Raw genomic sequence first — 72,089 nt, forward strand, 5'->3', positions numbered from 1 at the left:
GGTTGTGATGATGATGGTTGTTGGTGGTGCGGTGGTGCTGATGTTTAACAATTCTGGGGTTGTTCCTGGAATCTAAGAACTGAACCATTATTTCAGACCGTTCAAGAATTACAAATTCCCTCTATCATCATTAGAACAAAGTCCATCACCTACTCAAGAATGAGAAAAGCAGTTTGACTTCTGGAGCCTGACCTGACTTTTTTCAACTATGTCTCTGTCATTAGGAACTAGCTTGGCCCTTGGAAATGAGCTATGGTCTTCTGTTTTACATAGGCAAGTTCCTAAAACTTCAGTATTGGCCAAGGTTTTCTGTTGACTATAATGAATCACAATATTAACAAGAGGTGTAGCAAATAGCAAAAGGAAAAAAAGAAAGCAAAACAAAAGAAAGGAGAGTCATAAACGAAAGGGAAATCATAGCACACAGGGCATTAAAAATTAGAAAATTAGAGATAACCAATTATATAGTAAATTGGATAATAATACAATTTTAAGTGTCACATATGCCAGGCACTTGTAATAGTGAATTATATGCAACATTGAGAAAACAAGCTAACTGAACTGTAAAGTAGGTATTTTAATTCCTGCTCTGTAGATGAGAAAAACTGATGCTTCTAATTAACGCCTATGTTAAGCCTAGATTGGCAGAGTCTTCCCACCTACAGGATGATACTGCTACCAGCAAAACTCGAGTGGCTGAAGACAATCTGTTTACACAGCAAAGTAGAAGTAATATGGATATTTCTGAGGAAAAACAAAATGCCAGGCTAGGGAGATGGCTCAGCAGTTAAAAAGCTTTTTTTTTTAATTATAGATTTTTTTTGAGCTCTACACTTTTCTCAGCTCCCCTCCCTGCCTCTCCCCTCCACTTCAACCCTCTCCCAAGGTCCCCATTCTCCCTTTACTCAGGAGGTCATGTCTTTTTCTACTTTCCATGTATGTCTCTCTTAGGGTCCTCATTGTTGTCTAGCTTCTCTGGGATTGTGATTGGTAGGCTGGTTTTCTTTGCTTTATGTTTAAAAACCACTTATGAGTGAGTACATATGATAATTGCCTTTCTGTGTCTGGGTTACATCATTCAATATGATGTTTTCTAGCTCCATCCATTTGCCTGAAAATAGCAAGATGTCACTATTTTTTTTCTGTTGTGAATTACTCCATTGTGGAAATGTACAACATTTTCCTCATCTATTCTTTGGTCGAGGGGCATTTAGGTTGTTTCCAGGTTCTGGCTATGACAAACAATGCTGCTATACACATAGTTGAGCACATGTCCTTGTGACACAGTTGAGCTTCCTTTGGATATATACCCAAAAGTGGTATTACTGGATCTTGAGGAAGGTTGTTTCCTAATTTTCTGAGAAATTGCCACACTCATAAAGGGGGTGTACCAGCTTGCAATCCCACCAGCAATGCAGGAGTGTTCCCTTTACCCCACAACCTCTCCAGCATAAGTTGTCATCAGTGTTATTGATCTTGGCCATTCTTACAGGTGTAAAATGTAATCTCAGAGTTGTTTTGCTTTGCATTTCTCGGATGGCTAAAAATGTTGAGCATTTCCTTAAGTTTCTTTCAGCCGTTTTAGATTCCTCTGTTGAAAGTTCTCTGTTTAGGTCTGCACTCCATTTTTTTTATTGGATTATGTGATATTTTGGTGTCCAATTTCTTGAGTTCTTTGTGTATTTTGGAGATCAGACCTCTGTCTGATGTGGGGTTGGTGAAGATCTTTTCCCATTCTGTAGGCTATCATTTTGTTTTGTTGATTGTATCCTTTGCTTTACAGACTCTTTTCAGTTTCAGAAGGTCCCATTTATTAATTGTTTCGCTCAATGTCTGTGCTACTGGGGCTATATTTAGGAAGTGGTCTCCTGTGCCAATGCGTTCAAGTGTACTTCCCACTTTCTCTTCTATAAACTTCAATGTGACTGTCTTTATGTTGAGGTCTTTGATCCATTTGGACTTGAGTTTTGTGCATGGTGATAGATATAGATCTATTTTCATTCTTCTACACATTGATATCCAGTTATGTCAGCACCATTTGTTAAATATGCTTTCTTTTTTCCATTTGGTTTTTTTGCTTCTTTGTCAAAAATCAAGTGTTCAAAAGTGTGTGGATTAATATCTGGGGCTATGCTTCGGTTTCATTGGTCCTCTTGTCTGTTTTTATACCAAACCAGACTGTTTTCAGTACTGTAACTCTGTAGTAGAATTTGAAGTCAGGGATGGTGATGCCTCCAGAAATTCTTTTATTGTACAGGATTGTTTTGGCTATCCTAGGTTTTTGCTTTTCCATATGAAGTTGAGTACCGTTCTTTCGAGATCTGTGAAGAATTTCGCTGGGATTTTGATGGATCTGCTCCTGCTCCTGTGGAGTTTGCTGCCTCAGGCCTGCTCTGGCCTAGGTTGCCGGCTCAGACCTATTTCTGTAAATGTCCCTGGTCTGGATCTGCTCCTTCAGAGGTCCCTGGCTTGGGGTTGGTCCTTTGAAGGTCTCTGGCTCCTATCTACTCCCTCAGAGGTCCCAGACTCTGGTACGCCCAGTAGAGGTCCTGGCTCAGGCCTAGTTCCTCAGAGGTCCCAGACTCCTCAGACTCCTTAAAATCCTTTCTATGCAAGCAAGAATACTAGACTTCAGGTCACTAGCCCCCATGTGGATGCTGAGTGGGGATGGTAACCCACCTGTAATTCCAGTCTTGGAAGGTAGAGACCAGTAATGCTCAGACTTCCAGCCCCTTCAGTCTGTCTCCCAGCAAACTTGCTAGAAAGATTAGCTGTGTTGGTAAGATTTAGGTTTGATTGAGAGACCCTGCCTCAATGAGTAAGGTAGAAGATGTTTGAGGAAGATTCCTTACAGCAACCTTTTGTGTGTGTGTCTGTGTGTGTGTCTGTGTGTATGTCTGTGCGTGTGTGCGTGTGTGTACCTGTGCACATCTGTGCACTCACATACTTACATACACTCACCACATGGTATACATATGAAAAATTTCCTGTCTTTTCTAAGTATAAGGTCTTTCCCTTTAGTATTGTCAGATTAGGAAATGATATACAGTAACAAGCTGAATGAGAACCTATTGTGAAGAAGTATTTGAAAAATTCTTGCCTGAAGATATTTTTAGCTTAAAACTAGAGTAGGTTCTTTGTTTTTAATTCTGTCCTGGGAAAATATTAAATCAGTAAAATGAGAATATAAGGCAGTTACATGAAAATTTATGGGTATCTTTTTAAAATTTAACTGTCATATGAAATTAACTGAGTTTGGGCAGTGGAGGCACACACTTTTAATCCCAGCATGTGGAAGGCAGAGACAGGTGGATCTCTGAGTTCGAGGTTAGTCTGGTCTACTGAGTTAGTTCCAAGACAGCCAGGGCTACATGGAGAAACTCTGTCTCAAAAAAACAAAAATCAAATTATCAACATAGGTACCAAAGTGGTGTTTTGTTTTTGTTTTTGTTTTTGTTTAACAGTAGCAAGCTTCAAAATGATCCCATTTCTAATAAAGGAAAACAGAATAGAGAAGTTTTTCTGGACAAGATAAATGAAATAGATGACTGATATATTTAAATTTGGTTTTGCAATTCTCACCTGTATAAGAAAAGACAGAAACCTTAGTTGAGGAAATAAAATAGCTTTTATATTTCCCAACTTCTACCTATTTATTTAATTTTATTTTTCTGTAGTGTTGGAAGCTGGTAACTGGTAGATTGTAAAAGAAAAGACTGGGTCCACCCACTCCTTCCTCTCCAGGAAGGACCTGGATCTGCTTTAACATTTCCTGGAAAGATTGACTTTAGTAAGCCGAAAAAGAAATGGTGTCGGGCTGCTCAGTGTTTGTATTTAGCTATTGGCTATTTTTCTATAGGAAAGGCTTAGAAAGGAGCTTGATTCATCATTTGCATTTAATCCTTTCCATTTGTTATTCTGAGACAGCCTAGTTCTAGGGGCTGCAGTGACTCGGGGTGACTGGAGCAGTGGTCCTGTAGATCACCTAAGACCACTGGAAAACACAGATATTTACGTTGTGATCAATAACCGTAGCAATTACAGTTATGGAATAACAACAGAAATAGTTTTACGACATGAGGAACAGTATTAAAGAGCCACAGCATTAGGAAGGTTGAGAACCACTGAGGGGAGAACAGGAGAATGTAGGGAAATGCAGTGAGCTAACCTGGCAGTAAGTGGCAAACATCTGTGTTCTGTGGCTAAGTCTAAGGTAGGTGGGGTATGGGTGGCAGAATCAACAAAAGGAGCAACAGTGACCAAGAAAGCAGGAATGAAGATGAGCAGAGGAACGAGTGTCTGGAACAGTCAGCATCCTTCCCACGGTTTGGTTAAACAGAACATACAGACAAGAGGGCCCTGAAGATCCTCTCTGACTTTCCTGTCTCACAGATTCAAATGTCTTCCTCTGGGAAAATATGGCCACTGACTGACAGTAAGGCTTACATCAGCTAACTTCTGTTGCTAGGCAGAAAGGTCACATTGTCTGTCTAAGGCCCAACTCTCTCTTCTCCAGGTAGAAAAGACAAAAACAAAAACAAATCTATGGACATACTAAGCCTGCCCGGACTGGGGCCCCTGTCTTCAGGCTGATTAACTGTGGGTCAATGTGGCAAGTTCAAGTAGGAACACCTGCGCTCCCAAATGGTGGAGTGTACGTGGCCAGGCCTGGGAGGCAGGGAAGGAGGACTCTAGTTAGCCCAGGGCTATGTCATCAGCCTGAGGGGAGGGATGTCACTAGAGATTTGCTTTGGAAACAGGTTTGTGTCTCTCTTGGTTTGATAGAATTGTCATAACAAAGGTCCTAGTTAGTGAACTGTTACGTCACCTTCCTGTGGGCTGAAAAGTCCAAGACTTAGCAGGAGAGCAGCTGGGCTGATGTCCTTCGAGGCCTCTTTGGCTTCCTGGTTGAACACAGTTCTGTCTTCCTCACATAGTCCCTTCCTGTAAGGACACAAATCATATTGGATTAAGGTCTAAGCCTAGCAGTCATTTTCACTTAATTACTCCTTGAGGGCCCTTCATCTGAGAATCACAGTTTTGAGGTACTAGGGGCTTAGGACTTCAACTTGTGAATTTGGGGCAGGGTGTATGTAGCTCACAACAGTCTCTAAGGAGACTGTATCTCTAAAATGTTCACTCCCCACTGCTTTTAATGTGTTCTGATTTGGTCCTCTGAACAACGCAGCTACGTTTTAGAGCATTGTCACTGTGGTTTGTCCAGATATGGTCTCGTTTCCCCTTTCGTCCTGGCTTTTCTAAGACACAGTTGCTAGTGGACGACCCATTGAATGCACATATGTAAGATTTCATGCCCTGAATCCCTGTAAAGTCCTCTTCTACAGCGTCATCTCATATGACCAACCAGTGTGGCTGTTTATGTCTCCCAGTTGACGGTTGTCTTACTGTGTGCTGCGCATCTCCATGTACCCTGTCCATAGCTGTATAGAATGAGGGGCACTATTAATGATATGATAAATAAGTAAACTCATAATCCATCAACTGTATTACATTAGTAGATAACATTTTGAGGGAATGCAGAAGCAACTTAGAGGTTAATAAGGTTTTTTGTTGTTATTGTTGTGTGTTTTTTTTCAATGTATTACCTCTAATCATCTTGGGAAAGAAGCAGTGTCTACAGAAGATATATATATATATATATATATATATATATATATATATATATATGGAAAAAGCAAGATTAGTCACAAAATATTTTTAAAGCCAACAGTAGCTAGAAAAATCAATGCCCAAATTAGCACAAACTGGTTTAAAAAAAATAAGCATGCCTAAATTGATTTTTCCATATATTTGCCTTAGGCAGACGAAGTATGGGAGGAAGTGGACTGTTGCCAGCCCGAAAGCATTTTTTCTGAGCTCCATCAACTTCTATTAATGGGCAATGACGCCACGTTGGCCCACAGCCAGGCCCTGGTGCGCTTAGAGTTGTTCAACTGGCTGGCTAGAAGCAGGCATTGCATCAGAAACTATAGAGAACTATAGGGAGTGTTAAGAAATGGGTCTGGAGAGCCAACTTTGTGACAGAGAACTCATGGCACCTGTGAGGTGGCCTCTCGGTGCACAGGGGTGAACTGACCAACACTAAGGATGAGCGAACTCTAGCCTCCACCTAGCTTGCTGCCCAGTCGCAGAGCCCTGGCATTATGAACAGCCAGCATGGGCATTAACCCCATGGCCTGGAAGCCATTAGATTGGTCTCAGTCAGCCAATTCAGTAGACTCGCGAATGCATTTACAAAGATGCATTGCCTTTTTCTGAATTCTCTGCTTTACAAATTGTCCCAAATTACACTCAGTAGTTTGTCCTGGCACTGATTCCAAAATCAGACTCCAGAGTGTGCACATAAAGCTTGTTAGAGTGGCAAATATCCTGCTCCCAAGCTGCTGTTGACAGATGCTGTGACATCCTTTCCCCCAAGTTACAGTAAAAGAGAGAGGGTGGGCCAGGGGAAGTGGGGAGGGTGGGTATAACATGAACATTTGATCTGATAAAGGATTTTCAGGCTGGAAAAGCTTACAAAGACGGTGGCTGAAATGGGGCATTTTATTGCTAAGCCCGTAAGGACTTTACAAGGAAGAATGAACTACAGCCCCAGTCGGCTGATGAAGTGGGAAATCTGGTGTGATGGACTTAGATAAGCTTTAGTTTAATATCAGTTTGGTTCATTCATTGTCACAAACACGGCATATTAATGTTAATAGTCTGGGGGTTGAGTGTGAAGCAGAGAGGAACAGTCTGCATGTCTGAAATCCTGCATTATTTTCCCAAGAATTCTTTGAATCTACAGCTAGTCCAAAATAAAATGGTTACTCCCTGTGTGTGTGTTCCAATAAATGTACTCTAAAATAATCTTAGAGACAAAGGGGAATATATTTAGAAGGTACTGGTAGGAGAAACAAGTTTGACTAGGACTTAATAATTACTGTTAGTTAATAGATACATGAATAGATGCAGACTACTGGCTAATAGATATATGGAGAGATGCAATGTGCTTTCTCTTCTACTTTTGTGCTGGTTTAAAAGTCTCCACAATGAGTCATTTAAGCAAGCTGAAAACTAAGAAGGTAAGCACACACACACTTACACACACCCCTGCTGCTGCTCCCAAGCTGCTGTGGACAGATATCTCCGCAGTTTTCAGCTAGTATATTTGTGTATATGTGTGTGTGTGTGTACAAATACATATAAATACACACATATATACACACACGTATATATGTATATATTATATATATTACATATGCGCATGTGCTTCATGTATAAATAGTAATTTTATATAATACATGTCAATATATATGCCCAATCTGTGTATGCATATAAATAATACATATCAGTATATATCATATATACACATCAATATATGTCATAAATACATATCAATATATATGTTCAATCTGTGTATGCATATAAATCTAAAATGGTTTTATAAGAGACATGCGTACATTAGCAGTCAATAAGAACTCTAGCCCAGGTCACTTTCCGGCGCGAGTGCGTGCTCGGCTGAACAGCAGTATTTCAGTCTACACTGAAGATTCCCCATTCTGCAGGGTGAGCAGATTGTAATGACATGTCAGCACACGAACTTTAGTGGTTTTCCTTCAGTGGGATGCGTTGTTAGGTCAAGCTCTACGTCCTCTGTGTTTGACAGCAGAACCTGGTTTCTCCAGGGACAGGTACGTAGAGTTGGAAGGATATCTTTCTCCATGTAATGTTAAAGCAGATGGATCAAGTTTTGGGTTTGACCCGGGTAGAAGTTCTTAAGTCTGCCACACCATTAAACTGGGACTTCCCAGCACCCTGTCCCTTGCCTGCCCCTCCCTGTCACTAGAACAGTTCCAAAATAGATGGCAACCGTTAGCCAGTGAGCAGACAGAATCCTTTCTCTAAGACTTCCTCTCATGAAATTACTCTTCCTCCTTCCTCCCTCTTAAGAGGCATGAGCATTCACATAGGATCCCAGAAAACATGGATGCCATTCACCCCTGGCATGCCTTTCACAATTCATCCTTGGCACCCCGTCTTGAGTGTCTCCTCGAGTCAAGTTGTTTGCCCTTTCTATTGGTTTTGTTTCTCAATTCTCTTTACCTCTCTGGCCTTGTGGCTTGTCGAAGGGTCTAACCTGTATGCTCTAGCAACAGAACTGTTTATACTTAGCCTCCTCTTATTTAAACCCCCGCAGTCCACGTCGACACTGCCACAAAGATGGGTGTATCTGTTCCTACTACTCCAACAAAACAGACAAGACTGGGTACTTTATAGATAATCAAAACGGGCTGAACTGCAAGTTGAAAAGTTCAAGATGAAAGCCACTCCCTGCTTCTAAGGAGGTGTTTTTGTTGTTGTGTACTCTTGGGAGGAGAAAGGCTGTGTACTTCCCTGCAGGACTCATGGATGCAGGAGACAGTTGGCTCAAGATTCATGTTCGAATCACCTCTCTATCTCTTAGTGCCACCATCATGTTTGTTAAGTTCCAACATATGAATTTTAGAGGGGCATCAGCATTCAAATCATAGAAATGAGTAATATGACCATCTCATTCAAGTGAGACTCTTGCTCATATTTTCAACCATCCTCTATACTACCCTACAAACTTCAAGATGAAGACTTAGCTTCTAGGTTCAAAATAGAGAGCCATGTCTCACACTTTCACCAAATTTAACTGCTTATTTTTTCCAGAATGCACCGGACTGTGCTATATATCTTTGTTTTAGTTCTACAGCCCCTTCATCTTAGACTGTTCTGGTACCCCCACCTGTAGACAGAGGCTGCTCATTCGTTTCCTGGCCTCCCAGACCCGAAATAATCACATATAAATTGTATTAATTAAAACACAGCTTGGCCTACTAGCTTAAGCATATTTCTAACTAACTCTTACATCTTAAATTAACCAGTTTCTATTAATATGTATGGTTGTGGCCTACCAGTATGGTTCCATCTGGCATAAGTCCAGTGTCTGTCTCCTGCAGCGGCTACATGGCTTTTCACTGACTCCACCTTCTGTCTGCCAGCATTCAGTTTAGTTCTCCCGCCTAGCTCTATTCTGCTCTGCCTTGGTCCAAGCAGCTTTTTAATTCACCAATGTATTCACAGCATACAGAAGGGAATCCCACATCACCCACCCACCCTCCAAATCAGTGGTTCTCAGTCTTCCTAATGCTGTGAGCCTTTAATATAGTTCCTCATACTCTGGTGACCCCCAACCATAAAATTATTTCATTGCTACTTTGTAACTGTAATTTTGTTACCTTTATGAATCATGATGTAAATATCTGCTATGCAACCCCCAAGAGGGTCACAACCCACAGGTTGAGAACCATTGCTCTAAATCACTGCTCACATATCTTTCCGGAGAGAGTCTAAACATTGCCTCTTAATCATAACTGCTCCAGTCAGGAGGCTAGTATGTGTGTGTGTGTGTGTGTGTGTGTGTGTGTGTGTGTGTGGTCTCTTCCTCACTCTCCATTCATAGAAGTTAGTGTGCTGAGATACAAGCTAGGTGTCCCAGAGAATGAGTGCCCTGTCTCTTCTTTATGAAGGACACTGCATGTGCGGGCTGCGACACGCCTCCACAGACAGAAGCTGTCACTTCTTCCTCTGCTTCCCACCTGCACCCATGTGCAAGGCAGCCACAGATGGAACCTAACAGCAAGGTGGGAGAAGAGGGGTGGAAACCCGAATCCCTCGGGGTCAGTCAGAGCTATGCTATCAAGTTTCTGCCTTGGAACTGTAAAGTCCAGCAGTAGGCACTTAAAAGACATCTACTGAATAAAACTAAAGTGTAGGTTCACTGTAGTTCCGAGAGCCGTATTGCTGAAGATGACCAGGAGTGTATTTATCAGAAGCTGTTTGCAAGCAAGCTATGTGCCAAGACTTTCACATCTGATGAAATGAGGTCTGGCTCAGTGAGTCAAGTCAGTGGCTCTCCTGTTGATGACCAAGTACTCTTGAGACCCCTGTTAAAGCATCCTTGGGAAGAAGGACCCACCTTTTATAATTCTTCCAACCTCCAGTCCCTCAGTCTGGAGGCCTCACCATAGGAGACCAGCTGGAAACAAGTTGTGGTCTTGTTCTGTGTTTAGATTTCTGCTCAGGGGAGGCCACTTTCTCTCCTGTTTGTGAGAGCCAAGTGTCACATTCTGGATGGGAAGGATCGTGGTAGAAAACACTGCGATGGGCGTGTGAAAATGTGAACTGGCGAACTGAGGAAACACACGTCTTGGCTGCAAGCAGGGGATGGCGACTATGTTCGCAACATCGTTTTCTTCTGTGAGATGCAGTACTTGGCAGGTTTTGTTGATCTCTGTGTAGTCTGTTATGTTTGGCAAGGCCCTCTAGCTAGGGCTGCTTGAGAGTTAGATAATTTGTATATCCTTTAGAAGAAAGTAAAATACATAAAACTTTCAACTGTACCCTTATACCCTCCCTACCCCCCATGCATTCCCACCTTTCGGCCACCCCACCCCCACCCCTGCCACAGTTATCTGAGGGCAACCAGAAGCAGTGGGCACTGGCTGAGAAACTGCCAGACCACAGGTTTGAAGCAAGCAGGGCCTTTGTCTGTTCCACTTCCATCACAGAATAAAACTTCCATCACAGAAGACACAGCAGGACTGTCTGTCTCCTTTAAGGAAGGAGAAAGTTAGTTCCTAGAAGAACACGGCACATTGCTGAAAGGCATCAGAGGGAGGAAACTAAAGAAAAAAAGATGAAGATGGAAGATGGGTAAGGCCATGCAAGCCTACATCCCTGCACTTGCCGAAGGAGCCCCAAGGACCAAGAGTTCAAGACTACATAGCAAATTTGAGGCCACCCTGCATTATATAAGACCCTGTCTCAAGTGACTAAAAACAGAACAAAAGACTATTAAAGCTACATCTCTTGTGGAATTAGAAATTTGGCTTCTGCTTGAAACAATTTTCCTTTGCCCAAAATTGACAGATCAAAAAAACCCCAACTAAACAAACAACAAAAAAAAAGAAAGAAAAGAAAAAGAAAAAAACTGCTCAAACTTCTACATGCACAGTTTGTTTATTCTCTCTCTTACATCTTAACTTGGCATTTTCTTTCAAGTACCAAGTCCAGTAAATGTTATTTAAATAGAAAGAGGGGGGAAAATCATTAATGACTGCCAGAAAACCATTCCCAGCCAGCCAGCCAGCCAAACCTCAAGCATCCAAAGATATGATTTCATTTTTAGTCACATAAGGAGCTGAAGAATATCAAGTAGAAACATAATGAGGAAGAAAGTTTTTATTTATTCATAACCTCCATCAGATTCCAATTTTGAATCCAGAGTCCCAATTTTGGGTTATTTGGTGAAGACAGATGACAAGACAATCAGCAGATCAAGGATAACATCAGAGCCCAGTGCCGACAAGCATGTGAGAGGATGCTAGCCATCAGTGATCGCTAGCCTGGAGCATGACCTCTTCTACTCCCAGCCTTGGAGTGGCTGCACTTCCTTCATCCACAGAATGGATCCGTCGAGCTCAGACTGTGGAGCAAGAACCTAGAGAAGGCAGAAGGCAAAGACGCCCACGTTATGGCCCATGTTCTGTCAGCATCGAGTCTTAGAACGCGCACAGCAAGTGGGGAGCCCAGTTAGCTGCCTCAGATCTGAGCAGGAGGACCTCTGTGTTCCTCAAGTTGGGAGGAGAAGCAAGGGAACCCAGAACTTCTTACGGGATGTCCTTCCCACTAAGTTGCCTTTACGCAGGCCGCAGTCTAGAAGGAAAGGCTTAGGCTCCTTGCATAGCCCATACTGTGATGCTGTTGTTTCCAAAAACACCTGGGTATATCCCTCTCGCTTCATTTAAAATGTGAACTATAGCATGGTACACCTGTGTTTTCATTCCGTCTCGAAACATGGGATTTTTAAAGCGAGGTTGTCTCCCCATTCCTGTCCTGAGCATAAAGGTGGGAGTGTGGTTTTCCTCGTTTATGTAAGTGCTTTTATTTCATTCTTTTTTAATCTGAAGAATTCATCTCACTTCTGTTACTCTAATTTAGGATTAGACAATCCTTACCATGTTTAAGTATTAACAATCAGACTATATCATATCACTTCCTAGGATACAATAGTGAGCAATTTTTAAAATTTTTAAAAATATTATTTTTGAGGGGGGTCAGCATTGTGAGCACGTCATGACAGTCAGTCATGTGGCGGTTCGAGGACAATTCTGTGAAGTGGGTTCTCTCCTTCTACTTGTATGTGGGCTTCAGGAATCAACTGGAGCAGTCAGGCTTCCGTGTCAGAGACTTCTAGTTGCTGAGTCATCTTGCAGATCAGCAATTTTACGAAGAGAGATGCCAATTACACCTATACTGATGTTTCTAAAACACTCATGCGCATGCAGATCACATGGGGAGCATGGAAAGAAGCGATTCCTCTTTAGCTGGTCTGTGGAGGGGCCCGAGAGACTTCTCTTCTAACTCACTGTGGGTCCAGCGCTCTTTGGTGTGCAAACAGTGACTTGTTCCAGACAGAATATAATTTTGTCTCCAGAGACTTAAGTCAGTAACTTAAACTTGCTGGCACCAGAAAGCAAGGAAAGTACATTGCCTTTGCTTTACTTAGTTATAAGGTATAACCCAGGGGCAGCCCATATGGGTTATTGGCTGAGGTGAGGGCTCTGCCGTTCACCACGGGCCTATTTCTTCCATCTTTCTGCTTTGCTATCCTGAGTATGGTTTAAGTCCCAAACATCCTCTTGTCCCACATGGTGGCTGTTATCTATTCATATTCTAGTCAGTAGAGGAGGCACTGAGGATAAGCAGGTATTCAGCTGGGTTTATCCCTTCTAAAGGTGTGGTCATGAGGGGCCCACTCCATAACTCTCACTTACATCTCATTGTCTAAAATTTAGTCATCTGTCTAAAGGAAGAATTGAAAATGTTGCTTTTCCTGTCAGCAACACAGGACTGAGGTTAACTTGATAAATACATAATAAGGGCAGGAAAGAAGTCAGGTAGACTTTAGTACTTTGTACTGTGAGTCACATGAGATAATTGTAGGTTCCCTATTAGTCAGCCATGGCCTTGCCCTCTGGACCATGCCCCACTCCGGCATGACAGCTATACCGTACTGCCGAAGTCAACAAGAGGCCGGCTATCAGTGTAGCAATTCTGTATTGCTGGCTTCCTCGACTCCCCTCATGAAGGAAGACATCGTCACTCTTTAGTTCTAAAACTTGACGATTCAGAGAACCAGTCCATCCTGACTCTTACTGCTATTGTGAATGGCATAACTAGCCTTGTTCAGGTTTTATTTGTATCTTTGGGTTCTCAGATGCTACAGGACCCTGTTACTGTTATACCAGCCAAGATCCTGGCTCAAGGAGACCACTGTAGCATCCAAATTATTATCCCTGAGGTTGTGGTGTATAAATAAGAGACAGAGTCCAAATGCCTTCCCTTCTTGGTGCCCATCAGTTCATTCCTGGGCATTAGTCGTGTTAGCCAAAGTAAAGAATCTAAGCGAGCCCACTGATCTGAGCATGAACAATTGGATCTCTGCCCAGCACTTCCAGGGAACAGGAAGAGGCCAAGAAGCTCTCCACACTCCCGAGAGGGAGGATTCTGGAGAGATTAAAATCATGGCCTTGCCTGAGGCTCCCAGGTGACATGGAAAATGCAGGCAAGGTGTTCCTTGGAGGCTTCTCCTTGGACCCTGAGTTCAGAGGTGGAAGGCGGAGGACACGCAGGCTGGAATCACCAGTTGAAAGCGAGGCAGTCATTAGTCTCCTTTGTCTCACACCACGAGGGATTTTCTAAATTAATTTATTTTTTATATGTATGGTTGTTTTGTCTGCATATATGCTTGTGTAGCACCTGTGTGCCCGGTGCCTGTGGAAGCCAGAAAAGGGTGTTGGATTTTCTCTTTGAAGACACTTGTGAGCTGCCATGTGAAGGCTGGGAATTGAACTCAGGTCCTCTGGAAGAGCAGCCAGTGCCCTTAACTGCTGAGCCATCTCTCCAGTCTTCCTATCAAGAAATTTATTTCTCCAAATTTTCCATCTGAAGTCACAAAAGCAACATGTGGGCAGTGCAGTCAGTGCTTCAGGGCAGTCAGTCCTTCCTACTAGGCCTTCACTCCTTGAAGAGTGCTTGTATAAATCAACCCAGTGTAGCTTGTCCTTAAAGTTTACATGTATGTTGTTTTGCCTGTGTATATTTGTGCACCACACCACGTACACACCTAGTGCCTATGGAGGCCAGAAGAGGGCATGAGATCCCCAGAACCGGAGCCACAGAAGGTTATGTGTTGTCATGTGGGTGCTGTGAATCCTACCTGGGTCTTCTGGAAGAACAGCTAGTGTTCTTAACCACCAAGCCATCTCTCCAGCCCCTTCAAAATAGCATTTTAAAGCAAGGCAGTGTCATCTACTAGCGCGACTGAAACTGTCAGATTTGGTATGGGAAGAAGTAGCCCAGGAATATGCAGTGTCAAGTATGAATAAAAATGGAATAAATGTTTTTAACATATTCTCATTAATATTTTAAAGTCAAGCCTTATAGGTATAGGTACAATATATTAAATGTAAGTTGATATTAAAATATGATTGGATTCTTAATTGAGGTAGCATATTATAACAAAAGTAATCACTGGATACTAAAAATGTAAAAGTCATATTCTGTCTCAGCCTCTTTCTTTTTTTCCTCTCTCTGTGGCAAAAAATAGTTTTCTTGGGGTTGAATTCAGAGTCTTGTGCATGCGGGCAAGTGCTCTACCACTGAGCGACACCCTCATTCTCATTTTGTGAAAATATGCACTTGGAATAATGAAAGAAAAAAGGCCCTGTTCTTAAGCACATCAGGACACCCTGCTGTATAAAAAGAGCAACGATACGTCTGCAAAGTAGATTGGGTTTTGAGTATTGAGTGGGATCTAAAACTTGGCTTTTTTTTGTTTGATGCATTCCCAAAAATGACCTGGCAAGAGTATCCATTGATGAGAAACAAAACTAGAACTCCAGACAGACCATTTTGTTTTAATACAATTAAATGAGGATCTTAGGAGTGTCAGCACAACCATGTAGAAGGCTTCTTGTTTGAACAGATCAATTCTAAGGACAAGTTCTTTTCTCTGACAGTAATCACCATGCCAGATTTGGTAAAGAGGATTTCTGTGGCATCCCTTTCCTCAGCTGCTTCCAATACAAGGGTCATCACAGGAGAGGAATTCTGCGGTATTTATTCTAGACCAGTGCTGTCTTAAGCATCTCTGGCTCCAGTATCCACTGGGGAAAGTCCTGAGGTTTTGATTTGGGGAAGAGTTTCTTATCATTCTCTCAAATTTCTCTCTGCACATCTGGTAGACATGTGCACAGGTGAATTCTGCTGTAGACCATCTTTGCAAAGATGTTTGTAGAGCAAATGACCTTGGAAGATGTTAAGGATAAGGAACCCATTCCTCCTCCAAAAGCTCCAAAGCAGCAGACAAACCAGGCAACTGGTCAGTCTAATGGGACAGTGCCTCCTTCTAGGACAAAGGCAGGCAAGTATGCTGGCAGCTCATTCAAAAACAAAAGCAAAGCAAAACAAAAAAAATGAGTTTCTAAACTTTGGCCTCACTCCACATCTGCATGCAGAGCATCTACTGGGAATGTCTCAGCACCAGTGAGACATGAGGGGCAAGGGGTATGGATGGGAACAAGAAGTTTGTGCCACATGCTATGCTGGGACGGGGGACAAAGTCACTGTCTTGGACACAGGGGTCTTCATCTTTCACTTGCATCTAAATTGGGCTAGCTTGTGACCCTGTAGAAAGGGGGAAATCATAGGCCAGTTTTAGATCATTCAAGTCAACACACTGTCTACTCAACTGTCATTTTTATTGAAGCCTGCTAGAGATCACATACTATTTTTATTATAGTTTCCATCTCTGCCTCTCCTACTTCCTGTCACTGAAGCTAGGCTACCCAACCCTTCCTCCAGTGCTCAACACTGCTATTACCTGGCGAGGTCTATATCATCAGAAAATTTCCTTCAAGAAATTTAGCACTAATAAAATATCTGAAAGCCCATTCTCCCAACTTTGAGGGACATTTGATGAAAATGAATTCTGATACGAACAGTTATTCAATATGTAGAAGAGATTTGTAGATAATATTTCTTTCATGATTACAAGAAATTATAATAAGAAAACAACGAGAATCTGATCTTAGAAATTTGCAGATGGCTCTGCTTTGTGTCCCATCTTCAGGTTCAAAGGTCTCAGAATCCTCTTCTCAAGTCTCATATGCCTAAGTGTTTCTGTGATGGGTTTTCCTTTTAGATGTTCTACATGTATTCTTCTTCTAGGGTAGAATAGATGCTTATTTTCCAGTGCTACACATCCACCAATCCACACAGGTTTCCCTTTTGTCAGCGATGACCTTTGACCAGTATGTGTATTTGGCCATTTCTTTCCATTAATCTATCTTTGATTGTAGGCTTAAGATAAGAAGTAAAGTTCCCATAGTGTATGCAGTCCGGACACAAGAACAGGTGCTGTAGTGGTTAAAAGAGACCGGAGATTGGCCGATGTGGAGCCCATGTGCTTACATAATAATGTAACATTCACTTAACCTCTCTGTGCCTCTGTGAAGACTGAGTTAATATATGTAGAGTGTTTATTATCTGAGCTAGGTATTTCCTCAGGTGTTTTATAGATGTTAGCAATTGTTTCTATCAATTTAAAATAGGTTCCATTGTCTGTTTAAATGGAGTTCCCTTAAGAATAAATAAGCAGCAGTTATTTTTTTAATGCGGTTTTGGTGTAGCATATATGGGTCTTAAATCTTCTCCAAAGACCGCATGTCAAAGGCTTGCTTTCCATCCCTTGATACTGTTGGGAGGTGGTAGAAACTGCGGGAGATCCCTCCTAATTAGGTCACTGACGACATGCTCTTTAAAGAGACAATGAAGCCCTGGCTACCTCTTTTCTCTTTGTTTCCCACTACCATAAGGTGAGTCATTTCCTCTACTACATGACCCTTATGCTATGCTACGTCACCACAGATCCCAAAGCAATGGGGGAAACAGACTATGGACTGGAGTATCAGAAACTATGATCTGAAATTAACCTTACCTTCTTATAATTGGATTATACCAGGCATTTCTTCATGCGAAAGCTAATTAATACATGATACAAGTCTAAAAGTCAGAAGTGTGGCCAAACTCCAGTATGGAAGGGGCAGGGGCTCGCTAGTCTCCACCTCCAGCTGAGAAGTTAGTGACAGTTGTTGATACTAAGGTAGGGAATCAGATTTTTTAAAGGGTGTGGCCCCTGGCAGGTCAATCATGCTGCAGTGGGGGGGCCACACATCTACGAGTATATTGGCAACAAAATTGAACTCAGTGAGTTATTGTGGAGGGGGTGACTTAGAGGGAGAGAGTGGGGCGGGGAGTAAAGTCTGAAGGGACTTTGGGACTGGATCTGGGAGGGGTTATGTGGAGGAATGAAGGTGAATATGATAAAAATACATTGCATGCATCATTGAAATGCTCAAAGCTTAATAAAAATGCTATACTGAAAAAGAATTGGGGTTGGGAACAAAATCAGAACGAGGCTTGGGGAAGGTAACGATGGAGCATGGTTTAGTGTGAACTGTGTGCGTGTTTCCTTGTTGCTTTGTCAACGTGCTTAGGAATAACATGATAATGCGTCAGTTCTGTGCTCTATCAAGAGGGTTTTTTTTCCCCAACTGAAAGTTTTATTCCTCAACTTAACTTTTCATGACAAAATGTTCTATTGTTAAAAAGGCTGTACCAAGAAAGACTTCATCAAAATGTCATGTGCCTAACTATTTGGCAGGCAAGCATTGTTTCAGTTTGAATGTTAACAAATGAAAGCTCACATCCCGTGCAGGGTGACCTCTGAGTATGCCTGCCGGAGAAAGAGAGGTGGGAGGACCATGTGCTTTTGACTGAGACAGCCTGGAAAACTTCAGAAGCTGAGCGGAGCTGTGGCTGGGTGTTCCATAGGCCAGAAGTCAAGAGAGCTGAGCCACCCACTGAGCCTGCTGCAGAACTGGCTCTTGGTTCAGCCATTCAGCTGTGGATGGAGAGCACTGGGCTTTCCCACCCGCATCTCTGTCCACAATGTGCATACAGCTGCAGAATCCGAGCATTCACTCCTGTGGGATGCAAGGGACACCAATCTCCCTCGTCTGTGACATTCTGGGTCAGTTTTACCTTGAGTGCTGTCGTTGGGACCAAAGACATCGTTGTAGAGCCCAGGCTAAGATGAAAATGTGGGAGTCAGTTGTTAAGAATTGCTAGTGGACAACTGATGAGCATTGAACCAAGTGTATGTGCGGAGTTCTCAAACCCAGGAGTCAGCTCTGTCTGCCATAGGTCAGATAGGGCCTGGGAGATGGTACCCAAAGAGAATGTGACACACGGGTGCTCACTGGGAAGATCTGTAAGGAGTCAGGGAAGCAGGGTCAGTCATGGAATGAGCTGTATGTCTATGCAGTAGCAACAGAGACCACTGTAGATTCCACATGTTTGCCCTGTACAGTCGAGAATTTAATCTCCCTACCCCACCACTTTGAACTTCTAACAGTCATTGGACACAAGCTGTCCAGAGTCAGGGCATGACCTTGACTGAGGTAGAGGTCTTTAGCCAAGGGCTGGTCCCAGGGGGACACAGCCCTGCACGTCACTTGCCATAGCTGGGTGAATGAGTACTTTATCCTGAAGTACCACTCTGCATACAACTACATCCATTGATGATTTTCAATTCCTGAAAGAGCTGGCAGTTGATTGACCTACTGGGAGCAATGTGATAAGGTCGCCTTAATAAGCAAGACAAACAGCAAGGAAAGAAAATAGCCGGAAATATGCCCAGACTGTGGTACACAGAGCAGAAGACTCGGACATTGAACTTGCGGAGAACGAAACAGGTGCCACAGGATTGTGGCTTGTATTCTAGGGGTTTTGACTGTATACATTTTTTTTTAATTATTATTTTCCCCTTCACCGCAAAGCTGGCATTTTCAAGTTGAAGTCTGCTAAAGAATAAGGAGGGAAAACAGGACCAACATTTTGCCCATGATGAACTCCAGAGGCTGGATCAGGGATCCTCCAGGTAAGACAGGGAGTGGTGGTGGGCACCTTAGAAATGGAAGAGTCAGGGATACAGGCTGAAAAACAATGAGGACATGATGCTCCTAGGTATGACTGGAAGGTTTGTTGTTGATATAAGGGAGAGCACAGCCAGGGGCATCTGAAAGAGTCCAGCCTGAACCGGCACCCCTCCCATGGGGAAGATGAGGGGGAAGAGAAAAGAGAAGGCAAGAGTGGGGACCAGAAATCAAGAGGCCAAGGAACCCATGGGAACCGAATGGTTGAGGTTACATAGAAAAGAGAGCCTGGGGGAAGGGAAGCTGAAGCCCAGCCGCTGGGAGGGAGAAGTTTCCGGTCCGGCGGGGGGGGAGGGGTGGTGGGGGGGGTGGGGGGGGGTGGGGGGGGGGGGGGGGGTGTTGGGAGGAGCCACAGGATACGTGAGACTTGATACAGTCAAAAGGGAGTAGTGACCCCTTACCTTAGACCCAAAGGTGGCCACTCAATCCTGTAAACTCTGTCTTGTCCAGATCAAGGAACTGTTCTTTGGACTGCCAAGACTTAAAGAATCAATTTTATGTCCCAGAACTAAGATTTCTGAGACAGTGGAAAGTCCTACTTGTAGTTAGGATGGTACTATATTGTTACTGTTATCAGATTAGTGGCAATTAAAAGTTACGACTGCCATACATAGAATTGTAACAAAATTTTGTGCCAAATGCCTACCTCAGGTCAACTAATCTTTGAGAGTCTAGGAAACGCGGGTTGTGTTTATGTCTACCTTTAAGGAAGAGAAAGTGCTCTGGACAGAAATGAACCTGCTATAAAATCAGGGTTTTGGCTACTTTCAAATTGCAAAATTCAGTTAAAAATAATTTAGCAGCACCTGGAGAAGTGACTTGGTAAAGTGCCTACCACAGAAGCATGAGGACCTGAGTTCAGATCTCTCTCTCTCTCTCTCTCTCTCTCTCTCTCTCACACACACACACACACACACACACACACACACACACACACACACACATATAGAAAGGAAAAGCTGGGCATGGGGGCACATCTGTAACTGTAGTTCTGGAGAAAGGAGGGTGACCCAAAAGTCACTAGCCAGCCAGTCTACCTGATCAGTGAGCACTAGGTTTAGGGGGAGACTCTCTAAGTTATTCCATATTCTATAAAGCTGGCTTCTCAGGTTGTATATTGCCCGAGACTCCACTTTAAAAGGGAAAGATGGCTACAGACTCTGGGTGGGCTCAGAAACTGCACCATCTGCCAGGCACCGCCCACCAGCACAAACTGATAGCTACTTCGTGCTGACTGCAAAAAGAGTGAGACTGTATGTCAGATGAGGGGATGCCTTTACATCCCGGTCATTTTTATCCCCATCGGCTACCGAAGAACTCTAGAGCTACTGGGAGAATCTGTTAACTAAGTGAGGGATGCTTTGCTGAAGACAATGTCAGATTCGAATGGTATTAGAGCTGGGAATGCTAAGCAGGAAGGATTGCAGGTGCTGCCTGAGGGATGCCGGCCTCAGTCACAGGGTCGGCACTGGCACTGAAACTGTTTGCCCAAGTTTTGGTGGTTAGACAAGAGCCAGCCTTTCTTGGGAACTTGTGAAACTGGTTCTCTCTTGCCAAAAGGAGTCATTCTTCTTATCTAGCACAAAGGGTATAGGCTCTTCCATTTACGTGTACGTGTAGTGCCTATCTGCCCATCAGGGTTCCTGCCGGTCTCCCAGTCCGTACTCACAAGTACTTGTTCAGCACTCCAGCTACCGCACTCCAGCTCCTTTTCTCCCAGGTACCTGTTTCCTTATAACCTTGGAGAGTCTCCCCGCTCTCGCTTCTTTCAGCTTTCTGGGGAGACAGCCTTGGCAGTTTGGAATAAACCCTTCCTTTTTCCACCCACAGGGCGGCTATTTCGGTGTCTTTACTGAGTCCCTCATCATTTACATAGCACTTTGTACATTTCTGGATGGGGGAACTATAAATAAATGAGTTTCTTCTCACTGGGTGAGAGGCTCTGTGACAGCTCAGGTTTACCTTCTTTGTATGTCTTTGCACACACGGGACCTCAAGAAATGTTTGCTGCCCCACCCTGTGAAGTTAAATACATATTCAAATATTAAGGGTGCCCTCCCTACGTGATTAAGACTTTCTTCTCTAAAGGGTTACCCGGAAGGCTCCCAGTGCTCAGTCACAGGCAGCCTGTGTCTCAGTGCTTGCAGTACCGAGGATGGATGTATTCTTTTCCTATCCACTCTTGGGCAGGGAAAGAGATATTAAGTAACCTGACCAAAAGCCTACTGTTACAAAGTATTAGACTTTAGGTTCAAATAGTATCTATCAGAGGACTGGATTCAACAGCCAGGAGTAAAAGCTCAGGGCCGCCACTCTGTCCCATGTGTAACTGGTTCCTAGAGTCTATTCTCTTACAGAGGCTTGTCTGCAGCGCAACCCATCCGGACAAATCTGTGGTTCCTATTTCAGCAACTATCCAACTCCATCCTATCTTGCTGAAGGTTGGTGAGTGCCTTGTGTGAGATGCTAATGAAGTTTCTAAACCATCCGAGTGCCTCCTTTTTGGGATTACAGTATGTTTTTTAATGTCTTGGGCCACACTGAAGTCCTCTATAAAACCACCGCCCAATTGAGAGGCAAAGCACAAGCTTTTGGGCCCTTCTGATTGCAGCTGAAGGCAAGATTTTTAATGATTTAGGACACGGGACTCACTCGGAAACATGTTAAGATCAGCCAATTCTCAGGTTTCACCTCTACTCGCGCTCACCTGGTCTAGGATGGAGGTCAGGCATCTGTTTTTCCAGCGAACAAACCACACATAATTCTGGTACCAAATACTACTATGCATTTGGAAGAAATATTACCAATGTGCCCAAGGTCTAAATAAATATAATTTGTATTTTCTTTTACAAAAAGCAACATCTTTTGATCTTTGAGAATTTTATACAATGTATTTTGAACATATTTATACCCAACTTCTCCCATTACCACCTGCTCCACCCCATCCCTTTTCACCCAACTTTGAGATTTCTTCTGTTTGCTTTTCTGTTAGTTTTTATCCAGTCCACTTTACGTTGCCCAGACATTATTAGGAGTAGGGTCTGTCTTGCTGTGTAGTCAATCAACAGCTGTCAGACACCCATAGATCCTCAGCAGCAAATGGTAGGATTTCATGCCTTCTTTCCCCCTTCTGTGCTGGGTTCTGTCTGCCTGGACAGCGCGCAGGTTTTATGTAAGTTAATTGCTCTGTGTTCATATGCACATCTGTCTGTTGTACCTGGAGAGCATTGTCCTCTTGGCGTTACCAGTCACCTCTGGCTCTTACGGTCATCCTACTCCCTCTTCTGCGATCCTCTTGGGAAGGGGTGATATGAATGCTCTGTTTAGAACTGAGTGGTGCACAGTCTCTCATTCTCTGCACATTATGGGGAGTCTCTGAGCTAACTGCCATTTACCACAAGGAATAGCTTCTCTAATGAGGACTGAGATGTTCTGATTGGTGAATTTCCAAAAAAAACCTTGCACCAATCCCCTCATTCCTCCTTGAGCTGAAATAGATCTCTCTGGCGCACAGTTTATAGTTCCCTATAATAGGTGTGGCTCAATTCCCTTCTTAAGGACTCAAGAAAAGTGCCACCCCCACAGCCTGCTGCTCCCTTCGCTCACCCTGCCTGGGTGTGATTTGTCCCTGTCAAACCTGCCAGGATACACAGACACGTTGAGACGCTGGTCTGATTCCCATCCCCTGCTGGTGCCAACAACTCACTGAGGTCAATAAAAACTCTCCTGGTTCCTTCAGAGGAAGCCAGTTATCTGCAAGACTTCCTCTGTTTTTCAGAACTCAGTCTTGGCATCTCCGCCAAGGACATATTTTGTCTGGATCCACTGGTTGGACTTCTTCACTACTCTGGGAAGCCGCACAAAGAGGAACATGGCCCAAGGAGTGGAAGGGGAGCCAGAGTTTGAGCAGAGGACCTGGGAAGGGCAAGGGGATCCAGGGACCCTGGTGCAAATTGGACCAGTGGCCAGTGTCTAAGACCAATAGGAATCTCCCAGTCTTTTTAAAACCAGCCAGCTAGCAGGTGCAAGGACATGCCAGTCTTCTTAGAGTCCCTATTTAACTCAATTCTATGAGCAGAAAGATAGAAAGAATTGGGGCAAGAAGGGTCTCTTTGTCCATGAGGTTCAGTGTACAGTAGAATCTGTTTGACCTATTCAGGCTATGTCGTAGAGCCGAAACATCCAGATAACAACATTCATGGACAATGAATGTGTCTTAGTCCATATTCTGTTTCTATAGCTCAATGTCATAGACTGGGTGATTTATAACGGATAAAGGCTTATTCAGTTCCTGACTCTAGAGACTGGGAATCTAGGGCTAAGTAGCTTTTTCAGTGATGGTCTCCTCCCAACTGGGGACTCAATAGAGTCCTGAGACAGTGCAGGCCACTGCTTCACAAAAACACACACGAGAGCTAGAGTAGAACCTCAATTTTATAAGATTCATTCTCAAGTTAATGCATTTGCTTCTATCTGTATAACTCCACTAACTCCCGAATAAACTAATCCACTCTTGAGAGCCGAGCACTCATTCATGTCTTAAAAGTTCCACTTGGTTGTTAGCAATGTAAGTCTCCTAGCACTTCACATAGGGATAATATTTCACCAGGAGTTTTGGTCGGGGGGGGGCATTAAAAACACAGCACAACAGCTATGGTTATTGTGGTTATTGTCCCAATCACATGCACAAATTAGTCACGCTTATTCTTTGGAGCTGACATCTAGTTAGGAAATTCTTGCCAATAATTTTTGCTACAGTTCAAATTCCTTTCCTCTGAGATCCTACTTCCTGACTTCTTTGTCTTTAAGCTTGCTTTCATGGATTTTGTTGTTGTTGTTTCTTGAGATAGGGTCTCACATAGCCCAAGCTATCCTAGACTTTGCTGTGTAGTTGAGAATGAGTTTGAATTTCTGACCCTCCTGCATCCATACCTCAGAGGTTGAGATTACAGGTATGCATCACCATGGTTTAGGCCATGGTGAGGGTCAAATACATTGCCTGTGTGTGCCAGAAAAGCATTCTATTGAGCTACCTGCCTGTGCTACCTGCCTACCCCAACTCTTCCAGAGGATCCTTCAGTTAATGGCGTTTGCTCAGATGCTCTGCAGATGGTAGGATCTCCTCAGACTCATCCAGGGAAGCAGAAGGACATTTTCAACTCTACTGTTCATCCGGAGTAGAGGCTTCCACACAATAGGTGGGATAATAGATACTCAATAATAAGTCACACACCTAGCAGTATTGTGCTAAGAAGCATGAGCTCACTTGTGTGGACTCCACTGCCTGGTATTTATTTATTGGCAGAGAGAAGGTGAATGAAAAAAAAAGAAATAAAAAGGAATAGCTGCTGCTAGGTATGGTGGAGGAGAACGTTTACTGTAGATAAAGGGAGAGCGTAGGTAGAGGCAGAGTGGACGACCAGACTGAGCTGGGCCCTGTGGGAAGAGGGGGAGGAACAGGGGAGAGAGGGGAACCAGGTGCAGCAGTCAAGAGGCTAAAGGTTCAAAGTGGGTGGGTAACTAAAATGTTTGGATTGTATAGGGAAGAACCTCTAGGGGAAGGGCAGTCCAGCCCCTGGGCTGGAGAGTTTAGGGTACTGGATGGGGTATTCTAGTCATACCCTGTAACAGGTAGGGACACTGAGGGATGCTGGGAGAACCTGTTGGCCAGATGTGCTTCGATGTTAAATAGGCACCTCAACCATTTGTTCCTGGTTTGAAAGGTGAGAAGTAATGAACCAGTGGTTGAATGTGATGCCTCTGAATGGGCATCCTAAGAGGAACAGCCCCTGGGAAAACAGCCTGTCTCAGAGGTGTGAACTTTGACTCTCTGAGAGCAGCTTATCCATAAAGTCAGCCTGGATTTTCCTACTCAGTCCCCATGAGACCTCTTTACAAGGAGATTTCTCAACACTAAGTAAAAGAATGGCTTTTTAATGTTTCAAAAGAGGCCCAGGTCCTAGTTTTGGCTGGGGACAAGCCCAGGGCTATCTCCAGAGAGATAGCAGACAAACATGACATCACTGAAATGGCCTTAAGTTCAAACACTCTCAGGGATAAGAGTTGTACAGTTTTGCCTTGGATTTCTATAGCTCTCTAAAATTCATTACATGTAACTGAGCTGTCTTGCCAGAATCTGTAAGGTCCTGAGTTCAGGGATGAGTTAGAAGCTGGACTCTGCTTTCAGTAAAGTTGGTAGTCCCAGAGGAGAAGTAGTGTTTTTCTTGACAAGTGAGACACTGGGCAGGTTCTCCAGATGAGAAGACTCTCTTGAAGGTCATCCAAGGCCTCTGCCTCTCTGCTCCCCTCATTTCAAGATACAGTGACCAATGATCTATCCTATTGACGAGATCCAAAGCCATCCTATGCCACGGTGTGGAATTTGCCTTTGGAGGGACAGGTAACCCAACTCTTCCAGGTGGAACAGGTTTTGGGGGTCGTGAAGCCCAACAAAGTTGGGACATATCTGTCAAGCCATCCATTTGCAGAAGCCATTCCTAATATGGGCATCCCAAGTGCCTAGAGTTTACACAGGGTCAAGTGAACAGAACTTGAAAGCATTCTCCACACTTCCCTCTGGGCTTCAGTTTCCTCCTCTTCATGCTTATAAGATATGGATATATACCTCACCTTCAGGGCATTTCCCTAAGAGTTATGTGAAATAATAATTATGAAATATTTAGTACGACAAGAGTTTAATAAATGTCAGTTCTCTTGGTCTTAAATGACAGTCTCATTTTCCTTAGCATGAAGATTATTCTCAGCTGGGAGTGATCTTGGAGCTATTCTGTCCTAGGTCTCGCTTTCAATAATCGTCTCATTTGTACTAATATTTTAGCGTTACTCTATGAGGAGGGTGGAGTGCTTAAATGTCCTTCAGAGAGAGCTGAGTCTTCTGTAACTTGGACAGCAAAGCAATATGTTCTTTACTGTGGAAAATATGCAATAATCCTTTAACCCATGTTTTGAATAAATCCTTCCCTGGTTTCAGCAAGAAAGAGGTTCCACAGAGGCAAAAGCAGCAACCCATCAAATGCCTTACAGTAATCATGTCATGACTGGTTTGACTAGAATCCAATTGTCTGTTTATTAAATTATCATCTGTTATCCTGGCTAGCTCTTTTGGATCATCACCAGTAATCTCTTAGACCTCCCCACAGAACCATTAGCTGTTAAACGCCTAACTTATCCTGAAAACTGTGTTATGAAACTAAAGGATTACGGCTCAGTGATCAGGAAAGCTGGTCAGGGAACTGTCCCTGAAGGGCAAGGACATGTTAAAACTTGTACTTCCATTTTCCTTGGAGCAGTTGCTGGGAGCGGGGATTGGAGACCCAGATACAGCCACTGCTACATATGGTGACTGCCAAACCAAGTGAGTGATGTCTAGGCAGTACACAGGTAGAGGGGAAGTAAGAAACATTGAAAAGACCAAGTGGACAGACAGTTGGTGTAGGAGGTCCTTCTGTTTATGTGTTGCTTTCATTGGTTGAATAAAGAAACTGCTTGGCCTGATAGGGCAGAACTTAGGTAGGTGAAGAAGACAGAACTGAATTCTGGGAAGAAGGAAGCAGAGTCAGAGAGAGATGCCATGGAGCTGCCAGGTCAGACATGCTTAATCTTTCCCAGTAAGCCATGACCTCATGGTGATATACAGATTATTAGAAATGGGTTAAATCAAGATGTGAGAGTTAGCCAATAAGAAGTTAGAGCCAATGGCCAAGCAGTGTTTTAATTAATACAGTTTCTATGTGATTAAATCAATAAAGAAACTGCTTGGCCTGATAGAGCAGAACTTGGGTAGGCAGAGAAGGCAGAACTGAATTCTGGGAGAAAGAAAGCAGAGAGAAGGAGCTGCCATGGAGCTGCCAGGTCAGATATGCTGAATCTTTCCTGGTAAGCCACGACCTCGTGGTGATATACAGATTATTAAAAATGGGTTAAATCAAGATGTGAGAGTTAGCCAATAAGAGGCTAGAGATAATGGGCCAGGCAGTAATTTTAATTAATACAGTTTCTGTGTGATTATTTTGGGTGTAAGCTAGCCAGGCGGCCAGGACAAAAAGCAGGCCCTCTCTCCCTCAACAGACAGTCTCTTATCAAACTACTCATAAGTTCCTTTCCCTGGAGAAACTTGAGGGTACAACGATCTTCCAATGTCATAATTCCATAGTAAGCCATAGAGACAACACAGTGTCAAGTGGAAGACACAGGCACATACCCTTTACAATTGCCCAAGAAATTCATTCTTGGGTATGAATCATTGCCTAATAAGTAGCTGCCATTGAATCATTTGTTTGTTTATAGTTAGGCAGTAGAACTTAACAGAACCGCGCTGATATGGTAATTCAGCGTCTCCTGACCTTAGATTGTAGGTATGGAAACCTACTCACGGACATGCCATGCAGAATGAAAACTCCATGTCACACAGCTGGTGGCCACTGGGGCTTCAACTATTTCATGAAAAAGGGAGCACTTGAGAATACAGATTAGTAAATTCTGCCTATCAAATGTGGCATAGCTAGTACATGCTACAGCATACAGTAGCTACATAGACTAATGTATTCTCCGTGGCCCTCAGAAATAGTATCCATGGTGATCATGCTTTTTGATTCTCAAGTTATTTCCTACTTCTCTACTTTGGGTCTCTTCGTCATTTACTGGGAGAAACTCAGGCTCCAATGGGCTGTTGCTAGCAACCCCCAGTTGTAGGACTTAAATAAACTCTTTCTAGTGATCAGCTACTTCACAGTGGCTTGGTTCTTCCTAGTGTATTTTACCATGAGCCAGTCATGATAAATGGATACTACAGAAATGAATGAAACAGTAACCCGGTCTCCGTTCTGTATATCCTGGAGCATCTGTGGTCTACATGTTGTTCCTTAGTTTACTGCTTCAGGGATATTTTGAAGAACAATTTTTCTTCATAACCTCAAGGCCAGTGTTTCAGAATTGAACTGTTAACGCATGCTGCTGTGGCAAGAAATTCATGGATATTTCAGCTACTCACTTTCCTGTTTCATTGATTAAAGAAGAGAAACTTTGTTTGTCCACAGGGATTTCAAGGTTTTCCTAGTAGCAGAAACTATCAACCCAAAGCAGGTAGGTCTACAGAAACAGAATAGTTCCTCTTGATCTTGAAGTTCCCCTGTCAAGAGGAAAACAGAAGACAAGAGTACTCTCTAAACTGGATTCCTATCCCTTATGGCCATATATAGCTTTTCAGATGTAGGTGTCCATAGGATATATATATAATAGATACACCACATTTGATAGGCAGAATCCAGCTAGCATTGGAGTTCTTTATCTTCAGGTTGGTTTGACTTAGTAAGACACTGGGTGCCATGTGTGGATTCAGTTAATGTGTGTTTTCAGGTTAATACCTCCTCAGTGGGCTGCTGGCTGCCTGTGGTGGTCTATAAAACTGTGATCCTGTCTAGCCACATTCTTCATAGTGAAGTGGGCGCATTTCTAAAGTTCTTCTTACTCATAACAGAGCTTAAAGGGTTTTTCTGTTTGTTTCTATGTGAAGTGTCAGTGTGTGTTCTGGATATTACAGGCACGGGGAGGAAGCATGTTGGAGCTAATGAGATGTGGAGGAGCTAAGGCTCTGAAAACCCCACCCAAGGCCCATGTTGGGGGTTGCTTACTTGTCCTTTTTGGCATAATTCTCCTTAAAAACCTCAAAAGGTGAAAGTGGCCTCTTAATTTGGGCTGGTCTGTGTTTCCCCGGGACATCAGAAGTTCACAAATGGCAACAGAGCAGTATTTATTCCACTCCAACTCCCCATCTCATACATGGTTAGGAAGTTCTAAGGTTCCTCTTCAAACTTTCCTGCCTACACACGCAAGCCATCGAGGAACTCCTGGATGTATAACTGAATGTGGGAACAAAGATGACATACTGTGACCAAAGAGCATCATTTTCTCTTGTCGTGTCTGTCTGGTCCCTTCCAGCTTCCTCCTTGTCACCTTGGAGACGGACTGCTGCCTCCCTGCAGGTCAGGGTTAGGCCACAGGACCTTGCCTGCCTTCCTTTCTCAGAGCCACGCTGATCCTCACGCCCAGCCACGCCCTCGCTGAAGACCAGCCCTGTGGGAAGGTACTGCAGCTCTCCAGTTCTTACTGAGCCTCACAAAGCCCCTGCAGCGGTTTCAATATTTTATCTCCTCGGTGGACGGTGTGTGTTCTTGGGGGGCTAAAAAAAAAGAAAAACACCCACAAGTTCTACTTGTTCTCCTTCAGATTCTGGCCTTTTACCCTACATCTAATTTTGAGCAAAAGACCCTTCATGCCTTCTGGGTGAACCTTACTGCCTGCCTGGCCGCTAGACATGCCTGAAAACACTGAGTGTGTAACCTGGTCCTCAAGTTTAGATACACCCAGGTCTCCTATCAGGAAATGATCCTCTAGATAGGAATGAAGTAAGACTGAGACCACAATGTAAAACATTGTAGGTTTAGGGGTGGGAGAACCAAAAACAATGGATGCTATTGATATTAACGAAGGAGATTATTCGCATTGACTAAGGGATGCCAACAAGCTGTGTTAGTCAAGTTTGCGTTACGGCATTCCAAAACCTGGAATACTCAACTAAAATAGCAACGGTTTATTCTGACCTGTAGTTTCAGAGGTTTATTTCGGCTCTCGTGATCAACTGTCCCTGTTGTGTGGGTCTGTCTGTGGTGAGGCAGTGCTTCATGACAGGGGAGCAGCATGCTCACCTCCTGGAATCCTTAGAAGCGAAAAGAAAGAAAAATAGCTGGATTCCCAATGTCTCCTTCAAGGGTAAGCCCTCAATTTTATCTGACTTATACTTGGCCCCGCCTCCTCAAGGGTCCTCCACCTCCCAACAGGGCCACAGACTAGGGACTATGCCTTCAACACAAAGTCGTTTAGGGAGATGCTCAAGAGTCCAATCATAGTGTGAACTGGAAGATTAGTATTTATTTATCTATTTACTCCTACATCCTTCTAGTATAGTTTAAATTTAAAGTATTATATCTGTGAGCACCAGAGGAATGGTCAGCTGATAAGGGTGCCTGCTGCCAAACCTGATAACCTGAGTTCATACCCAGGACCCACAAGATGAAAGGAATAAACCAGTTCCTGAAAGTAGTCCACACACACACACACACACACAGAGAGACAAACATACACACACACACACAGACAAACATACACACACACATACACACACACACGTGCACATGGACACACACACATACTCGCACAATGCTAAATGTTTTAAAAACTAAATAAAGTATTACAGTCGCAATGAAGACTCAGACCATGAAATAAGATCGCCAGTTACGAGCTATGTAAATTTCCAGAGTCACCGACTCCCTCAGAACCTGTTCTGTCATTTGTAGATCTGGGTTCAGATAGCTGCTGACTTGCTAGCTGACTGTCAACATTCCATGGAATAATGCAGATAAATAGGACATGGAGCCTTGAACAGAGAATGTCACTATCCATGGGTCTGCTGGCCCCCATGCACGTACACAATAAGCCTCCTTCAGCTGAGCCGTCATCCCAGCACTCAGGAGGCTCAAGCAAGAGAATCTCAAGTTAGATGCTAGGTTACAAGAGCCTCCTTCAAAAACCACTGATTTATGTTTTGATACAGATATTCAACAGTGCCTTCATAGGCCTAGCAGTAGGTGGTCGAACCATTCATAACAAGGCCGACTGCTATTTTAGACAAACTGGCGTCAAATCTTGGTCTGAGCGACGTTTCTAATGTTTCTCACTACTGCATAAATAGCACAGTCTCACAAGTAGATAGCATCGGCTTTTTGGAGACAGATTTCCAGCCGTCTGCTCAGTCCAGGTCAGCTTCTCTCAAATCCTTCTGAGAATGCTCTGGCTTGCCCCAGAACCAACCCATGCTGGGTTTGCTATTCAGGCCAGATTATTACCAGGCAGTTGGAGGGGTCAAATTCCCACAGCCAATTTTCTATAAAAATCCCAAGTAATTGAAATGGGAGGAAGGTCCCCAGTAAAAGTCAGGATGAGTAATTTAGCACAGTCGCTGTCTACAGCTTCGGAGGCAACATATTCAAGGCATTTGATTAGAGGCCACACTAAGCAGCCCTTGTCTCCTGAGCATCCTGGCTCCAGCCCACCCATCTCATCAGGAATGAGGAGGGTGGCTTAATGAGCAGCCCGAGGGCTCAGTGGTTAATCCTTCTCTGATATCTGAACTGCCTGTGAAATCCATGTCAGTCTATGGTTTTCTTTCTCTTTGTGAACAGTGAGTTTGTTCTTGATTCTTCCTAAATGACTTTATTAAGTCACATAATGATGGCTTGCTGATCCCTAACACGGGGTGCTATGTCCCTTTCCCTGACACCATAGAACTATCCAGGGATGGATCCGTATAGTACAGATGGGAGCTAACTGCTATTTTAAAAGCTAGCCTCCACGTCACAACTAAGAATAACATTTAAAATGTTTTTCCCACGACCAGGTCACTAGATCACAATTCCCAAAAATAAATAAAAGCCTCCTATCTCTACTTAGGACTAGTCAGGTCTTGAGGGCACAAGCGGTACAAACCCAGCTCCCTAGATTCAGAAAAAAGAGGTTCGCGACTTTATGATGCTGGAAAGAATGCAAAGTCGCTCCCTGGGTTGAATGAAGGTCCAGGCGAGAGTCAAGCTCTCTGGATATGGTGTCTGCAAATCAATGGCCAAGGTCAGAGCTGGGTCTTAGGGTCTCTAGAGACAGATGGGCAGAAATAAATGCTGAATACCAGAAAAAGGAGGTTGATGAAATATTGTTGTAGTGATCAAGTTAAAAAAAAAAAAAAACAAAAAAACGGGAGGTGTTTTGGGGAGTCCAATTACCTACAAACTCCAGTTATTTAAAGGGCTCGCCAACTGTTAGTATGGACTGAACTGCACAGTTTCTTTCCAAACGCCAATGTGATTGTCTTGGGAGAGAGGACCTTAGAAAAGGTAAGTATAGTTCAATGAGGTAATAAAGAGAGTGAGGCTTCAGTTCATTATGACTGGATGCCGGGGTGCATGGTTATAGAGGGGTAGCCACCTGAGGACACAGTAAGAGAGGCAAACCAAACCTGCTGGTACTTGGTATCTCAATTAGGGCTTCTGCTGCTGTGGAGAGACACCATGGGCACAACAACTCTTATAAAGGACAACATTTAATTGGGGTGACTTACAGTTCAGAGGTTCAGTCTATTATCATCATGGTGGGGAGCATGGTGGCAAGCAGGTAGGTGCGGTGTTGACTACATCTTGATCAGAAGGCAACAGGAAGCAGACTGAGATATTGGGTGGTACCTTGAGCATGTTTGAGATCTCAAAGCCTGACTCCACAGAGACACATTTCCTCCAACAAGGCCACACCCACTCCAACAAAGCCACACCTCCTTATAGTGCCACTCCCTTTGGGGGGCCATCTTCTTTCAAACCACCACACTTGTGTCTTGCACTTCTAATTTCCACAACGGTGAGCAATAAAAATTCTTATTTTCAAAGCTACACCATTTGTGGTGTTTTGTTATGGTTGCCCAAGCTGATGATACATTAACCAACGTCTAGCTTTCTGAAGGCAGAGTTTCACTATGTTGCCCTAACTGACCTAGCACTCACAATGCAGCCCGCCCTCTTGAGTGTGGCACCGCCTCTTGAGTGCTAGGGTCACGGGTGTGAAGCATTGGGCCCAGCCTAGCTCCTCTTTTCTCACCTGCCATCAAAGGGGTTAGTTCTGACCTAGAGGTGGAGGGGATGGAGCCTATTGCAGAGAGGAAAGGCACGGCTGCAGCCATCTCCATGGCAGCAGAAGTGCACAACCTGGACACTCCATCTCACATTATTGCAGAAAAGGAAGCATAAAATGGACAGGAAGTGGAGTTGGTTACACAATCTCAAGGCTTGTCCCCAGTGACCCCACTTCCTCTGGTGAGGCTTCACCTCCCAGAGGTGCTGCCACTTTCCAAAACAGAGCCACCAGTTGGGGACCAAAATGTGTAAGCACGGGAACCTTAAAGAGACATTTCACGTTCAAACCATAACATTCCACCCCTGACCCCATAGGCTCCTGGCTCTTAAGATGCAAATACAGTCGATCCAATTTCAAACATCCATGCTCTTTTACTGTCCCATCTCTGTTAAAGATTCCAATGTGTCTGTGGTACTCAAGGCCATCTCAATTGGGAGCCCAGTTTGAGGGGGTACAGTCCCTTCTGCAAGGGAAGGCATGGTGGCAGGCTGCTCTGTGGTGACAGAAGTTTGCAGCTGTTACCTCTACCCTGCATCTTGGCAGAACAGGAAGCAGAAAAGCATGCCTGTTCTCACGCCAGATGCTGTCTGTTTCCCAGACTGTCTCTCCGCATTGTTCTCGGCCTCGGAAGATGAGCTACAGTAGTGGGTTTCTCTCTTTCCTCGTTTTTCTGGGTGGATGTGCCCAGAGGAAAAGAGAAAGTGGTATCAGTATGTTTATTTCCCTGACTCATTTCCCATCAAGTCGTCTGGGGCTGCTGGCTGAAGTGGAAGTCTCCTCTCTCTCTGTGCGGCTTCCTCTGTGTGAGAGGCTCATTTGGTTCTGGTAACTCTGCCTCTCCCCAAAGCGCCGGGCTAAGTGGTAAGGTCAGCGGTACTGATATTACCCCCGAACTACGTTTCCAGGGTTTCTCCTGCACATCAGCCCATACTCGCTCGCTCAATACACCCTGACATCAGAGTGTATTGACATCGAATGTCTCTGCTTCTTCCCTGACCATGAAACAGACGAGGGCTTGAAGGACAAAGTTCTCTTCTGTTCTCTGTCTAGAAAAGCAGGAATCCCAAGTGGGTTATGCAATCACCTACAGAAACAGTAAGCATTACAGACATCTGTGTCTCCTTTGGGGTGACTCTTAACCTCTGCTTTCTCCTCATGTTTATCTTGGAAGGTCTGAGGTCATTTGTCATTATCCCCCAATTAACTGACACTTGTCCGGGCTTGAGTACTGCGCTACTCAAGGTTAGCGCTCCTGCGCCGTGATTGGCGGCGGGCCAGTGTGTTTCAAATTAAGAGATGCTTCAGTCTTTCGACACTGAATTTGAACTCATCGTGATTTGCTTATAGAGGGAGTAGCAGAAATTGTTATGTCCTTTGATAGCCACTAACATGTAAGTCCTTTACCTATTGTCTTTAATACACATTATTATTATATTAGTCTAAATTATTATATTATTCTAAATTATAAGTGAGGGTGTTTCTTCCAATGCATCCCATTCCCTCAAGTTTTCGTGTGATGGAATGAATTAATCTCCTAGAGAGTCAGTAAAAATATTAAACATTTGAGGCTCCCATTTCTGTTATGATGACCTCAACCCCTTCTTCCCCAAGCCAACATCTATTCACTCCCCCCAGAGGGAAACGGGCAGTTTCCCTCTGGTACCAAGAGGCAAATGTCTTCTGGTACCAAGCGTTAAGCATTCTCTTATTTTCAACCCCACGTGAAGAAGCAGTTCTAATGATCCTGTCTGAGTAGCCAGAGAAAGGAGTCGGGCTTGGCAGGGGAAGTGGGGTATGACATGCTTGCTGAGAGGAAAAGAAGGGAAGATCTATAATCAGATACCAAGGCAACAGACCAGCCGATAGTCCTCTGCCCCTGACTGCCAAGCTGGATTGCTTTTCTCCCATCTCTGTCTTCGCCTGGATCCAGATGCTAACCCTGGAGAGCTACCCTTGATCCTTCACTTCCCTGAAGAGGTCCTGTCCTCTGCCATCTCCTGCAAGGTAGACTCTACCGAACTGTGGAGCCACAGCGTTTAACAGTAAAACTGGAGATGTGAACAAATTCTCTGAGTTTCCCTGTGGAGCGTCATGGACTTGCCTGTGGTATAGTTTTGTCTCTTAGACTAGAATTTCTAAGAGTGGGAGCTTTATGTTTTGTGTCCCTGAGACACCCCTGCCCTTACAATCTGTGTGCATGGGACACCCTCAGGAGGCCAGCGACTGGCCAGAAGAATAGCAGAACTGGAATCGAGGACAGTTTTGTCCTTGAAGAAGTTCAGCACACCTACCCTGCTTTTAAAGAAAGATTTCCTAGGAAAGTAACAAAAGCCTGCTTTACCTTGTTATTTCCCCGAGGAAATGATCAGGAGATATTAGAGCCACTGTGACAAATTTATCTGCACTGGGGGAGGCATGTGGCTTTAGTCATCAGTCATTCACAGGTTTTAAAAGAAAGCAATTGTCTGGGCCAGGGACTCATCTGCAGGAATGCTGAGAGCTGGAGTGGGTGGGAGAGAGGCGGGAGACTCTGTTGAGTCTGTTGATAGACAGCAGAAGCTAAACACGGCTGTTTGTCCTTGTCATTGAGTTTCTTAGAAGGGAGCTTTGATGCGCTCCTTTCCTCTCCTTCCAGGCCTCAGTACTCAGCCGTCAATACGAAGAGAGCCTGTTAGTCTCCAATGAACTTGGGCTAAAGGGGTTAAGTCTGAGACCAAGAGATAAAAACCAGCACAATGTCATTTGAAGGGTCCTGGAAAGACTTCTACCAGATAGCCGGCTCATCCCAGAACAGAAAGAGATCCCTACATTTCCCTCGGGGCATCAGGACCTGCCTAAGTTACCAGTATGTTTTCTAGGGATATGTGATGCTGTTTTTGCCTTGACTCTGTTGTGTACATTCCTGCTATGTTTTCACATTTCTGCAGCCGAAATGGATTTTCATAATCAGCATGAATAGTTATGCAATTGCAGCCTTTTTTATCTGCCCCTTCCCCCAGCATTAGGTAGTTATTAACGAGCTGAAAACCACTTGGAAGACTTGAACATAGACTCCCGGGCCCCATAAGAACAGGTGCCAATGTAAGAGGCCTGAACGCAACGAGGAGTTTGCATTTGAAATGAGCAGGCCATTCAGAGCAGGTGGCCAGCCCCAGCTTTGCATGCTCCAGGAAATGTGCTCCTGATGGACGTTAATGATGTGTATTTATGGCTGTGTTCTGTGCAGGCTGCTCCTGCTGGCATAGGCGCTGGGAGGGATGGCATGGTAGGAAGTATGACAGTCGTGGACCATGTTTTCTGACCTCAGCGGTGCTATGTGCTGTCTTCCGACAGTCTAAATTCTGAAATGCATCTTACAGTCTAAATGTGTCTTACAGATGGCTTCCACTCCGTGATTCCACAAAGACAGAATTCAGTTCTACCTACTCTAGCGGGTCTGAAACTGACCTGCGGCAGAGATGGCGTATGCAAATGATAGCCAAGAAGGAATTAGTAAGCCAGGACTAGAAGCATCTCTTCTGTGAAGTTATATTGAGGGTTCTAACAAAAACAAGCAGGGCAGATGTTACCATCCAGACAACACTCGCTAACTAAATATGTATTAGTAAACCATAAAAAATAAGCCAGCTATTCTATCCATGTGCATGCAGATGTCTCTCAGACAGTACCCAGGACACAAGATTCTGTGGTTAGTTCAGCAGTCATGCCAAGCAACCAGAACCCAACAGCATTTATGACTGGCCTCAAAATGGCCGAGACCATTCAAAGGGTGTAGGTTATAATTCAAGGTGGATGTATTATTCACACAAGAGTTAAGAGTCTCTAAACCAATAGTTCTCAACCTGTGGGTCAAGACCCCTCTGGGGGTCAAATGATCCTTTTCACTAAGGTCTCATAGCAGATGTTTACATTATGATTCATAATGGTAGCAAAATGACAGTTATGAAGTAGTAACAAAAATAATTTTATGGTTGGGGGTCAACACAATATGAGGAACTGAATTAAAGGGTCACCGCATTAGGAAGGTTGAGAACCACTGCTATGAGCTATTATAATTAATTCAGCCTGGCCTACGTAGGAAGACCCTTGCCAACCTCAAATAACATAAAACAATAACAAACAAAAATCACGTGAAGATTCAAGATTCTTAGTCATCAGAGAAAGACAATTCAAAACTACTGAATTTCATCTCAGTCCACTCAGAGTGGCTACTATCATAAAGCCAATAGCAAATGTTGGTGAGGAGGGGAATGGGCACTTATAAAATGCTGGCTGACTGTGGATGGCAGTTAATGCAAAAGCTCAGAACTGATCCTCTCCTCTCCCCTCCTACCCTCTACCATGGTCCCCATGCTCCCAATTTACAAAAGAGATCTTGTCTTTTCTACTTCCCAAGTGGATTAGATCCATATATGTCGGAGAGAGATGACTCTTGCAAGTTGTCCTGACCTCTGATTGCCCCACTAATAAACAAACAAACAAATGTAACTTTTTAAAAAGGCACGGGATAGGGTGCAAACATGGTCACTGTGTGAAATATGAATTGTGTTCTAACTCATTTATCCCAGAGAAATGAAAACCCATGTTCTTATAAAGACCTGTACTTGAAGTTTATAGCTACTTTGATCGCAAAAGCTAAAAACTATAGAAGATGCACATGTCCTTCAGCGGGGAAATGGTTAAATACACCATGGAATCCACTCAGCAACTAAAATGTCAACTTGGATGACAACTTAGGAAGCCAGGCTGCTTGTAGCCATCCTACAGAAGTAGGGTGGTCTCCCACATGAAGGTTAGTTTAAACGCCCAGGCTTGATGATACCACATTCTGTCAGGAGGGAACAAGAGGTTTATTGCTCACACAGTGAAGTTCCCAGCAGACAGCTGGGCAGGCTTCCCAAGAAACCCCAAAAGGCTTGAGAATCAGGGAAAGAAAATGGATTGAGGATTTTTATTGTGGTCAGGGGCTGGAGAAGGGACTCTTGTGAATGAGGAAGAAGAGCTCACGGTTTCCTTCTCAGCTTCCCCAGAGAGAGACAAAAGGCAAAGAGAAAAGAGTAATACTGAAAAGATATTCGCAAAAGCCAGATGATGGAGCTGGGCTCTGCTGGATCTAGTGAGTGCAAGGGCAAACCTAAGGAGGACAAACTCTGTGTATCCATTTAGGGAACATGTTGAAAGGACAAGGTTTTGTATAGGACAGGGATGGATTGGGGAAGTGATGCAGGAGGTGGGGGTGTTTGTGATGGGCAACCTAAAGATTTTCACAGTGCCTGAACTGTAAGCATCCTGCCTAAGAAAATGTACACAGACCTACACAGCGATACATGGTGTAGAGCGTCATACATGTGCATGGACACACATATACACACATGCACAAATAAGTAGAAAATCTGAAAGAGATGGATGGATTATGATGAGGTCGGTGTCTTGCTTATAAATTACATTTAGTTTTAGGGGGAAAAGCTTGTTAAAGAGTATGTAAGTGATGGACATGGTAATGTGTACCCCGCAATACCGTGACCCGGGAGGCTAAGGTCAGAAGATGGCAAATTCAACTGCTGTGCTGAACAACTTAGAGTGCCTCTGTATTGAGATAAAATTGACTAAAAGGGCTGTGGGTACAGCTCTGTGGTCCTGACCTTCAACACAGAACTATACCTTTTTAAGTCAATGCCGCAATAGTCCATTGCATGAACATACCACATTTACTTGCCAGTTCATGTGTTAATATGCAGTGGTTTCTGTCTCTGGGCTAGCCGGCCTGATGCAGCTTCTATGAACGTAAGTGTACAGATTCCAGTTTGAATCCCTGCTTTTGATCTTTTGGTTATATTCCTAGAAATGGAACGGCTGGATTTCATTCATGAAATGAATTATTAATGTGGCTCTATGTTTAACTTGTTCAGAAAGCATTATACAGTCAGCATAGTGGAGGTTGTTTATTATATATGTATATATAATATATATTATATAATATATAATGTTTATTATATATATATATATATAATTGTGTGTGCACACATGAATGCAGGTATCCTTGGAGGACAGAGGCATTGGATCTCCTGGACTTGGATTTATTTGCAGTTGTTGGCCGTGTTGGCCATGTTGGCCGTGTTGGCCATGTTGGCTGTGTTGGCTGTGTTTGCTGTGTTGGTTTAAATAAGAATGCCCTTCATAGGCTCATAGATTAGAACACTTGGTCACCAGGGTGTGACACTATTTATAAAGATTAGGAGTATTTGCTCCACTGGAAGGAGACATTCAGTGGAAAAAACACAACTGCCTTTTCTGTCCATGAATTCCCAGTACTTGAAACAATATTGGGAAACTCTAACAAATGAAAAAAAAAATAATTGGGATGTCTCACATAGTTTCAGGGGTTCAGTCCATAATCACTATGGTGGGGACCATGGCAGCATGCAGGCAGACATGGTGCTAGCTACATCTTGATCAGAAGGCAACAGGAAGTGGACTTAGGTACTAGATAGTATCTTGAGCATAGGAAACCTCAAAGTCTGTACCCCCCACAGTGACACACTTCCTCCACCAAGGCCATATCCACTCCAACAAAGACACACCTCCTAATAGTACCACGCCTTTTGAGATCTTGGGGGACCAATTACATTCAAACTACCACAGGCACCCAGTAAAGACTCAAAAAGCAATTAAATGAACAACTAAGGTAGGTCCTTGAGCACTGCCAATGATCCTTCCTTTTACATTTTGTTTTCCTTAAATAGATTGTGAATTCCTGGAGGGCAAACAAAGGCCTCATTCACCTGTGGAAACCCAGCACTTGGCACATTCAAAGAACTCAGTTCTTGGACTGAAGAAATTCCCCCATCCTTTGTAGTTTGGTTTCTTGGACTGAACTTGACGCTAACGAAGTTCATTCACTAGGAGAAACAAAGGACCCTGGGTTTTCAATAATCAAAGAAAAAATGCTCATTGAAACCCACAGGACAGTTATAATCCCTCTTGGGCCTCTTTGTTTCTTTTCTTCATGGTGTTGAGTGTCTAGGATTTTCTAGAACCAAGACTAGAAAGAAGGACACCTTGCTGGAAAACCTGTTAAATTACGTCATCTGCCTCTGGGAGTTAAATATGCTGTCTGGATTTGACCGAAGAAAAGAACGGAATTTGTACCTTGAGTTCAGATTAATTATAAATTCTAATCTCTTATCTACTTAAAATTTTAGATCAGTTGTCCTTGGGTTGGGACTTGATTTTAAAATGATCCCCAAACTGCACTGAGTCTAATGACTATAATTATATATGCCTCATAATCTAGCATGTGGTAAGTTATATACACATTAGCTACTGACTAAATGCAGTGGTAGTGGGTTGCTTAATAATGATGGAAACCACAGATACAACATGTCTAATGTACCAGACACAGTTTCCATGAGTTTTCTCCTTACTAACTTCCTTTAACAATCTGGAAAACATTTTTTAATACTATTTCAGCTAGCAAGGTTGGAGGCAAGGTGAATAAGAAGAATCTCCTAGAACCCTTTAATAGGCAAGAACCAAAAGTCTGCCAGACCACATACAGAGACACCCATCAGCCACATTCCCAGCAGCCCTCACTGTGCTCCAGCCACTCTCTCACTAGGGGCCACCCTTCTCCACAGCTCCTGCTTCCGTGTTCTGCTACCTGTGCGATCCCAGCTCTGGGTCTTCAGTGTTTAGTTATGGAACCCAATCTCGCTTCAATTCTACATCTTCCTGCATTTAGAAACTTTCAAAGGCTTGCCCACTGCCAGGACCATGCAACTGGTCACATGGTAACTGTCCAGTACAGCAATGATTTGTGAAGGGTCATGTGATAGCCATCCCAGTACAACAATGATTTGTGAAGGGTCACATGATAGCTATCCCAGTATACCAATGATTTGTGAAGGGTCACGTGATAGCCATCCCAGTACACCAATGATTTGTGAAGGGACTTTCCTCACTTAGGAAATCCTATCTGATGCCCGGGTGTGACAAGGCCGTGTGAGAGTTCTGCCTATCTAATGGGAACTCTGGTTTTAGAAAATTTGCATACAGACCAACAGAAAGAATATAAAATCATGGGAAACTCCAGACATGCCTTCAAACCACACTCCCCAAATCATGAAATCCTCAACTGGTAATGTAATTTTTTTCTTTAAAAATAGCTGGTCATGAGGAGGAATTTGGCCTGATATCCCTTCTCCCCAGACCATGATGCACTGACCCCAACGTTCCCCTATCTTTTCATACTGCTGCTGGTACCAGTTGTCCTGGAGCAAAGTTTATCTAATGTGAAGGTCAGGAAAAGTGGCCAGGACTCTCCTTCACAGACTGGGCTGTTCTGTGTGCCAGGACTCAAATAGTTTATAATCTCAGGACTGGGAGAGAAACACCTCCTGGGATGTCATAAAGGAATCAGTCAACACCATCCTCCTGCTGTCTCACTGCTAGAGCCTGGCAGATATTTAGGCCCAAAAGTGAAATGTGAAGAAGGGAGGAGCATCAGAATGCTTACACGTTCAGGGTGCCTAATTCCTGTGTGTTGATGTATAGCTAGATACATCCATCTGTATGTGTATGTAGATAGAGGTATATATAGATACATGCATGTATAGATAAAGAAGCAGTAGATGGATAGGTGAGTGGATGAACAAATGTGAAAATAGATTGACAGGCAGAAGAAGTACATCAGCTAGCTTGGGGATGGGCTTGGTAATTGTTTAATATCCAGGTCTTCATAATCAAGCCTTTATTTGCTATAGTGGCCATCAACATCACCTTCATGGAATGCATACTCCCACCATGGCCAGCTCCAGGCTCTTACTGGATGCAGAGACGAGAAGGTGTTGCAGCGGAAAGATCAGATGGGTGGGTGAACAGACGCGAGATTAGTCACCTTCCTGTTGCTGTGATACAACGCCATTCCCGGACTGGACTTATGTTTATTTATTTTGGCATTAAGAGAAATAAGAGGCCATCATGGCAGGGAGGCATGGCAATGGGAGCGGTAAACTGCAAAAAAAGAACTGGACATAGAACAAAGCTGCTCTCAAAAGGTCACTTCCGGTGGCATACTTCGTCCAGCAAGGCCACGTCTTCTAAACCTCCCTAAATAGTGCCACTAACTAGGGACCAAGTATTCAAATATCTGAGCCTAAGGGAAATGTTTTTCATTCAAATCATCATGGATGGAGGGGAGGTGGGAGGAATGGATGGAAGGATGGATGGATGGATGGATGGATGGATGGATGGATGGATGGATGGATGGATGGACGGACAGATATATCTACTCATCTTCATCTAGTCTAGGAACCTCCTGGTCACTGGTCCCAGCTACTCACTAACACCCTGGTATGTTTTGCCTAGCAACTAATGTAGTCCCGGAGTCTGGAGAAAGGGCGCTTTGGTTCTTCATTCTCCAGTAATGTCATTGGCAAGGTGAACAGGCTCCCACTGAGTTGAAGAGATGCTCTTCTACCTGGTCACTCTCTTCAAGTGGGTGCCCAGCAATCAAATCAACTAAGCAGGCCAGCCCTGTACCAAATGAACCCCTACTTCCCTCTCACTCTCTTCCTCGTCGTCCAGGTCCCTTCTTCTCCAAGCATTGCTCTTTTCCTCCCCTGAAGCTACTTGGGCAAAGATAGCAGAGCTTTGTCCCATAAGGAAGAAGATGTCACCACTAAACCCATTCATGGAGTAATGTAATCCCATTTAAAATATCTATCTTATTTTTAATTATGTGGATATATGCATGTCTGTGTGTGGATGTGTGCATATGAGTACAGATGCCTACAGACAAGAGGCACTGGGTCCTCTGGAGCTAGAGTTATAAATCGTTGTGAGTTATAGCAAGTTATACTAAGACAGCATAGCGTTATCGTAATTTGTGAGCTTACTTCCCAGTGTGGATGCTGGGAACTTAACTCAGGTCCTCTACCATGATCACTAAGCACTCTTAACCTCTGATCCATCTCTCTGGCCCCATGCTAACATTATAAAGTAAGACCACAGCATAAGAGAAGTCTTAGACAGAGTGAATGGCTTTATCCTCCTTTACGCAGGTCTTTGAATTTAGGGGTGTGGGGCAGACCAAGATAAGATTCTGGAATGGCTGGTGCCCATAGCAGTGCTATTGACATCACTGTGTCATGAGAAGGGACTTCTTTCCACCTGGTGGTTGTCACTCAACCTGACTGTAGAACCAGCCTAGTACCAGGAAAAGATGTGAGAGGCAGGAAAGGGAAGGAGGCTTGGACCTGCACCATTCTAGAGACTGCCAACATGCCCACATCACCTCTCCAAAGGAATCCTTGCTGGACAAGTAGATGGATGGACAGGGGCAGAAACAGTTCAATAGAATCAGGTCTGTTGCAGAATTTTTGTTGTTCTGAGGTTTTGTTTTGTTTTGTTTTGTTGAGACAGGGTCTTTTATATCCCAAGCTGGCCTCAGATTTGCTAAGTAGCCCAACTTCTGATTCCCCTGCTTCCACATCCCCAGTCCTGAGACTATAGGCATGTACCACACACCCAGTTCGTACACCACTAGAGATCAAACCCAGGGTTTCAGATCAAATGTATGCTAGGCAAGCACTCTGTTAACTAACTGAACTACACCTCCATCTCAAAGTCTATTTTCTGAAATCTAACCCAAATTGATAACATCCACATAAGAGAAACGTCTGTAGCAGTAACTACATTCTTCTGGATTAATGCTCAGTCACAATTCTCTCCCCATCTTCCCTTCTTCTAAGACTATTTGATTGTGCCCCAACTGTTCTCTTCACATTCAGGGACCGTGATTTATTTTTACAATTCTGTGTTCCTGATCAGGGCAGGGTGGGACACACACTGCCGGGTAAAGCCCTATCTCACAGCAAAGAATGATTTCTTCTAGACAGACGCAAGTACTGGGTGCTTCCTGTTTCCCCACCCACCGCCCATCCCAGCCTGAGAAAGGAATGCCAGCCTCTGATGCCAGTGGCCAGCCTGGCAGACTCTGGCTGCCTGCTCCATGAGCCAATGCTTTTTGCTTGCTTCAAGCTGCCTCATAGAGTCGGTTCTTGAGTTTGCTGTGATCTCAGCACTCTGTGCTGCCAACAAATAAGAGACAGGAATAAATATTTCACTGGCATAAAGTTGGCTCTTAGCTCAGTTGACGTCATTAGATTTCAGTCAGAGCTTTTATTAGGATTGTTTAGTCCCCAAAGGTAGCTAATTTGCCAAGTTGAAGAACTGACCCACTTATCTCAGGAGTTAAGAAGCTGTAATTCTTGGAGACACCCTTGAGTACCCAACTGGGCTGTATCCCAAGAATGACCTTGACTTCAAAGAAACCCAGGAAGTCTGGCCCAGTCTGCCTGTGGTTTCAGATTTTTCTCTCTCAATTATCAAAAGGACGAGACAGAACCCTGCTTGTCTCTTGTATGCCATAGATCTTAATAGATCTTGAAAAAGTAATGCTAAATGGAGGTGATATAAACAGCAGATACAGTGGCAAAATGTGTTTTTATAATGGCTAGACTGGAGTCTGAAGCAGGACATTGGAAACCCTATGACAAAGAACAGAGTCAAGGTGTTAAGCAAGGGCTCAGGAACATATGTATTAGAAAGAACCAGCAGGAAGGGGCTCCTGCTCCATTAATTATCTTCTTCTATTGGCATTACCTGGGTATCACTTAGGCATGAGTAGAATTCCCAATTATAAGGTTAGGGTAAACGAGAGCTAAGACCATTCCCAGACTCAGAGATTAGCTTAAAGGACCTCCAGAACTTGGCACAGAATTGTATCCTAAGTTAAATAGTTTAAACTAAAACTAACTATGGTTAGTTAGCTTTTATGTTAAAAAAAAAAATCCAAGCTCCAGAAAAATCCCTAAATTCAAGTTGTAAAAGAACCTTTAAAATCTTATTGTGATTTCTCTCCACTCCGATCCCCAGGAAAAAAGAAGGAAGATCTCGCCTGCAGTGATTAACAGAACAAAGAATTGATGGTGTAAAGTAAATTATAATTCCAGCAATTAAAATCTCCTCCAGAGAAGATTGCAGGCTGAATTGTTAAATGCTCACAAATTAACTCGGTCACATTTTATTAAGTGACTTTTGTACTCACCATCTTGGTCTTTCTACCAATGGAAGTGGCTCTATATCCATAGTTGGCCAATGACAGTTGTGAACTAGGACCCTCTGTACATTCTGGCAAGATGTGTAGACAAGATAAGATGTGTAGACAGAACAGCCTGTTCATTTACTAAGTGAAAGCAATGAATTTGTCCATCTCCAGGTGAGTTTCTCTCTGTCTTTTCTCATGCTGCTGAGGACAGGTCAAGAAGGCAAAGACAGCTCCCACGGGATGACGGAAGGAGGGGCAAGGTTCATTCTTTAGTTTTGGAGGCTAAAACTGGAGGATCCAATAGAACCACAGAGAAAGGTTCTCAGCTGCTTTAGTGGCTAAAGTTGCCCTTCTTCTAGAGCCTGCACAGAAGCTGACACAGCCAAGTCACATGTTTTGACATTAACAGCCAGGATCCACAGAGACGTGTTGCTATCTCATTGAATTTCTTAGCATACACACAGAAGACGCCAACCAGAAAAGACAAGGTCTCCTGGATCTCTAAAGAACATGGTGGTCACTGTGATTTGCCTTGAGAACTGAAGAGTATCTGTCTGTAGGTGCTCAACTTGGGGCACTGTCTTCATTTAGTGGAGGAGTCCATTGAACGGCCATGTCTTGCTTCACTGAGCCAAGTTGAAACAGTAACATCTTCCCTTACAAAAGACGACCTGGGGAGAAAGGGACTTTGCTTTTAAGCTCAAAGTTGTTGGGCCCGCCTGAGAGTGGGAATTCGAGTGTCTGTGAGTCAGTGATTGTTCTATTGCTCTGATAAGACACTGTGACCAAGTTTGCCTGTAGAAGAAACATTTAGTTATGGGCTTGTTTACAATTTCAGGGTGTGATCCCATTGCCAACATGGTGGGAAGCATGGTGTTAGAACAGAGCCCGAGAACTTACATTCTGATCTGCAGGCCTGCAGGCAGGAGAGAGAGAGAGAGAGAGAGAGAGAGAGACTGGGCCTGGCATGGACTTTTGAAACCTCAAAACCCACCTCCAATGACACACCTCCTCCAATAAGGTTACATCTCCTAATCCTTCCCAAGCAGTCCACCAGCTGGAAATCAAATATTAAAGTATATGAACCTATAGGAAGGCATTTTCATTCAGATACCCCCCCATTCCACTCCCTGGCCCCCATAGGCTTGCAGCCATAACATAATGCAAAAATGAATTCAGTCCAATTTCAAAAGCCCTCATAGGCTGTTTCAAAGTGCAGAGTCTCTACTGGTATTTAAGGCAATCTCTTAATCCTTTGTGAAATCAAAAAGAAGATCACATATTTCCAGTACACAGTGCTACAAAATACACAGTATCATTCCAAGGACAGAGTGAGGATATACTGGACCAAAGGAAGACTGAAACCCAGCAGGCTAAACTTTAAATTCTGCATCTCTATGTCTGACGTTAAAGAGCTTATTATATAGTTCTTTATACCACCCACTCCTTTTAGTTTTGTTGACTGCAACATACTTCTCTTTCACGAGCTGGTTCATCCTTTTGCAGCTCTCTTTGGCTGGTATCCCAAGGTTCTGGCATTTCCAACATCTTGGGGTTTCCAACACAAGACAGGCTTCACTTTCATAGTTTTGTGCAATGGTTTTTCCAGGCTTCCATGCGGGGACTGCCTTGCCATGGGCCTGGCCTCAGCCTCCTCCTAACTGCAGAGGACATTTCCACACCCCTTTCTACCTCTGTCATTCTTGATAAAACCAAATGGTTTTTTTTGTTGTTGTTGATCAGCATTGCTTTTCACAAGTTGGAAGCTTGGCTGAGAGGGGTCTTACCCTTAGGGCACACCTTCCTTTATTCCATTGTTCCTTAAGGTTTTCCTTAAATTCGCATTTCTTTGAACACAAGATTCGGCTACAACAGTGCACCCCTCATGTTCCTTTCCCCCTCAAATCGTACATTTTGTATTTCTTTTCTCCTCACTTGCTCCCTACGTTGCAGATCTACATAAGAATGATTGTCAATAACCACACGACACAGTTAATACTAAGTTGTCTTAAAATCTTCTCTGTTAGTGACGTTAGTACAGTACTCTTCAATTTAGCCTCTAACAGATTATTTGGACAAGGGCAGAAAGCAGCCATATTCTCTGCCAAAAGGATCACAGAATGGTCTCTACCTCAGCTGCTATTGTTCTTCCTCAGTAACCTCTTAAGCTGGGCCTCCACAGTCCGCTTTGCTCTTAGCATTAAAGTCTTCCATGCTCTTAGTAGCATGGCCCATTGAGCCCTGTTTACATCTTTCAACCACTTTGCTAAACCAAAGTCCACATTCTGCCAACAAGCAGCATTTTCAGGCCTGTCACAGCAATACCCTGGTACCAGCTTCTGTCTTAGCTACTGTTGTATTGTTGTAAAGAGAGGCCATGACTGAGGCAGCCTGTAGACGAGGCGTTTAACTGGGGACTTGCTTCAAGTTTCAGAGGGTTCGTCCATGGTCATCATGTGGGATCACAGAAGCAGGCAGGCAGGCATGGTGCTGGAGCAGTAGCCTAGAGCTAACCTCACCACTCAGGTGAGAAAGGCTGGTGATTATGAACTCTGATCACACAACAGCCTTCATCCCCTGAGCAGTGTGAAGAGGCACATTTCAAAGTAAAAGAAGACTAGAAGTATCTGAGCATGAGAATCATGAGATGAAACGGACTGAGGTGGTTTGAATGAGAATGACCCCTTATAGGCTCGTATGTTTGAAGGCTTGGTTCCCAGTAGGCAGACTATTTGGGAAGAACTAGGGGGTGTGGCCCTGTTGGAGGAGGTGACTACTCTTCAAGGGTTTCCACACTACTCCTATTTTCCATGTAAAACCCTTCAACAAGGTACCACTAAGATGAAGGCATCATTCTGGAAGGGAAGGCATCGGGAGTCATGGAGGGCAGTGAGCCCAACAACAAGTAAAACGGCAAGCGGAAGAAAAGGAAAACAATTTAGAGACACGTCCTGGGCCAAAGGGTAAAAAGTAACTGCCAGGAAGGAAGTGGGAGATGACCACAGGCTCATGGGACTTTCAGATGAAACTACTTAGTCATTCCTTTCAGAGTCTCTTATAACACAAGCTGACCTCAAATTTGCTGAGTAACCAAGGATGACCTTGAACTTCTAATTCTTAAGCTTCTAGCACCAGAGTGTTTGGATTACAGGCATGTGCCATCATACCCAGATCATGAGGTGCTAGGGGTTGACCCCAGGACATCATGCCTACCAGGCAAGTACTCAAACAATGAGCTACAGCCTTAATCCTCTAGTTATAATTTTACTCCTTTTTAAAAGTGTTTGAACACTTCATTAGATAGGATCAATGTCTATTTTGCACTTACAGATTTTAAACTATAGTGGTACAAAGACAACAGAAGTTTATTTTTCTCCTAAGAGGCCTAAGCAGTCCACGGGTGACATAGTTTGCCCTATGGCAAAGGTTTTCAATGATGCTCAAGTGCACTACAGGGTACCACAGTAACTATTAAATATTGAAGAAATTGGAAGAACACACTGCCGTACTTGACATTTGCCAGATGATGAGGGGACTACTCACTGCAGGCAGCCCGGAGTTTAAGCTTTAGATTTTACGATCGTCTCTTCCATGGTACTTCAAACATGTGAAAAGCAAATGACAGCATGGTTGTCCGGGGTGAGCCAATGGTCTCAGAAGTTGTGCAGTCCTGAACAGGTGTACATACCCCACTCAGAAGTGATGTGGTTATTGAGGAATGGACAGAAGTATTGTTTCTTTCAACTTACTAGCTTTCCAATAGTTTTGAAGTGATTAGTATATTTTAAAAAACCATTTTGGATGCAACTACTTAAAACACAGAATCTTTATGCCTTGCTTTTGGCCTGGAGGCAATGTGAAAAAGTCTCGTTACGGATACTCACTGTGCTGTGAAAGAGGAACATCTGAGAACTTCTGCCCCTGGGCACTGGCACCAGACACCAAGTTCTCCTTAATCCTGCTGCCCAGCTTCACTGGAGGACTGCTTTCTCACAAATGCCACCCCCCTTTCTTTGAAAAGAAACAGGAAACAGGGCTCTCTCCCATTTACAGACACAACCGGACTCACCACATATGTTCACAATGCCTTGGCCAGGGTGCTGCCAGATGGCCATGCATAACTGCAAGGGAGCCATGGGGGTTCAAGCTGTATCCTCGATGGCCACGTGCCCAGAAAATTCTTGGGGGAATTTACGAGTGTGCACAAAGTGGGAGAGTGGACAGAGGGTCAACTCGTAGCCCTACCACAGACCATATGAACAGAAAGCAATGACTCCCATTGTTCACTTAGAATTGGTATTATGGGCAAGAATACAGTAAGCCCTGCTTGAGCTGAAAAACAGCAGCAAGTTCTGCGAGCAACAAAGGGGTCTATCTAGAAGCAGGAGCACTGGCAAGCCCAACAAGGAAGGCGTGTAGGATGTTGGTACATGAGACTGGGTACCATGTAACACTGGAACATGAAGGGTTTTATTTGTTTTTGCTTTGTTTCCTGCCATTCAGTCGTTGTTGACAGTTTTCAGCCTATGGAAGATAAAAATATTAATTTGCCCTTAGCACATAGCCTTTTGTTCTGGTTAAATGTTATTCTCTATTCCAGAGGGACAAAATGATAAATTAAGAATAGACTGTCTCTCTTCAACTTGGCCAGGGCTTTTTTATTTATACTCCACTGGCACACCTCCTTAACCACTTGCTAACACGCCAATTTGTATTTTTACTGTAAAAATTCAAAATTGTTGAACAATATTGAGTGAACTAGGGTACTCAAAGCAAAAAAGAATGCCAGGGAGAATAAGGACTTTCGCGATGCAGTTCACTCCGAGAGTCACTAGCCTCTTGACTTGCCGGCTTCAACAGAAGCTGAAGACCCATGGAGAACCCTACCAACCAATGAGGTGTCAATTCTGCTGTCTGAGGAGGACAGTAAAGGAGAAGCTCCTCTCCAGAAGCTGAGAGATTTGAAATTGGTCACTAGCTTGGCAGGAAACCAGCTCTTTCCTCAGCAAGTGTCCCTTCCTCTACTGTCAGTGACATGCCCATGTGTCCCCCGCCTGGCCTCAGTTCTCTGTATCACATCGTCTCTTACCGCCTCAACCTCCCCGACTCCCCAGCTGGCTTCCCAAACAGGTGACAAGGACAAGCCATGCCCCTAGGACCACCTCTGTCCCTTATTCCCCAGAGCTCTATCTCATGAGGGTGTTCTGAGAAATATTTCGTGGAAAAGAATTTAGTCAGTGAATAAGGGCATTACATGTAGGGAGAACATCTAAAACCTGGCATTGGATTTGGCCTTTGAAAGAGGAGAGAAAAACCAAACATATACAGTGCACGCCCCAGTTCCCCATCCTGCTTCCTGTCTTGAGGACTGATCTCCATTTTTCTCCTGGAGAGGATATGTCTGCCCTTCAGAAGACTCAAGTATTTCCTTCAGGGTTAGACCTCTGTTAGACATTAAGAACACATCTGTGTGCTACATGGGCCATAGACTGTGCACCATGAGAGGCAGGAAGGGGCATTCAGCCCACCAAGTGCCCAGCTAGAAGCTTCCTTACGTTTCCTGTCTGCTATGTGCCTGCTCCAGTTGTCACGGTTCTACAGGTCATTCACTCTCCTTCTCCTTCCTAACTCCACACAAGTCAGACAAGGCAGTCTCAGCCTCCAGGCATCTACTTCCTAGGAAATCTTTGTCTCTTTAGCCAAGTTCTCAAAGGTCAGGGAGACAGACCAAAGCATAGCTTTCAGTATGCCCTACCAACCCAGCAGGCTATAGCACCACGGTTCTCTTGCTACGCTAGTGTTTCACTCACCCCTCCCAAGCAGAAGTAGGAAGCTGGTCAGATGTTTAAATCATAATGTTCTAATTTGTCCTTCTTTTTACATTTTATCCACTGAGAAAATGGCAAAGGCTTGAGGCGTATGATCCAAGGTATGTGTTGGTCCAAAAAATTCAGTCTAGAAAAAAACACCAAAGCATTCCAGTGGGCTACCCAGCATAGGCCTTCAAACACCGACTTTGGTCTTCTTCCAAGACCACCCACCAGTGTGAGGCCAGGCTCTTCATCTCTGCTGTTCTAGTGGTTAGTGTTGGAACAGGCACACACCTCCTACTTTGAAAGAGGAGAAGCATCTCGTCACACGACACACTCTAACAACTATGCTGCTCTCGGTTCGCAGAAAGGAGTGCCCTTCACTGCTGCTTCTGTTTCTGAGTTCACAATCATCCCCAGACCTTTGACAAATAGAAATCTGGCCTGCTGCTAATCTTGTCAAACAACAAAGCCCCGGGTTCCAAAGGCCATCTTCCAGCTGTAGAAAGCCTCATTAAAATGTTTATAGCTTGCATCAGATTATGTTTCTAGGTGAGGTTATCAGTCTCTGTACGCATGTTAGGATGATGCATAAATGTATGGTCCCTCTTGATCCAGGATAATTAAACAGTTAATGGAAGTTTTCTCTACAAATAATGAACCCAGGAACCCAGACCGTCTGTGATCTTGGCAATCTAGGACTCTGTTTCCTGTCTATGACGAACTAGCAGCATCGGGCCTTGGCAGTAGCATGCTAGCAGACTGGAGCACCCAGCATGGAAGATCTGAAACTCGACCCTTGACCCTTGCAGTGAGCTCTCTGGAGTCTCCATGATGGCATAGGCAGAGGATCCCATATGGAAGGAGCAGAACTGTGGACCTTCTGATCCAAACTCCTAACTTTTCAAGTAGCATATTCCAAGTCAACCAAAGGAAATGTATTCCTTACATACCTGACTGAGCTAATAGAACCGACAGTTCTATATAATTTATTCTATTTAGCCAACAAATACCAGGAAGTTAAGTAACATTTTGATTTCCATGTTATCCACAAGAAAAGTTATGCTCTGGTAAAAATATTTGTCTAATGCTGCTCAGGGAAAGCAATCTCTCGGCTCATATTTGCTGACCCAAAAGCCCCATGCTTCTTATGTCATAGTCATAGCCATTTGTGACTTTGTTTGTTTGTTTGGTTGGTTGGTTTGGTTTGGTTTGGTTTTTGCAGGACCGGGTTTCTCCGTGTAGCCCTGGCTATTCTGGAATTCATTCAGTAGACCAGACTGGCCTTGAACTTGGAGATCTGCCTGCCTCTGCCTCTCCAGCGCTGGGATTAAAGGTGTGTACCACCACCGCCACCCGGCTCTTTTGTGACTCTTAACATGTGATGAGTTTCATCATGGCCCAGCTTTTCCACGTATAAGCACTGGCTTGAGCCAACCCTGAGATCTTCCAGCAGTAAAAGGAAGGTCAGCACTAGACCTGGCTCCTGAAATGAGCCCTTAAGTAGGTAGGCAATGATGTCACTTGGTGTTGGTCAAGTTCTCATCCATATGCTCAGCCTCTGTGGTGGTAACAAGAAGACAATGAGGAAACCCACTTTCTATAGTGTGTCACCACCTTGTGACAAACCCATAATGGTGAGCAATGCAAGGCAGCACAAAAGGAGGGACAAATGGCAAAGGACTGTGTTACTTTTCTGTTGCTGTAATAAAACACCATGACCAAGGCAACTTATAGTGAAAGGAGTTTATTTGGGCTTACATTTCCAGAGGGTTAGAGTCCGTAATGGTAGGGATAGCATAGCAACAGACAGGCATGGCGGCCAGAGCAGAGAGCTGAGAACCTATATCCTTTACCTCAAGAACAAAGCAGAGAGGGCAAACTAGAAATAGGGGGAGATATATAACCCCAAAGTCTCCTCCAGTGATGTACTTCCTCCATTAAACCCTAGACCTCCCCAAAACTAGAGTCAAGTGTTCAAATACCCATGAAGGTGGGAGACAGTTCTCATTCAAACCACAACAGGTGCTGTCTGTGAGTCTCATAGAAGTTAGGGAGGAGGAGGGTGTGAGTTTTGGCCACACAGCTAAAGGTTTATAAAAAACAGATTTGACCATGTTTAAACTCTCAAGAATGAGCAGGCTATGAAGAGGCTACACATACTTACCAAACCCCTCCTGAAATGAATTACTGTGGTTGGTTGATTTCTTTCAAAGCCAGCAATAATGAGTTGTATATTGAGCTTTGATTTTTTTTCTTTTGTTTTTTCCACATTCCAAACAGATTCTATATTTACACGAAAAGTATATAAACAGAAAACTTTGAAAACTTGTTGTCCCTGAAAATATTCCAGTCAATGCTCATGGGATTTCCCATGATTCCCAGTGACTGCTCTAGCCAGATCAAAGTTTGTCCAGAACACAGTCATCTGTCACCCTCTGAGAGGTAGTTTAGAGACATAAGAAAGGAAAAAGGAGCAAGAGGCATGGCTCTAACAAGAGTAAGCTAGAATCTGTCACTTTTTCTCTGAGTTTTACCTGCGCATGACCAAGTTCTTCACTCCCCACTTCTGGGGCATGCTCTGACTGAATAGCTAGACTGGGATATAGAGACATACTCTGATATCCAACCTGAATAGGTTGGCCTTCAGGTCCCACAATGACACTATGCAAATGGCTGGAGGTGACTACTGAGGAGCTCAGTTTAGTGAATGTGTGCCAGCTGGAGAGGGCTACAGATGACCCTGTGTGTGTCCCCCCAACACAGCAAGCTTAGTACCCCTAGATGGGAACATACACTGGCAAGGAAATGTTTTACAAGATTGCAACGATTAGCTGAGCAGACGTCAGGTTCGATAAGACAGCTCTCTCCCAGTGGGAGGCCTTCGGTAAGTAGCATCATTTTAGGGAGGCTCTGCTGGCACAGGAGATACAGGAGACCATAAGCTGCCGACTGACTTGCTAGTCTCCGTTCTGCTGGCTGTTGGGTGGTGCTAAATTTCAAGGTCCAGTGCCCAAAACAAAGGAGGAGAAGGAAAACCTTCAAGGGGGTGCAGACAGATTGACAGGAAGAAGTCAGGGAGAAGTCAGGCACCAGCCCTACTCACTTCCAAGCGAAATCCAGGCATGGTTTTATTTTTACTTTTTATTTTATTTTTTGTCACATTTTCAAACACCCCCTTTCAGCAGTATGTTGCTTTTGGAATATTTAATCTCAGAGCAATAACAACCCCAACTAAATTCCTAAAATACTCTTTCCCTTCCTCGACAATTGCGTCCTAAATTGGCCTGTCACCACTGCTAGCTTCTTCCTTTTTTTCTAATCTTTCCCACACAGTGAAACTAAATTAATTTTCCAAATATAACTTGGCAAATAACAACATTTATAAAGGATTTGTTCATGCTACCTCATGACACAGAGTGAACCCAGGGGACTATTGTACAATTCAAGAGTACACCATGGGTCGACCAGATGGACTCTTTCATCTGGTTTTCCACAAGGCTCTTGCCTTTACTTTTTGTTTCTCTGGGGTCAGTTTTACTCTTCTCATTCTTTTTTTTTTTTTTAAATGTCAATTCATCCTCAGCATTACCATCTAGTCTAGCCTCCTGCGGTAGATCCACCTATATTACCCTTTCTGGGGGAACCCTCTAGTCCTAGCTTCACATCAATTATCACTGTTCTGTTCTGTTTTGTTTTGTTTTGCCTTGTCAATGTGACACAAGCTAGAACTATTTGGGAAGATGAATTTCAGTTGAGGAATTACCTCTGTAGGCAAGTCTGTGGGGACATTATCTTGATTAATAATTGATGTGAGAGTCTAGTCCATTCTAAGTGGTGCTATCCCTGGGCAGGTGGTCCTATAGGGTATAGAAGAAAGCAACTGAACAAGCCACAAGAAAAAAGTAATCAACCAACATTCTTACATGGCTTTTTGTTTGTTTTGACTTGGTTTGGTTTTTTTGAGACAGGGTTTCTCTGTGTAGTCTTGGCTAGTTTGGATCTTGCTCTGTAGACAAAATTCACATTGAACTGACAGAGATCTACCTGTCTCTGCCTCCCAAGTGCTGGGATTAAAGGGGTGAGCCACCACCCAGTTCTTTCATGGCTTTTTCTTCAGTTCCTGTTTCCATGTTCCTGTCTAAATTTCTATTCTGATTTTCCTCAATGATGGACTGTTTACTTGGAAAGATAAGATGACATAAAACTCCTTCCTATCTAGGTTTCTTTTGATAAAACCAAACTAAAAGAACCAATGTCAGTGCTCCTTCAAAAATTCCCCCAAAACAGAGGTTAAAATAGCTAAACTATTTCTTAGTAGGGCATGCAAATTGATTTTTTCTTTACCCACAAAACAGCCCGTTTCCATCCTGGGTAGGAATGCCTCTGGTGAATGGAGTCTTGCTGCTCCTCACTGTTCCTGGATTTGTCTTTTATAGAGCATCACTTGGGATGTTTTCAATGAATGTCTTTGGCAAAAGCAATAAAAAGGTGGCCATATTGTTCAGTTCTTCACTTGGATTTTCTGCATAAATCTCTTTATGTACACTTGGAAGGACCCTTGGAAGTGACGTAGAAAGTAGTTGAAATCTTATTACGATTTAAGAGTGAAGAACATATATGAGTATTCTCAGCACATCTAAAAAGAAAATATAAATTATATATATTATATATATATATGTATTATTGTGTATGTATTTATATGTGTATATATGAGCATACACTCCCAGCCTGTAGCTAAACAGAAAGTATATGTTTTAACTGGCCATCAAATTTATAAATTAATTTAAGATTAGAACTGCTTGGGACTATGGAACGCAGAACAATACAAGTAAAGGTCAAATTGTGAAAAGAAAGCTCCTAACCAAAGAGAAAGAGAGAGAGAGAAGGGCAAAGAAATATTTCCTCCAGAAAGCTCATAAATTCCATACTCAGAATAAAAGTACCACCAAAGCACACTTTTCAAGGCGTTCTGCTAAATTCTGCAAGCCCACAAGAGAGCACATAAGCTACAAAGTGAGCTGGAACACAGGAGGAAAGTGACGGAGACCCTGTTTGCTATGGCAGACCTTCACAAAGCTGCTCTCTAACTGGGTTTATTGGCCAGATTTACAAGCCCCATCAGGCCAGGGCCTGACTCAGAATTCTCCCCCTCTTTCTCCTTTTTTTCTCAAAAATGTTTACTGTGCTTCGGCCACTGTAACTCGAGCCAGGCTGTATGGATTTACGTGTGTGTGTGTGTGTGTGTGTGTGTGTGTGTGTGTGTGTGAGAGAGAGAGAGAGAGAGAGAGAGAAATGCAAACACCTATCTTATTCCTAAGGAAACTAGATTTCTTTCCTTTGCTTCTTACTTTGAGAAACTAACACTATTTTCTCAAGAAGACAAGTTCCTTGAAAGGGAGAGGAGAAGACGCACTTTGCCACCATGGTCTCCCAGGACCTTGCTGGGAGCATCTTCTTGGGAACTCAGAAAAATTCTCTCCCATCAGGGATTTAATTTTTTTTTTTCTAGTCGCCAGCATCCACAGAAGCTGCTGTGGCTCCTGTGACTCAGAAAAGACAGCTGCGGGTCTCTTATTCTACACTCCCATTTTCCAAACCCTTATCTCACCTTAGACAGGCTGCCCATGACCCAGGCACCAGATTCAAAGATGGCTGCTAAAGCAGGGAGTGAAGGAAAAAAACAAAACAAAACTGAGTTGGTTCTCTGTTTCTATATTTATTTTGCTGCTAATTATTGTGCCATAGCATGGCTAAAATACATCTGGGGCCGTCCCAGGCAGTGTTGGGAGTTGCAGAAAGGATATGAACGCATTGAGCTCAATCACCATGGGTCACCTGCAGAGAAAGGTGGCCTTGCAGGTTTCCTGAAGTGCTGCCGTCTGCAGTGATTCACGTCTGAAGGTGTTTAACTCCAATCTATGTCTTTTCTTACTTCATTTTCCTCTTTCTTTTTTCTTTTCTTTTCTTTTCTTTTCTTTTCTTTCTTTCTTCCTTCCTTCTTCTTGGGAGTTGGGAGGGGTTTCAAGACAGGGTTTCACTGTGTAGCCCTGGCTATCCTGGAATTAGCCCTGTAGACCAGATCTCTGCCTGCCTCTGCCTCCGAAGTGCAGGGATTAAAGGTGTGTGCCACCAAGCCTGGCTTACCTTCAGTTTCTTATCTTGACATCCCAAGGGCATCATGATCCCAGCTTTATCTCTTTATTTCTTTGTCTTTGCTACCTCTCTCATTGGTCTGTCTCAAATCATACCATTTGCACTCCTGAAAGTGTGGACAGATGGGCCTAACACCGGGATAGTCAGGCCCCAAGTAAACAAACTGCTTCTTTCCAGGGTATCAGAGTTATATATACAACGAGGTGGGGATCTTTCTTAGCAGCATTTAAATAGTTTATACGTTACTATAAACACTGATGCATTATGAAATAGAATGTAACGCACATATACATATGTGAGAGTTTGTGTCATGTTTTGCTGGTGAAAGTTCAGTTTTAGAGTTTGAGGAGATGGCTCAGTGGCTCAAACTCCTACCGGTCAAGTGTAAGTACCAGAGTTTAGATCCCCAGAACCCATGTGACTAGAATTTGAAAAGTATGCATTTATTCCTGGGACTGTAGCTATCTTTTAATGACCAAGGGTCAAGAGTCACAACAACCATTGAGAAGTTAGGGAGTTTACCACTACTACCGACTGAGGGCTCCTTCACAGCAGAGCTGTGGCTATGAGATGACGTCAGTCCTTCCTTCATATTCCTACCTATCCCAAAATAGCTGCTATAGCTCCTGGCCTCAACTCCATGTTCCAGGCAAGTTAAGAAAAAACAAACAAACAAATGCAAAAGACAGAGTCTCATTAGCCTCATATATCACATTTTTATTAAGGCAAAGTGCAAGTCTTCTTCAAGGCCCCAGGATACCACTAATTTTCACTGACCACAGCTGGCACATGGTCACTTCCAGGGAAAAAGAGGAGATAATCACAAACCAATCAATCACCCACGGCTGAGCAAAAGATCTGCTACCCCAAACCATCTCCACCGTAAGAAAAACAAATACCAGAGTTCTGCTAACAAATGGGAAAGGACTAGACCCTGGGAAAGGACTGCGGCAGCATCTTTCCTGCCCACCAGCATGATTCTCCAGTTAATCCTCCAGCTGACACACAGGAGGGACCTACCACAATTGCTTGTAGGGGAGCAGAGCCGAGGCGTGGTGCAGCACACACAATCTTCAGAAAGGGTCCTCCCACCCACTGGGAAATAGCAGAAACATAGGAACGTTCCTGCCTATCCAAACTCAGAGCCAGCTTGAATGGCCAAGGCAGCTCTCTACCAGAAGCAAAACCCATTTCCACTCACCCTAGAGCAAGGGCAGGTCTCTGAGAAGGCGTTATCGAGGACCCAAGCTCCCTGACATTCAGAAAGTGTGAAAATCTCCACCCAATCCAACAGTTAGCCTTCATTAGCTCTTGTTCATACTGAAAGCAGAACTGAGAATGGCCTCTAACCACATTCTCAACAGTTGTCTAGACAGTTATTTTGGAGCAGGTAACAATCCCTTGTTTGTAAATGGCCAAAGCTGGGCCCAAGCATCTTAGATGCAAGCTCACCGTGTTTTTCCTCCAGTCACTGTTGCAGCGGCAGCAGGGCAAGCAGCTTGCAGGCCGCTCTGACTTCCCACCCAAGGGACTGGGAGGGGCTCCATAGTTCTTCTCCAGGGCTGCCCCTTCCCCTCCCTTCTGCATAGAAAAGGCAGAAATAGGGCCAAGGAAAGAGAGACTTGCCCTGGAGAAGGAAAACCCAGGAGGCCTCATCCAACTCAAAAACAATAAAGGAATGGGGAGAGGCCCGAGGCCTCTACCGCAGGAGGGTTTCTGCCATCCTCCGACATTTCTGGGTCATTTCCTAACACTTGGAAAAGAGGCTGGGATATTTAAAACTTTTTGTGGCTGGGAGGCTGGAAGGATTACATCTGTAAATCATAGATTTTAACCTTTTTATTCTATGACCCCGTGTATTTAAAATGCTTGACCACTGTAAGGACTGCTGTCTCTTTAAGGCTTAAGTTTTATGTCCCTTAAGAAAGAAGTTTGTAAAACAGGATGGAAGTTTCTTTATATCCTTAATACCTTAAAGGTTTAAAAGCCTTTCCTATAACACTTCTAGGTGATTGGATTTTGTGTTGTCCGAGAATCTCCAGGGTCTGGTGGCAGGCCAGTCAATATTTACTGAAGGCAAACTCGACAACTGTGCTCAGCCGGGTGGAGGAAACAATGCAGGCCTCTGAGAAACTGAGCCTTCCACACCACAGCAGAGATAGTAAAATCTCGTGCTAACCACAGGACTGTGCCTCACAGATCTGTCTAAGATTGGCTCAGAGGGGTCAACCTGGGGTGGCTTAGCTACCTGCAGTTGGGCACGTCGTGGCAGCCGGGGATGGGGTGGAGGTTCACTACTCACGTCAAGGCAGGAGGCAGAATGTGAGCAGGAAGTGGCTAGAGCTAAGAGGCCCCCAAGGACTTCCCACCAGTGACCTTGTTTCCTCCGGCCAGTTCACACCTCCCAAAGTTCCCTGAGCCTCCCCGAAGGCCACCACCAGCTGGAGACTGATATTCATGTCTAGACGGCGATGATTAGTAGCTACTTTAATCAAGATAATGGCAGTAGCAATGACTTATGGCTAGCAAGGTTAGGGCATAGAAGACATCACATGACTCCTGCCTGGTTCGCTGGGACAACCATTTCCAGGCTCCCCCCTGCTCCCCTCCCCCTGCCCCCATCCCCCCATCCCCCCCACTCCCTCCCACCGCATCTCTCCCCCCCCTTCATCTCGGGTCTCTCACACACAGGATTCACGCGATATAAGAAACCTATGGTATTTCCCAGTTCTAAGTTGAAGGCTGACTCTGCAAAGAAAGAATGGATTGAAGTTGGACAAGCACCATGAGCGCACACTTACATTTTGAGAAACCTGAACGTGGGGCTCACGCGGGAACAGTGTAGCAGATGGGGACGATTAGCAGCGAGCAGCGATTAAAGCTCTTTTTTTTATGTCTTTGTTTCCTGGACTCCCTACAGTGAGTTCATATCACTAAAGTAAACAGGAAAAAATGAAGGCGGCTTGAAGGTGGTCACGCTCAAAGACGGTGTTTGTGACTCCATTTGCGAGCTGTGAAGGTCTTGTAATGACGGTTGAGATCTGGTTGAAACGGAGGTTGTCTGGGCGTAGAGCTCAGACCACCGTCCCTTTGGACATAGTAGTGGGCAGTGGCTGCGTGGCAGCATAGGGAGGGGAGGAGGTAGAACGGCAATGAAGGAGGCAGTAGTGACCACTGAAGGACATTTTTCCTTTGACAAGCCAAGGGACTAGTCTGCACCCCCGCTTGGTTGATGCTGCGGTCCTCTGTACCACAGAGTCAGTTGCAGGAGCTGCGGACGTCACCTCCGGCGCCTAGCAAAGGTGCTGACGTGGAGTGAGTCGCTAGAGCACAGATTTTCCCTCCAGCTGCAGTCCTGCCAAGACCATAAGCACGAACCTCGGTGTGACCAAGGAGGCCTTGGCCCTCATGAATGGCCACACTGTAGAAACAGAAGGAGAGCAGGGACACGTAAAAAGGGAGAAACTGAAAAGACCAAACCTTGTGACTTGCACAGAAAGAAATTGTGTTCAAATGGGGCCAAGGCTGAGTTCAGCATTATAGGCCTGGTTTCTACGGAAACCTTGAAAGCAAATAGTGCATCAGGAAAGGAGGCCCTCAGTGAGCAGAGAAGTTCCCAGCCATGGAGCCTGTGCTTCCCCGGAGCAGCAGCTGCCCGCTCCTACTGAGTATTCGCAGCGGGAGCCCAGGTACAGTGGGCACTGAAAAGGTGGCAGGAGACCCAGAGACCAGGCAGGAGGTGGTGACAGTGCTCGGAGCCACACTGAGTGCAGGTGAAATCTTTCTGAGTGTCTTCCGTTCTTAAACACATCTCTCAATCATGTCGGCCCAGCAGATCGCTGCTTGCTTGAACTTTACTGCTTACCTGGGTCTCACTTTTTATTTTTTAGTTTTTTTGTTTTGTGTTTGTTTTTGGTTTTTTTTTTGTTTTTTGTTTTTTTAGTTTTTTTGAGACAGGGTTTCTCTGTAACTTTGGAGCCTGTACAAGCTCTTGTAGAACTCACAGAGATCCACCTGCCTCTGCCTCCCGAGTGCTGGGATTAAAGGCATGCGCACCACCGCCCAGCCTGGGTTTCATTTTTATAAGACTGTAAAACGAGAGGGTGAAATCATAATTACCTCCAGCCAACACCTATATTCTTCTTACCACAAAAGGAAGCATCAATTCCCAAGCACCTTTGGAGCGTACTCTATGCCTGGTTTGGGTCCCTCTGCTTCACCTTGCCCTGTGCTCAGGATAATAGCTTTCTTCATATTGTACATCTCACCAGCCTTTTCTGGGCCACACGCACACAAAAACCTGACTCTTATCATGCTTCATTTCATGTTGACTCTCATATCCAGTGCCGGAGGTTCTGGGTACACCCTTCTCCACACATACACACACACATACACACACACATTGGTGTTAGGCCCTTGCTCCAAATGACTATATTTAACCCCACAAATAAAGTTATCTTTGCTCCCTATCTAACAAGGATCGATTTTAACAGAACAAATTTGATAAATTAAATGCAAAAGTGTGAGGTAGATCGATGGCATCTCGATTCTTAGAAAAAAGAAGGAGAGAAGCAGACTAGGACCGAGTCCCAGCAAGGGCTGTGGGGAGTGTCACCAAACGAGCTTCAGTGGTCTCGGGGGCCAAGACCACACAGCAAAGCCAAAGCCTTTCCAGAAGCGATGGATGTGGACCATTTCAAGCTTTGTAGCAAGACCAGGTTGGGAGGAGAAGGCAGCTGTTGACCAACACGTCTATCCTTCTTCCACAATGAGTCACTAGCTGGGTGGGGCAGCGGGTGGGGTCATTTCAGGCATCTTTCTTCCTAGGTCTAGCCCTGTGTGTGGTTCTCAGTGGGGAGTTAGAGGAGATGTCCCAATTTCTGCTTTACCCTTAACACAATGCATCTGTATTTCACAGTCTCCCCTTCACGGGAACTTGGTCCTTAACTTCAGGTGACGATAACACCCTATGACAGAGGTGGTTGGAATTTTGGATTTCTGAGTGGCTGAACCACTCATGTTCATTGGTTAATTTTAATAAAATTGTGTGGCTTATTTGATGAGTAAAATCTGAAACAGACATGGATTGTATAAAGTTAAAAGTATAAAGCTGGGGCCAGGTGGTGGTGGCACACGTCTTTAATCCCAGCACTTGGGAAGCAGAGACAGGTGGATCTCTGTGAGTTCGAGTCCAACCTGGTCTAGAGAGCAAGTTCCAGGACAGGCTCCAAAGCTACACAGAGAAACTATTTTGAAACCCCTCCCCCCAAAAAAGGTATAAAGTTGCTCCTTGCCCTGCCTGACCCCAACTTTCCCTGTTGACAAATTCAGGGCCCTACAGTTTCATACATGGCTGTCTAAAGAGATTTATAAAGTTTTAGATATACAAGATAATATGTCTTTTTCTTTTTCAAAATTGTTACTTATATTCAATATAATATAATTATAACAATAAGTATAATTGTTACTTATATTCCAGTTTTTACATATAGCTTCATTTTTATCAACAAATGCTTTAAAATTACAAAGAACATTGAAATATGCATCATCTCTAACTATCTTTGTTCTAGAAATTCTTGTTTTTAACAAAATAGCCTAGAGAAATATCAATGTGTCGATTTTCAAAATGAAACAGATAACTTATAAATTTATATTCCTATAGACATATATAACTTTATTTCCAGAGCTGTCAGAACTCTGTGCATAGTGTGTGTATGTGCATGTGTGTTGTAGACATGTGTGCATGCATACATGCAGGTGTACTAGCCTATGTGGGCAGGTGTGGAGGTCAAAGGTCGGTGTCCATCATTATTTCTGAGACAAGATCTCTCACTGAGCCTGGAGCTTATCATTTCAGGTGGGCAGAGTGGCTAGTGAGCCCCCAGAAACCATCTGTCTTCCCCCCAGAACAGGGGTACAAGTGTGCAATGCTCTATGCTTATCTTTTTGACATGGTGCTATGGAGTCAAGTTTGGGTCTTCATGCTTTTGCAGAAAACACATCACGGAGCTCTCGTCCCAGTCCTGTGTCACGTCTTTTGATACTGAGACGTGACTTTGCCGTGAACAGATAGGTTAGACCATGTGATAGCTAGCGCTAATTGTCACTTTGATAGCATCCAGACTCACTTGGGAGACAGGTCTCTAAGCATGCCTGTGGGAAGTTATCTTGATTGCTTACACAATGTGGGCAGACCCGCCCTGTTTACTGTTTGAATGTAGAAATGTTGGATTGTATTTATTCCATCACAGTTTTTTTCCATCACAACTATTATCCTCCAAACCAGTTGCAGAACACTATATTTCGGAAAGTGATTATTAGATAAGATCATACTGCTTTTTGTGAAAGTACAAATTCAAAGTAGTGAAATCTGCCAATCTGCTATATTTTACAGACGCCCATGTTACATCATTATTCATTTCTCAGCTGGGAATGGTTAGTATTATCACATAACACACTATTCATCTTTCAGCACATAAACACAATGCTGTGCTCTGAGGATGAAGACGTATGTGCCTCTACTGGCGTTGCACTATTTCAATATGCCTCTGCACACTGACCCTAGAACTATGGAAGCTAAAGTTTCTGTGCATCCAGCTTCTAAGTAAAACACGAGAAAGTCTCTACACAGTCAGAATGCCATTCACTGAAGCAGTCTTACATAGAACTTCTAGATCCAAGATGGTATTTCCTACATAAACTGCAAAAGCCTGAAGAATTTGTACTAAAAGAGGCCCACAGCCACACGTGTGCTTTCATGAACACAGACCATCTCTACAGACAACCTAGAGCCATTGCAGAGGAACCTGGAGGGTATGGGTCAGGAAGAGACCTACTTTCCACGATGTAATGTTTCATGCTCTGAATTTCCTATCACCCGAAGCTATGGCATCAATAATCTTGCAGGCCAGGAGGATAACGCGAAACAGTCCTATTCAATACAAAGCAATAGTACGATGGGGATGGGGACTCTTAAACTCCCAAGTGCAACATAAATTGAGATTTCTATTTGACATAGCAGCCTTTAAACTTTTTCTGCTCCTCGGATTCTTCCTGCAGGACAGACTTCCAGAAGAATTGCTGCATGGAGCAGGATGATGTTTCCCCAGTGATCCCCCTAATACCTGTGATCATCCTGTTACCTGGTGATAAGGAGTTAGGTTACATGGAATTGAGGTTGCCAAGAAAGTGAGTTTGAAATTTGTTGTTCATCCTGAATTATACAAGTAGACCAAACAGAATCACCACTTATAGGCAAGGAGAGGCAAGATCAGAAGAGTGCATTGTGAGACACCCTTCACCTGCCTTTGCTGGCTTTGAAGATGGAAGGCGGCCATGAGCCAAAGTGGAAAACATGAGGAGATTCATTTTCCCATGATCCTGCAGTCTGAGGGTTGCCTGACCAACAACCTCATTTCAGTCCAGTGGAACCTGGTCCTGACTTCTGGCCTCTAAAACTAGAAAACAATCAATATGTTTGTGATATTTTAAGCCATGGAGCATGGAGTAATTTGCTACAACAGCAGTTAAAAGCTAATATTCTGTATCAAAAATTACTCATCTATACAGCTAAAAATGTGGAAAAAATTTATGCTTCCAATAATAAGAAAATAGAAAGTAATCAATGTCACATATGAGTAAATATATGTAATCAATAGATATTTGGTTTTTAAATTTGTGGAATTGATGAGAAAACATAAAATTAAAAAGCAAACATATATGTATATATAATCACACACACACAAAATCTGCTAATCAGAGTTTTGCTACAGAAAAGATGAGTCTCTCAAGCTGTTTCAAACAGAAAGGGTAATATTTAAAAAAATCAATCCACACAGGATCATGGGAAACTGATCCTGTAGGAATGGTTCTAGGGTTGTAGTTGCCTCTATCTGAATAAAAAAGATGGAGGGTAGGGAAGAGTCACCAGCCTGAGGACATACAGTGGACAAGGAATAAAGATGAGGTATCCCTGCTTCCAACGCCCCTTCCATAGGCACCACTGGCATTTAAATCTAAATACTACATTTTTTTGGCCTCCATGTTTGTAACATATTTGAAAGAAAAGCCAAGAGAAAAACCCAAGAATACATTCCTTTCCCTCCCCCGTTAAGAACAAAGGCTCTGAGGTTAATTAGACTACCCATACATTAAAGCCACTTCTTCCTGCTGTGACCTTTTGCAAATCACCTCACTCTTAGTACCCAACAACAGCAAGTGATATTCCCTCTCCCAAAGGATGTCTAAGGACTTTGAGACATTGGAGTTCATGTACTCGGCAAGGATGTGTGTGTGTGTGTGTGTGTGTGTGTGTGTGTGTGTGAGAGAGAGAGAGAGAGAGAGAGAGCACAAAACAGCTTAACATTAGAGTGACTGTTTTTTTCTTTTTAACCTCACTTTTCTGTACTTACCAAGTATTACTTACATGCATTAATTGTTTCATTTAAAAATGGGCTGGAGAGATGAATCCACAGTTAAGAGCACTGACTGCTCTTCTAGACGCCCTAGGTTCAATTCCCAGGACCCACACAGCAACTAACAACTGTATCTAACTCCAAGAACTTCACACAGACATGCATGGAGGCAAAATACCAATGCAAATAAAATAAAAATAAAGAAATTACCTTTTAAAAATTCCCTTTAGAACAATCCAAACAGGGTGTTAACTTTACCCCTTCAAATCAAATTATCATGATCTAATGAAAAAATATTAAATTTTAAAATTTGATGCCCCTATCAGTTTAGTTTCTGTCACTCAGAAATCCACTTCCTGTTAAGAAGACTAATAAAGATGGACAATCTCCACATTATAGTCAAGAGTCCAAAGGTCCTAAGTATTTTGTTCTTAAACCATTAATATATCTACACAGAAGACATAACTGTCACTCTGTTGCATTAAAAAGCATTGTCAAGACTTGACAATAAGACAGTATCCCCAAAATTTCTTGGGCATAAAATGAAACATTATAATAATTAAAGAGGGGTTAGAAATCTTTAGTGAATTAGATCAGCAAGCTTAACCCTGGAGTGGTGTCATCTAAACACACACACTCTTAGTGATGTCTACACTTTAGCTTGGTCCTTTTAGGAAAATGAATTTTCCTGAAGGAATCTGTGTGACAGTTTGTCACTCAATGCCCAGTTCCCCTTTGGAATGGGAAGCTGTGGATTCTGGTGGCAGAGTGGGAATACAAGTCTAGTGCTGTTTTCATTGTCCCTTATTGCACATGGGAATCAGCTTCAGAGTGTCACCCAGTGTTGCAAGGAGGCCATTTGTTGTCCCAGCCACCCAGAACCAAAATAACCACACAGAAATTCTATTAACTAAATCACTGCTTGGCCCATTAACTCTAACTTCTTATTGGCTAACTCGTACATCTTAACTTAACCCATTTCTATTAATCTGTGTATCACCATGAGGTTGTGGCCTACCAGCAAAGATCCAGCACATCTATCTCTGATGGTGGGTTCATGGCATCTCTCTCTCCTTCCTCCTCTTCCCAGCATTCTGTTTAGTCTTCCCCCAGCTAGCTCTGTTCCCCTATAGCTCTGCTATAGGCCCAAAGCAGCTCCTTTATTAACCAATGAAAGCAACACATAGACAGAAGGACCTCCTACACCAACCCAGTGATAGAATTTATTGCCTTTTTCAACCAGTTGTAAAACTCCTATACCATCTGTTGGGTCTTGTTTCAAGCCATCAGCAAGTCTATAGGGTGGAAATACATTCCTCAGCAAATGGCAATGGTACACACTGGACTTCAGCTGAGTTTGTTCTGTTCATCCACTTCCTACATCAAACTACCATTTTTGGTTTTTATTTGCTTAGTTTTTTGTTCCGTTTTTCTCTTCTCTGAGGAAAGGAGAAAATCAGCCATACACTTGATATTTCAGGGTCATCAGCATAAAGCTCAATAGGAAGTAATTGTACTGCTATTCTCAAATTCTACACTCAAGAGTAAAGGAAGTAAGACCATTAATTTAGTGAGCATTAGCGATAAGGATCAAGCAGGAAATGACTTCTCATATGATGTCATCCAGGGCCGAGTAGGAGGAGATGCAGGTGGGGCACGTCCTTTGTCTGATCTCTAACAAATCTGCCCCAGCCTTCTGACCCTAAGACACGCTTGTGGAGATAATGAAATTGTAAGTCACTTTGGTACAGGTTGTCCTGCTGTAGACTGTGATTGAGAAAGTACTCTACACTGCCAGCAAGAAGGAGTGGGGAAAGAAGAAGGGAATGAAAGAGGAGGAAGGAAGAACTTCCTTTGCTAACATGACTGAGTATAAGCTTGTGGTGTTTTGTTGTTGTATGTGGGGAGAGGGGTCTTTTTTGTGATAGCTGGTATGGTTGTTGTTGTTTTGAGACAAGTTCTAATAATACATCCCACTGGCCTGAAACTCCATCCTCCTACCTCAGCCTCATGACTACTGAAGTTAGGAGCATGTGAATTACCATGTCCCACTCTGCGTATTGTTTTGTTGTTTTTGTTGCTGTTCTTAAGAGAAGGTCCATTTATCACAGACTGGACCCAAAGTCACAAAGGAGTCAAGGCTGTCCTTGAACTTCTGACCCTCCTTCCCACCTCTTACCTCTTACATACCTGGGTCACAAGCATGCACCAATAGAACCACCTCAATTTTAATATGGTTATTTCTAGCTTAGAGATTATTAAGGGTGATATTCAGTATAAATCGGTCAGGTGCCTTAGGTATTAGGCATGAGTGCACAGGAGAAAAGTAAATCAGGCTGAAATTCTAGTTTGTGACTGGACAGTTATGGAACCTTCTTCATCTACAAAATAGGTCAATTAGTATCTAACCAACAAGGTTTGGGTGAGTATCATACAGGCACAGACGGGTTTAACAAGGATGCCACTCAAATGCTTACAGTAATTTCCTCCCATGACTGCTTAGAAGAGAGCACTTTAAAATATTTTAAAAGATAAAAAATTTTGTGCAAAATTTATATATAGAGAGATAGAGAGATAGATAGATAGATAGATAGATAGATAGATAGATAGATAGATAGAAAACATGCAATCCCCTTTAAGTCTGTAGCTAAGTAATATTAAGTGAATTAACGCTGCTCCACAACCAACAACCAGCCTCTTCCAAAGATGAAATCCTAAAGATCTCTGCCCATCAACAACTCCCTCCCATGCTCCTGACCTCCAGCCCCAGCAATTACTTGCTTACTTTCTGCACCTACGAATTTGACCAGTCTCGCTGCCTTATGTCACCTACTGAAACTGTGTGATTGGCTTATTTCAGACAGTCTATTTTTGAGACTACTTTTTGAGGTTTCATAAAATTTTGTACTCAGACAAAAGATTAGTTTATTATGCCCTATACTGCATAATCATCTAACTATTTGCCTGAAAACATAGACATTTCCAGAATAAAGGTGGCCCATTGTCACAGGAAAACACATAGTTGCAGTGGGTGGATTCTATACAAATGTAATCAACTCTTAATCACTTGCTGTCTATTGGCACTCATGTCTTAGTCTTTTTAATAATTTGTGAATTCCTGGATGGCAGGGAATGCCTGGTATGAATAAGGTGTATGTTAAATATGAATGCACAAATCAATAAATTTTAAAAAAAAAACCAATGGATTCTTTTAGTATGTCTTGCTAGCCAAAAAAATTATCATAAAATATTCCCTAATCTTTGATTCTGTATGTCTTTACTCACTGGCTGTTGATACTCATACCACGTGTACTTAAATAAATGTTAACCTAAGCAAAACACAGTCCTTTGAAAGACAAACACAGTTGGCTTTTGGATCCTGGATATATCTGTGCTCCACCAGCTTTTAGGGAAATGGATTTGTCAGGTTTTATTAGTTTTTATATTCTGGGGTACTAAATTACTTTTAACAGCACAGCTGACAATGAATCAACACATTAGAATGGTCAGGCTGGAAGGCTGCATATAGTGGTGGTCGACCTCTAGACCTTCATGAAGGCAACTGAAAATTTTGTTCAAAACTTCCACAATTCTGCAAGTTCATTTCTAGTTAATTTATTTTTAAATTAAAATGGTCAGGCTGGAAGGCTGCATATAGTGGTGGTTGACCTCTAGACCTTCATGAAGGCAACTGAAAATTTTGTTCAAAACTTCCACAATTCTGCAAGTTCATTTCTAGTTAATTTATTTTTACAGAGCTCGTCATACAAACATGCAAGGATATATGATTTTGGTAAACTGAATAATGCCACCCAAAGATGTTTACATACTAAATCTGAGAACCTGTGAATCCATTACATTCAGGCAGGAGACAACAAAGGCCATATAAGCAATAAGGGTTGCCAACCAGTTTATTTTACTAAGAATCTCCTAGATTATACCTGTTGGGCCCAATGTAGTCCCAAGGTCTTCTAAATGTGAACAAGGAAGAAGGGATTGTGTCACAGTGAATCAAAAGAGGAAAGACTCGGTCAGCCTGGTGTAGGGGCCCACAGAACTGGATCCACTTCACCTTAACTAAAGAGCTCTTTCAAAGTTATTGACAAGAGGTCTGACTTAAGGAGTGGCTACAAACAAGATATCTTGACCTAGGGTGTGGCATTTTTGTTTGTTTACGAAACGAAATTTGTGATGATTTGTTACAGCAACGGTAGGCAGCTAATGCAATGAGTAAAGCTGCTCACTGTAACATTGTTTATAACAATGACACAAAAACCATCGGTAAGCAACTGTAGTAGCTGACTTCCTATTGACCTAACAAAGACTTGGGCCTAGGTGTTTTGTAAGAAAACAGTTTTAGAGGATGAATATCCAAGTTTGGACCACCCTGTCTGCTCAGGTCTGGTGAGAGACGGATGATGAGAAATGGTATCCCAATGGCAGGAACAGATGTAGGAGAGATCACAGGGTTAAACCAGAAGCCAGAGAAAGCTTTAGAGCCAGGCTCGCTCTCCTCATAACAACTGCACTCATGAGAACCAGGTGCTCCTAAGAACTATGGCATGCCTTTTCAGAGACGGTTTACGCACCTTCTACAGGACCTCCCTCATCTCTTCCAGGTTTCACCGTTTGCGACACCACCACAGTGAGGGCTGAGCCCCTAACACACTCCAGCCACAACTGAACCACAGTAACGGCCGGAGCACCCACCCACAGGAGCCTGGCACAGCATTGTGATGTGACAATGGATGCTGAGGACTGAGGACTTTGTCCAAGAGAGGAGGCAACTCTTTTTGTTAACCAGTTTGACTCAGAAGGCAAGTGGGGGAGGCAGGGGAGAAGGTCGCTGAACTTTTAAGTCATTCTGCTTGGAACTATATGGCAAATTAAACCTAACAGTGAAACTGTAGAACTTCTGAATCACCCGCTCTTGATTTTAGTCTTACGATAAATCAATATGCCAGTGCTAAACACTAGAAAAAAAAAAGAGCAAAAAACCTACATGAATAGAGGGGAAGAATTTAGGGAAGAGGTTATATGAATTCATGTATGACGAAAGTCAAAGCAGAGTAAAAGCACTGGGAACAAGGGGAGGGGCACCTAACCAAGTGAGGCTGGGAAGATGGGACAGGAGTAGCTGTCAATGGGAGGTAATGCCTAAACCCCAACCCAAAGGAGGAGCAGGATCCAGCCAGACAAAGAGGACTTGGAAGGTCAGTACAGCAGAGGAAACAGCTTACAAAAGGGCAACTGGCATGAGCTCTAGGGTGGCGAGATGGGTGGGGCAGCACAAGGAGACCAGGAAATTCTACAAAACTGCATGAAGGACCTGGACGTAATTAACTTCATAAAATTTTCCGGCCCTCAGTCGTCTACCTTCCTAACAAGAAAAGCACAGAACCGCCCACTGGGGGAGGGGTAAGAGAACTTTCCAGTGTCTTGAGTCCTGAAAAAAAGATGATCCAACTCTTGGAAATCTCTGTCTTCCTGGCTATGTCTACTCGCACCCTCCAAATCCCCACTTGCCAGGCAAGCTGGGGCTGGGCCGCTTCTAGAATATGAAAATCCCAAATGCATCAAAGAACCAGACACATTTTGTGATGCATCAAAATCATTCGCAGTTGACAAATCACCTCCTTTGACCATGAACACGAACTGTAACACATAATTGTGCTGGTCAGAACAGATTACAGACTAGACCACATTAACCCCCAGCATACTCCAGGCCTTGGGTCCTGTTCACGGAGACAAGTTTATATAATGAATGCTTTCTTCTTCTATTCCCTTCCCTGACCGACTCTTTGTAAGGACTCACCCAGACGGAACTTTTGAGCTACAGAGAATAAGAAGGTTAAAGTTTGTGGGCCCTGGCCCTGCTCATATTTTTTTAAGGAAAGAGAAGTTGAATTCAGAACTATTTGGAGCTTCTTACAGTACAATGATACCTGAGCCCACCCTCAAGATACTACCTTGATTGGTCTAGGCAGCACATTATTCTTAAAAGACTTTTTATTATTTTCATTATGCATATAAGCACATGTGTCTGTGTACTTGAGAGCACATGCCTGTGGAAAGTGGAGACTTCAGAGCCGCTTCAAGCTGGAGTTACTGGCGGTTGTGACCCGTCCACTGTTGGGTTCTAGGAACTGAACGCAGGTCCTCTACAAGTGCAAGCAGTGTACCACCTTAAACATTGAGGTTTGAAAAGGTCCTGGTGACGCTGTTGTAAAACTTGGTTCCAAAAAAGGACCATATCCAAAAGGGTCTGGAGTTTTGCTAGTCCATCAGCAGGTAAGTGATAGTAAAAACTTGATGAACTAAAGTACAAAGAGGGGTACAGGGAGCCCCACAAAGGTTCATTCAGAGGAAATAGGCAACCTGATAAGCAAGCAAACAGCAGAAGCCTCAATGCTACAAAAAGCTGGGAAGCCAATGTCTGTGCACTGGGCAGGGAGGAATCCAAGAGAATCCTCGGTCTGCCGAAGTAGGCTAATTCAGTTTTGCAATGTCAAGGGACAGCGTCCTGACCAGGCAGTGATGAAGTCCTCAGAGTCCACAAACAGGCCTGGCCCTGCAATGGAGATCCCAGAGCTGACCACAGTTTGGTACCTATCAACTAGGCAGACTCAATTGCATCCAGAGGCAAGGTTCTCAGGAAGCTCACATGAAAACTGAAAATAAATGTGGCACCAGGAAACCT

General features: G+C 43.6%; 1 long non-coding RNA gene across 1 annotated transcript; it reads right to left on the reverse strand.

The window, feature by feature from the left end:
• Positions 1-11,253: 11,253 nt before the first annotated feature.
• LOC146891587 (uncharacterized) lies at positions 11,254-45,582 on the reverse strand. The gene is made up of 2 exons (XR_015735039.1): positions 45,010-45,582; positions 11,254-11,530 (listed from the first exon to the last, which is right to left on the reverse strand). It is a non-coding gene; the product is annotated as an uncharacterized LOC146891587 (long non-coding RNA).
• Between the last annotated feature and the right edge of the window lie 26,507 nt (positions 45,583-72,089).

Source organism: Myodes glareolus, chromosome 15 (genome assembly GCF_982192425.1).
Source record: "Myodes glareolus chromosome 15, mMyoGla1.1, whole genome shotgun sequence".
NCBI lineage: Eukaryota > Metazoa > Chordata > Mammalia > Rodentia > Cricetidae > Myodes > Myodes glareolus.